Source organism: Tursiops truncatus, chromosome 6 (assembly GCF_011762595.2).
Source record: "Tursiops truncatus isolate mTurTru1 chromosome 6, mTurTru1.mat.Y, whole genome shotgun sequence".
In the NCBI taxonomy this organism is placed as follows: domain Eukaryota; kingdom Metazoa; phylum Chordata; class Mammalia; order Artiodactyla; family Delphinidae; genus Tursiops; species Tursiops truncatus.
This window is the reverse complement of record NC_047039.1, coordinates 109893828-109946389: the sequence shown is the minus strand read 5'-3', so window position 1 is coordinate 109946389 and position 52562 is coordinate 109893828. Positions and strand designations below refer to the sequence as shown.

The window sequence follows — 52562 nt, the reverse complement described above, 5'->3', positions numbered from 1 at the left end:
TGGTGAGTGTTGATTTTAAGGTTATAAATAAATTTTAGTGAGTAGGTGAATTTGCAAATACAGAATCAGAGATGATGATTGACTGCAATGCAGTGACAGGGCCTGACCCGTGGTTGGCACACGGCACTAACTTTTAGGGCCGTGTCCTCATCCTATCAACTGTCTCACTTGGTGGCGATGGCCGTGTCCCCCTGCTTGGCCATGAGCCCCCTGTGGGCAATCGTGATGCTCTCTGTTGAAGTCCTAGGTGAAGGGCAGCACAGAACTTGGCCCAGAACCCCACGTACTTGTGTGGATAAGGGCAATTGACTTAGCTTTGGACTCTGAGCCCTCGTCTGTGAAACGGGAAGAACAGACCTGCCTACCACCCTACCACCCTAGAACCTGCCTACCACCCTACGTGTGGAGAACCCTAGCAAAGGAGGTGCCTGGGAAGGGCCAGAACTTTCTTGGTAGATAGATGCTACTAAAAGGCCCTCAAGACAAAGGCCAGCGAAGATTCCCATTGTTTCAGGGCTGTCTTCACTTGCCCTTCCACCCACCCAAGATGCGGACCCAGGACCGGCACGCCCCGCGGAACTGAGCGTCAACCCACTTTCTGGCCATTAATCTCGAAGAGTCTATCAGGGCCATTTGCATTAGCCCATCTTAAAAACCCCAGCTGGGCCCCAGTGGGCCAGAAGCGGGCTCGGGAAACAGTGCTGCCGTAGCCAGCTAGAGGCTGAGGCCCCGTGGCGTCCAAACTCCCTCTTGGACCAAGCCCTGCAACACGCCATCTGTACCCCAGCCAACCTGACTGTGGGGGCTGCAGGAGGACATCGTGGATGGTCACCACTTGAGAGGGACACTGGGAAGACTGCACCTCCTACCTGAGACCAGGGTTAGTCTCTGGTTTTACACTGACTGGCGGACTCCCCGCCCTCGGCCCAAACTCTTGGGTGGGTTGGGAACAGCCCAGCTGGGTCTTTGGATCCGGAGCTTGGGCGGCTGGCAGAGCTCGAGCATGCAAGTGTGATGGAGTACGGGAGGTGGGGCGAGAGTTCTGCAGACAGACTGGGCACCCGCCCTCCTCCCCTGCCTCCCCCAACACACACACTGTCCCTTCCGTGATGACCATGCAGCTTTCTTAATGGAACACAATCGCTGAACTTGGTACATTTCAAGCACTTCAGCCTTCCAGGACACCAGACTGCTGATGAAAACCATCTTCCGCGGGCGCCATGTTAATGAGAGGCCAAATTTCATATGCTTGCAAACTTTCCCCCAGCCTCCTGCTGGACTGCACCCCGCCTCTCCTCCCCCGTGCCTCAATAAAAGGCTGCATCAGAGAGGGAGAGAGAGAGAGAGAGACAGACAGACAGAGAGAGAGAGAGAGAGAGAGAGAGAGACTTCCATAATTTATAGTGTGGGCATTTCACTGGGGACAAGCGCTAATCTGTACTCACCGATACATTTAAGAAAATGCGTCCTCCTGCAAGCCTGCACCATTTATGACTCTTGGCACAAACCGCAATGCTCAGTCTTCAATTAAGGGACACCTTAGGGTTCATTATCACACAGTCGCTCCCTGTGAACCATGCCAAATGCTGTTTTGGCACAGAGCTTGGAAGATGAATTAGAAGGAAGCCTTCTCTGTAATGCCCTCTCCCTAATTCCCTTTCCCATCATCAGCGTTTATGCCCTCCTCTGGCTCGACCCCTCCTTCCTTCCAAGTGGCTTTTACTATTCAATTTCTCAACGTCAACCTCGATTCTCTAGAGGTGTAGTTAAAGATGCCACATCTCCTCTTTATCTTCCGGCTCTCAACAGGCCTCAGAATGGCTGCAGATGGGCCGCTCTCCATACCCCTTTTTGGCCTAAAGAAGCCACAGATGCTTTTTTTCCCCTCCTCTTAGAGCCTGGGGTAGAGAAAAGAAAAGGGACCAGAACTGGAAACACACACATGAGAATGAGCCATAAGGAGGGTTCTAACAGGATCCTCCCAGCAGCACTGTGTCTGAATGAAGAGAGGCCTCCGTGTACAGCGAGCGGCAGAGGCAGGGCACGTTCACAGTCAAGGGGAGAGCTGTGCTCAAAGCCGGCTGCTTCCATCAACGGGCAAGGAAGCAGGAAAAAAAGGAGTCGAAGGCCGATCTCCTTTGCTCCTCAATAACCCTGCAGTCCAGGGCCCACACTGTCCCCGTGTGCCCTGAAACCACAGGACCCTCCACGGTGGTTTCAACCTATGGGTAAGGACACCCCCTTTTTGTTTCCTTAATGAAAACAGTGAAACAAAATGAGCACAGTCGCCAGCACTTTCCAGCTCTCTCAGCAGCTCAGGGTCCCACAGCCGGTCCAGGGCTGAGAGTAAACAGCACCCACACAGGGAGGGAGCAGGCTGCGGGCCAGACTGACCGCTTGGGTCCCCACTCCTCAGGCGCACGTGTGGGGAGGCGTGTGGAAGGGAGAGGGCGAGCCGCGCTGGCCCCCTTCAACGAATCTTCCAGCTCCACTCGGGACGGCAGCACCTCTGCGCAAGGAACCTCGTGGTTGACTTCTTGGTGTCACACCCACATCAAGAGATGAGCAGATGTGACAGGTAAGGGGGGCTGAGGTAACCAAGGCTCTCGAGTTAAACCGTTAGATTATACAAAGCCGTGAAGATAAAATTAACTTAACGAAGTAGCTACAGACGTAGGCTGTGCACCAGCTGGGTCGGGCCGACATAGCGCAAGACGATCGGCCAAGAGCGGCCAGAGTCCTCGCCTTTATCTCGGGGGGCGGCGGGCAGGGGCAGCGGGAGGGACAAGCAAACGGAGAGCAAACAGACTAAAAGTACTTTGCCCACAAGATGTCTTGTGGAAATTTTATTATGTAGAGTGTAAAATGAATTGTCAGTCCAATAAAAACAACACTTTTTTTAAAAAACAACATGCATAACATTTTCCAATTGCCTTTTTTAATAGTTAGACATTTCAAGCATTATAAGGAAAATAAGGAGAAAAACCCCAGACACTGTAACTTCAGTATATCTCAAACGGAATGTCCCCCAGGTCAATTGAAAAACGCAAGAAAAAATAGCTTCAATTCCGTTTTTCTTTCCTTTAAAAATACATGTTATCTGTACAAGATACGCTACAGTAAACACTGGAAATCATATTATCCCTTTTATTAAATCAAAATTATTTAATTCATATTGTGGTTAATGCTAGATTTATTTATTCATCTAGTTAATTTGACAAATATTAAGAAAATATTTAAAAGAAAAAAGCAAAAAACACCTTGGAATTAAAAAATAGTTACTACATTTTTATGCGGTTTAATGTTCCACAGTGTTTGTTAAAAGTTATATTGAATTTATTTTTAATATTAAAAATAACAGTATTTATATTTCTGAGAGAATAGAGAAAGGTTTTTTGTTTTGTTTTTAAAACAAGCTTGGAGGTCTTAGATACACAATTGCAATCGGTAGGTCATGGAGACATGAAAAAACGTCTGCTAAACACACAAACACATTTTTATATTATTACCCCTTTAGAACTCTAGAAATTATACAAACCCTATAAAATGCCCCCTCCCGAGCCCTGTTGGACAGCAATACAATTATCTGTCTCAATTCAGAATTCACATAATTAATTACAATACATAATAGTTCAGTTTTTTAAAAAATGCAATAAAACCAGACAGCCAAGATACAAGAAATTAGAAGTAAAACATTTAATGAATTTACACATTTAAGAATATTTAAATACTGTTTAAAAATTTTTTTAAAGAATTTGTTACAAGCCACCTAAGACTTCCAAGCCACTTTCTGTTGCAACAGAAAAACTGTAAATAAAAAGACATGCAAACAAAACAAAACAAAAACACACCATGTTGAAATGTCACTGCTCTGCGGCACATCCTGGGGCCCGAATTTGCAGGTATTGCTCCAAAAGAATCCCAGAGCTTACACATTTGAAGTAACAAACAAAAATAACAAAACAAAAATTATCAGCAATTTTTAGTAACTGATTTTCCCGATTTTTAGAAAAATTCTGTTAGTCTAAATATAGTGTTTCACAGAACAAAACAAAGGTTCTTCATCAAAAGGTTTGCACATCTAAAAACCTCTGTTACAAATAGGTTTTGCTCACAATGGTTTCGGGGGCGGCGGGGAAAAGGGGCTGCAGGCCACTGTCCTACTGTTCCTGTGAAAGGAAGGGGGAGAGCAGTTAGTCTGACGGCGAGTTCTCAAGTGCTGGCCTGAGGTCGGGGGCTGTCTGCAGGAAGGTGACAGGAGCTGACACACATGCACGCACACACGCCTGCGGGCACGCGCCATCCTTCCGGGCCTTGTCATGGGATCTGGCCCAGACAAAACCTCTCTCGTACAGGAGGCCCCGGGGCACCTCCTTCCACAGAGGATGCTGGGCGGGGAGAGGGGAGTGAGCGAGTGATGCCTCTTCTCAGTCACCTACCACCCCGCCACCTGTTCCCACCAGGCCCAGAGGGCCATTTGGGCAGTGAGGTGAACGACTGGCCTTGGGTCCAGGGCCTGTGGTAACTGACACACTGTCCATAGGGGCCAGACTGGCATCAGTCAGCACTGATGGCCTGAAAAATGCACCTGAGATGTGACCTGCGGGAGCAGTTGGTCCTCTTCCGTGCATTTATAAGAAAACCATTCTGGGCCTCTGATTAGACAGAGCCCTCCAGGCTTCCAGGCAGGGCCCAGCCTTCAGAGGGTGTGGACTAGCCCTACTCCTGTTGCCCCTCTCTGCTGCCCGGGGACAAGCGTGACGGCCTGGCCACACCACCCTTTTCAAGAACAGGCCTGGGGAGTGGCCCCAGCGCTGGGCTTACTCCCTAGCTGGTGCCACGCTTGCCCAGGGTCAGCTACGTTCGGCGCGCTCCTTTATAGCTGGGGGGCCTGGGGCCCAGAGGAGGGAACTCAGTGCCACTCAGCACCGCGCTCTGGGTCTGGATTTGAGGGAAGATCAGGCTCGTCCCGGTAGGGGCTCTGCCCAAACAGTTCTCCCACTTGGCTCAAACCTGTCCTGTCTGGGGCGAGGAGGGGGCCAGGGAGGCTGCCGCGGGGTGCTGTGCAGACGGCGGCCGTGCTGAGCAGTGCCGGGGCCCACGCGGTTCCCCCTGTGCTCGGGCCCCAGGGTCAGGCACACGCAGAAGGCTTGGGGGGGGGGGGGTCGGGGTTGGTCTGGGAAGTCTTGGCAGTGCTGGATCGGCTACAGACCTGGCTGTGGGCCTGAGCCTGCCCTAATGTCTGCCCGTAGAACGCGACCTGCTGTCTGTAATACTCCGCCCAGGCCATTGTGTAGTCCGGCGGGGAGCTGGCCTGAGGAGCGGCGCTGGCGGCGTGACCTGATGGACAAAGCAAAGCACGGGTTACTGGGAGCAGGGACGCGCCTGTGGGAGGCAAGGACACCGTCAGCCTGGAAGGATCCCTTCCCAAAGCCTCGGGGGCATCCGGGACAAGCGCCCGATGCTCACGCTCTCCCTCCAGACCCCTCAGCGAGCTGCGCCAGGACTGCTCTGCCCGAGCACTGCTGCAGAAAGCGCGGTTATCAGCCTCTCCTCGGCCGGCCCCTGCTCCACTCCTACAAGACCTTCGTGTCTGTCTTGTCTCTCCAGAATCACATTCTCTGCATCTGTCTGCCTGTCCTGCCGGCTCCCAGTCAGTGCCCTGGGCCGGAGGGGGAGGAGGGGGGGCGAGAAAGCGGGTGCCCCGCACGGGGGGGGGTGTGCACCTGCGCGGGGCATCCCGGCCCACGCGTGTCTGGGAATCTGGATGGGGGGCTCTGGGAAGACTTTCACCAGGTGCTCCAGGTGACGGTGACCTCCCTGACCCCCACCCTGGCCCCCAGAAGGGTACTGACCTGGTAATGATCCCAAACACAGGGTGAACATTTCTTTGACGGCCTATGACCTGAGCTCTTCCAACTAGCAAGTAACACCCTTCAGACTCAAGATACGTGAGACACCTCCTTCCAACGATACCCAAACATTCTGGTTCAGCAGTTTTGGGATTCACACCAGAGACCTTAGTACTAATTTTAAATGATTCACTTAGGGTATTTTTTTTTTGTTTTTGGTTGTGATTAGGTTTCCTCCTCTTTTTAAAAAGACTGGCTTAGTTAAGAAAACTGGCACAGTTAGGAAAAGAGCTTACTTTGGAAGAAAAGCAACTCAGCACCCGCTCCGACCCTGGACTCCCTGCTCTGAGTCTCACCGCACCCTTCCTCTTCACCTGTCCTGAAGCGGCCTTAGAGCCGGGCAGCGGCAAGACCGCAAGGCAGTCAGGAAACGGCTCCCGGCTGGTCTGAGTCCTAACCCGGTGGTTCTCAAGTGGACGGCCAAGGCCGGGACTGTCCCTGAGGGTAGGTGCCATGCCCTTCCGGGCCCTTTAGAGCCCAGGAGAGAAGCGCGAGGACTGGAGGACGGCAAAGGACGACCGCGCGTCTCCCCTCACAGGCACACGTGGGGAGAGGGTGGCAAAGGTGGACGCGGAGATCCGACTCACACAGGGAAAGCGGGAAAGAGAAAAAGGGGTCAGGGAGCCACGGCCTCTGAGGTCTACAGTCCTGGGGGCTGTGTGGCCGGGGAGCCGCTTGTTAAGAAGGACCAGCGCACTCACTCTGTTTTCTGTAATAGTCTTCCCAGGCCTTGCTGTAGTCGGGCTGGCTGCTCTGCGGCTGGCTCTGCTGGCCTGGGCGAAGAACACAAAAGCAGTCAGGCCTCCGGGCTCCCGGGGCCTCGGCCCCCAGCCCGCAGGCTCCAGGCCCTGCTCTCTGCACTCACTCCCTTGCCCCTGTGGCCCGGGGTGGGGGGGCTGGGGGAGGAGCCAGGCCGACCCCCAAGAGGGCCTCCACCCAGGCCAGCGAGGCTGGGGCTGGCAGACAGCTGCCCCGCAAGGCGACCAGCAGGCAGGGCCTCAACTCTCTTCAGTCGGGGACTCTGGGCTGCCACGAGCAGAGCCCCCGGGGCCAGAGTGCTGTCTGCGGCTCCCTGGATTGGCCTGCAAACCGACAAAGAATCCGAATGGCGCTGACCACTCCCTTTCCTGGCCCTTCTGTTCAAGGACTGATGGCTTTGCCTTTCCACGACGAGAACTACAGGGGACACACAGAGGAAGTGTCCAGAGACTGCGCTCAAGGTGACGACAGAAGACGGGGTACACACCTGACCCCCAGCCTCGCGCCTGTCCGGGGTGAGGGCGAGGACGTGTTGGGGGTCGTCCCCGCCCTCCTCTCCACATCACTGGGGGCAGAAAGGCTGGGCTGGGGGGAGCAGAGCAGCAGCCTGCCCAGGGGCACGGGGGGGCGGGTAGTGTTTAAAAGACTTGACCACAGCTGGAAGTCGGGACCCTCCTTCTGCCAAGGGCACCCCCCGCCGGCACGTCCTTTTTTTCGGTTAGAATCACAGCCTGCGGCAGGCAGGAAGGACGTGCTCAAAAACACATTTCACGGCACAATGCTTTCCCCAAGAGTTAATTTCCTCAAGGCTGCGGAGGGGCGCAGGCACGAGGACAGTCGGTGTGTGTGGGGACCCCTCCTCCCCGCGCTGCGGCAGGACGGGACTCGGAGCTGGACGCTGGCACCAGGAGAAGGCAAGGCCTGGGCAACGCGGCAGCAGGAACTGCCCCCTCAGACACGGAGGCTGTGGGCAAGTGGGATTTTTCTTCGGACCCAAACCAATTCTCCATTCCCGAGTGAACCAAGCGACACCACAGGTGAAGGCTGGTGCGTGGTGCACGGCGCAGGCGCTAGCTGCGCTTTCTCTCGCTCAGCCCACGTACCTTTGCCAACTCCTCGCCCGCCTAGCCTGAGGAGGCAGCGGGGCGGGCTCTGCGGGAACTGCCCCCTGCACGGAGGTGGACGTGTCCCCTGCAGCTTCAACGCAAAGCCTCCCCACAGTCTAGGGCTTCTCCCAGGTCCTCTGTCCTGGGCGATGGGCACTGGGGAACCCTATCTGGGTCGCCTCCCACCCTGGGGGTGCTCTCTGATGGAACAGGAGGAAGCGAAACACGCCCGGGCTGCGGGCTAAGTGAGCACAGTGAAATGGGGAGGGTGGAATCTGGGTGGTGTGTAGGTGTTCGTGGTGAAGTTCTTTAAGATATTCTGCACGTTTAAGGTATTTCGTAAGAAAGTAAGAAAGGGGGAAGAGAGGGAACAAACACAACCATGCAATTTCAGAGCTCACAAGTACTTTAGAAATCAAATCCAAACCCTTCATTTCACAGATGACAGAACTGGAGCCCTAGAGAAGCGGGGACATGCCTCAGGCTGCCCAGCACTGCTCCAGACGTGTGGGGGGGCTTCTCCAGCTGTGAACCTGACCAGGCGCCCCGGGGCAGGGTCTCACACCCAGCACTCTGCTCAAGGGGAAAGAGGTAGAACCCCGGGCCCAGCCCCTTGTGGGCAAAGCTGCAGCACGTGTCCTGCAGCCTGGCGCTCTGAGGGGAGCCTGCAGATGTGCTGAACAGCGCTTTCCAAACACCACCAGGCTGGCCCTTCAGACGTCAAAAGAACCTAAGGTAAGGTTTTTGTTTTTGTTTGGAAGGCTGTGCAAGATGGGCTCTACCAGCAGTAAAACTCAAGGATGACTCCTGAAGCTGACGTGGGGGCCAGAGAGTGGGAGGGGGTTTAATTCCAACTAGAACCTTCTCTTTTACAATCAGTTTTCTTAGAGAGCAAATTCTCTAATCATGCGCTTTCTGGAAGTTCGGGAGATAGAGAATCCTTTTCTAAGATGGTGCTGGGGAGGAGAGAGGGAGAAGACCACCTTGAGGCCAGAGGAGGGGAGCAGGCGGGGCACCCATTAGGCGGGGCTGCTTGAAGAGGCTGCAGCGGTGGAAGGGGCTCAGGTCAAACCACACTCTCAGGGCCCACAGGCCTTTCGGACCCGTTTCTGGGGGACCAGAGTGACGGAAGGCTGCTGCTGAGAAGGTGGGCCAGGAGAGAGGCGGGCCCCCTGTCCCCGCCCAGCTGGAGATGAGCCCAGCAGGCCTGTCCCCGGGGGCATCCCACCTCCTCCCGAGTCACTTACTTGGAACCTGCTGTGTGGGCTGCTGCCACGCCTGGTAGGTGCTGCCCCAGCCCTGGGTCAGGAAGGCCGGAGGACCACTGCGGAGGACAAGAGGACTCATTCCAGGGCAGGCCGCACCCCACCCCCCAGCCCCTGCGCCCGCCCCCGCGGCAAGCACAGCGCCCTCTGCTGGAGACGCGGCAGGGCGGAGTAAAGGCGGCCCACCCACCTCACAGGCGCGCTGTGAGGGCTTCCGTTCACTTTAGCGGCCATGTTTGGGAAGCACCCTGAGCTCCTCGGAGGAAAGGTGCTAAAAGAAAGTGGAAAACAAATAAAGATGATACAACGGCTTTTGCAAAAACAAACAAACAAACAAAAACCCTCCCGCCACCCAGCCCCAGGGCGGTGAGCTCTCCTACGGGATGCTGGCGGCACCACAAGACCCTCCGCCCTCTGGGAAGGCTCTCGCCCCAGCACTGGTCACTGAGCAACAGACAGGCCAGAGGGACCACCAGTAAGAGAGAAGGAGAGGAGTCCTGCCCACGCCCAGAACTTGCGGCTTTCGGCTGGCACTCCCTGGAAGTAGCTGGAAAAGGAGGACCCCTTGGGGGCAGTGAGTTCTTCCAGTCAAGAAAAGACTCACTTCTGATGCGGCGCGGCAGGTGGCTGGCTGAAGGGGCCCTGTGCGAAGGCTCCGGGCGCTCCGAGACTGGCACCCTGTCAGGACACAGAGGGAACTCTCACCTCCTGTCGGCTGCGCCTGCACCCTCTGCCCAGGCCCACCCCGAGGCAAACCACAGCTTTCGGGGAGAGAGACAAGTGAAGTGAAGATGCCCTGTGGCACGCGCACTAGCCTTCCTTGCCCACAGTGGGCTTTACTTGCAGAAACAGCTTCTGCCCCTTGAGCAACCGATACCACCACACAGCCAATACCGGCACCACCACAACTGCCCTAGCGTGTCGCCCTGGGGGTAGGGACCGACCTGCTGACTGTCCCGTCAATTCAGGCTGGCCCACGGCTTTCTGCCCTTCTACGTCCCCTTTGAGGTGAGCAGTGGCCAATCTGTCCTCCATCAACACTCCCTTTCTTTATCTGCTTTGAGGTGCCTGAAACTAAAGCCAGAGTCAATGAACGCTGCCTGCAGGGCTGGCCGCCGGGGCGATGCCAGTGGGAGTCCGGGGGCAGTGCTGGGGGAAGGCTGCCGGCCCTGGCTGCTCATCTACGCCTGCAGGGCCAACGGCTCGGGGCCTGAGCTGCGGTGGCCTGGGCGAGCTCTGCGCGTCTGGGCCTGGCCCTGGTGTCCCTGCGCCCCGACCTTCCCCCTCAGCAACGTGGGAGGGGGCTGTTGCCCTCACATCACGTGAGGACCAAGAGCCACAGGAAGTACAAGGTTCTGGGGAGAAACAGGCGCCTTGGACATCCAAATGGAAGCCCAGCTCCTATCTCCCAGGTGGGGAAAGGACCTTGTACGTACGCCCACTTTCTCGTCGATGAGGTGTCTGGCCAGCTCGATCTGCTGAGGAAGGCCCCTGATGGTGAACATCCGCAGGCTGGGGTCCGTGCTGGGAGGCGGGTTCCGCTGAAGCTCCACGTGCGCTCCTGAATGCTGGTTTATGCTTTTGATGTTCTCGCCCCCTGCGGGCAGGACACAGAAGAGTAGGTGACTACAGTTCCCTCCTCCGGAGGAGGAATGGGTATTTTCTGCACACCAGTGCTCGTCCTAAGAGTAGACAAGGACTTTCCTTTTATACTTTAAAACAGCTCTTGTAAAAACCAGAGCTGTCTCATTTGTGAAGCCAGACTTGTGAAGCAAAGCTGAGGCGCAATGACACCACGTGGCACCAGCTGGTCTCCATCTCAGTGTCCTATGCAGAGGCCTGGAGTGGCCCAGAAACCAGGTCTGGGCCTTGGCCCACAGATCTGCACACAGTGAGCTCAGCTCCGGAGAAGGCACTCCATCCTTCTCAGCATGAGAATGGTGACCTGATGGCCCCTCCCTGGCACAATGCGGGCCTTCAGCCCCGGTGTGGGCCACCGCACTGCTGTCTCCCGCCCTCCACAGGTCAAACAGACGGCCACAGGCCCCAACAATACCCAGAGCCCACTCAAGCCTTTAATATCCCATCCTGTCTCTTCTCAAGTCTCTTCTTCCTCCGTGGGTGGGGGACAGGTCTAGACAGAGCGGCAGCCTGAGAATGGAGGTCACAGAGGCCTGGGTGGAGTGGGGCTAATGAAAATGTAGTTGGACTCTTTGAAAAACCTGTGAGAGTCCCAGTCTCTTAATGAAATTTGCGTAACAAAAGCTCCACCAGTGTAACAATGGTTTGATTCTTCTCTTCAAATTTCACAGAACTTACAGATCAGCTCTGCTCAATTGGGGTGGCGGAGCCAGAATTCAAGGAAAACTTGGAGCACAGAGTTCTGCAGAACTGGAAAAAGACGATGTGTATAAAATCTGACGCAGGGTACCAGGGAGCCCCAAAGGGTCAAAACGAAGACTAAAGGCCAGTCTCCGTGTCACCCCTCCCCACCCAGAGTCGAAACTAAGCTGCAGTGACATTTCTCGTTTCATTGTAACACGTCCACAATCCTTCAAACTCCCAACCTGCCCTCCACCGGCCCTGCTGGAAAGCCACGTCTGAACAAAAGCATCGAGGGGCAGGTAAGTAAGGGACACCAAGAGCAGGCACGGCTCATCTCATCCAGAAAGCATGATGGGATTCTACGAGGGTCAGGATGCAAAGGTGGGGCCTGGGTCCAGCCATTCTTCCTGAAGGAAGTGTGAGCGGCCCTTACACCGTAGTAAGGAAACCAGGAGACAGTCGGCATTCAAGAAAGCTTGGTTCAAACGTTAGTCTGGGCAGGATGTTAGCTCGGTTTAGGGTAGTTTTAAATTTAAAAGCAAATTAAAAAAAAGAACAGCCCAGCAGACCACAGTGTTGTATGCATGGTTTCCCTAAAGGTCTGCTGAGTTTAGGGGAGGGGTCCCTGTGCTGTCTACACCTTGAGCCTTGAGCAAACACGTGGTCTCAGGGGCAGCACCAGCCGAGGCAGGAGTCACAGACAGTCTTCAGCAGCTTCACTTTGCTTCCAGGTACGCGCAAGCCCCCCCAGCCCCACAACTACCCACCTTCACTCAGGTCATGGATTCTACCTCCTTGGCATCAGGAAAAGCCAGCAGCTTGGCTCCTAGGCAAGAGTGTTCTTAGGGAGCGCCGAGGAGCCAAGAGTAGGCGGACACCTTCCCACTGCACACCCAGCACTTGAAGGGACCCCCACCCCACCCTCTGCCCAGACCACTCGGTCCCCACGGGCCCAGACCGGCTCCCCTCCATCAGGCACTTGGACCAGCAGCCCCAGACTCCTCCCTGAGGCCTCAGGCCCATGCTAATAAGGCGAGAAGGCACCGCAAAACTGCACGGGGCCGGAAGGAGTTAATTTAAGTTCATCTTCCTTTAAGAGGAGGTCGCCAGCTTGGCACATGGTGGCCGTCTACAGGCTCATTCAGCAGCCTGCCCCATTCTTCCACCTGACGGGGGGCAGAAGCGACCCACCAGTGGCCCCCGGCTGGATGTGAAATCGTAAAGCAATTAATCAAACCTGCTAAAAGGCTGGGTTGACAAGAGCAGGGCTGGCCACACTATCTGTCACTATTGCTGTATTTATCATGGAAATCCAGCAGGGGCCCAGGGAGGTGCAGCGTCTGTCCAAGGGCTGCAGGGCCTGCCTGCGTGTGGCTCCCCTCACCCCGCGCCTTTCCCCAGAAACAGGAAGACCTCATACCCAGCCCCTGGGGCGGGGAGTTACAGAAAGGCCCCTGCTCCTGCCTAAACGAAACTTAGCCTGGCTTCCCAAGGCTGCTACTGGAGCACCAGGACACAGCATCAGTTACTGCTACGTTCTGCTGTCTCCTCCCTCTGGGGATCGCTCAGGATGACTTTGTAGAGGACAAACTATGAGCGACTGTCCTGTGAGTACCGAGGTTTCACTGACTAGGAGGAACCATCACAGTGAAGACAGAAAGGCGCTGCCAGGTCTAGAGACGACACTTCCCATGAAAACCTCGTTGACAAAATGGTTCTCAAAAAGCACAGAAAAACCTAGATCTGATTCTTGAACTCCAGGCATCAGCTGGATTTAACCTCATGGCAGCAGGCCAGCTGATGGCCTGGGCAGCACGTCTGACTTATCACAGCATTTGGGCAGCCAACAATGTCCATTAAACACCTCCCAGCATGTACGCCCTGCCAGAAAATTAAAGCAAACCTACGTCGTTCCTACACCCCTGAGAGGTTAACCACCCAGGGACAACACGGATACAAGAGAGAAACATTTTAGAAGAGCATAAAACACACACTGTCCAGGAGTGGGACCCAGTGCAGATTCTGGGAGGTGAATGAGGGGGACAGGAGGAATTCCAGCCCTGTGCCGGCTCGTGAGGACGTGCCACGCCAGCCTCAGCTTTCTGCCGGTGAAGACGTTCCCAAGTCAGGTTCCACGGGATGCTAGCACCCCTCCAACAGCTAAGAGATGTCTGGTGATCACAGAAACTGGGGAAACTCTAGGGAGAAAACTGTATTTATTTCTTCCATATGTTGCCAAACACATACAAAGGGAATAAATAGGCAAATACAAAACCCAATGCTGAACATGAGTTTCCCACCAGGTCAAGGGCTTTGCTTAGAGAGCAGAGAAGCTAAGCCCACTGCTCCGCGAGCCCCAGACCTGCTCTCAGCAGCCTTCCTTGGTCAAGGCCAGCCCAGGTGAGCCAGCAACAATGGCCTAGAAACCTGCCTGCTCTCGCTCGCTCTTCGCTGAAGGACAGGAAGGAGCCACGTTAGCCATTGATGAGGGCTTCTACACAACGTCCTCTAAAATGCCTAGAAACAACTAACAAGTCAATTTTTATTTCCCTCCACAGGGTGCCTGATACTCTTGGTAAATATGTTGAAAAGATAAAAACCACTTTCACATGTTGTGTCAATAGGGAGCAAATACCCAAATCCAGTAAGGAACAAAGTGACGCACTCGTCAGAAAGCAATCTTCGCTTGAGGAAATTATCTTAACGGTTCCCCTAAGCTCCCTGGAGGTGAGTTAATCACCAATCAGTCGATCGACAAACACTCAGCGGCCCCTCACCTGTTCAGGGTGCCTCAACAACCTAAGCTGCTTCCACAGGCAGCGGGTCTTCCCGACCATCTGTTTACACGCTGTAATGAAGTACTGGCTTTGCCCCATTCACGAGGGCCCATGCAGAGGACGGTTCCTGCAGAAGGCAGCCGACGCCTCGGACCTGGTCCCCTCAGTCAAGGGCAGCAAACAGAAGGAACTTTGTGCTTCAAAGGTATTGGACGTGGCCTGTCTGCTCTCAGGTCAAACACCTGGAAGGGGAACGCCGAACTCCAGCAACCGCCTCTTACCTTTGCCTATGACGAGGCCGCACTTATCTGCCGGCACTGTGTAGGTTATCTCCTGGATGCCACCAGGGTTTCCCACGCTCCAGTCACCGCGGCCACGGCCTCTTCCTCTGGCTACCGCCAGGCCTCCGAAGCCATCTCTTTCCTGGGAAGGAAGCAAAGCTCAGGTGACATTTCTGTCACTGCCACCAGCACTATTTTTCATCTCCGGGGAGGAGGTTAAGTGACAGGATGTAATCAACGCCACACATTAGAACCTGAGCACCTTTCCACATTTCAGACTCTGAAGGCTCTTTACAAGTCGAATTAACACAGATCACGGGCGCATTCAAGAAGACGTGCGCGGATGAATCACGTGGTTACATAAACAGCACAAACACACCCAACTAAAACAGGCAGTCAGCTATAAATTCCGAAGTCTAAAGCCCAGTGCCCTTATCCCTGGAGTTTTAATTACTGGGCCTTAATCTACAGGCATCAGGAGCTGGTTTTCTTCTCAATGCTGGGCCTACCAGAAACCAGATATTAGATGCTGAAGAGCTATGAGCTTTTGAAAGTGACACATGAGTAGCAAGGATGACTTCTGACCCTCTCCCGACAAGGTTGCTACAGAGAACCATTCAGACACCGCTCTGAGAGTCAGAACACCCTGCAGTTCAACCAGCAACAAGAATAAAAGGGTTTTAAAGAAAAATGGGCTGTCTTGCTCCCCAAGAGAGGGAGGAACAAGCCAGGCCCATCCGCCCACGGTCCGGGGCTGGAGAAGTCTCCCGACTTATTCTCACAGTTTCCCCACCAGAGAGCGAAACCCACAACCAACACCTAAGCGAGGAAGATTCCTTTCACTCGAGGGCGAAACACCCCATTCCAGCCTTTGTCCTTTGAGTCACTTTGGAGCAGCAACATTTAAAATCTTGGAAAGGCTGAAGGCGAACCTGGTCAAGCTGAGAGCTCCTTCACGGAAGGGAGAAGCTGAGCAGGCGATCGGCACAGCCTGCTCCTGTCGACGAAGGGTAAACTGAATGTTTACCCAGAATCGAAACCCGCAGAAAGCCGAGCTCACTGGAGTGCTTTCTGTTGCACTCTGCTTTCATGAGCGACAAATGACAAGTAAACAAGGTGATTTTAGGGATTTACGCTAGAACACAAACACGTGGCCAACTTTCTGGGTATGCCACAGATTCTCAAAGACAAGCTGTCCCCTCATCATCTCACGGCCTTTGCAGTCCTGGGATCATCAGTTCTTACTACTAAAAAGGATGTCAGAGATGAGTTAGTGACGCTTCTCTGAACTTGTCTCATCCTAAGAACTGCCTGGGGCTGTGGGTGAGATCCAAGCCACCCTCTTGGATACTCTGATTCAGGAGATCTGGGGCGGGGGGTGGGGTCTATAAACCTGTTACCTCAGCAGGTGCCGCCAGATGACTTAGGGGATCATGTGGGGTGCATCACCTGGTACAAACCCCTTGGTTTGCTGCTGAAAAAACTACGCCAAGAGGAGTTCAAAGGTTCGCTGAAGGTCACATGAAAAGTGGCGGAGCTGGGATGGTGGTTTCTAATCTCTGGCTTCTTTCTTCAGCTCCTATTATTCTCAGACTTTTCCTACAAACCTGGGGGACATGATGTGCCAACCTGCCACCAGCTACAGTAGTTCTCCAGAGCAATTTGCAACGGGGGCAGGTGTATCCTAACAGCATCACACAAGCCTGCTCACATTCCAGAGGAAGACGTGCATGGAATCAAGTGCATGAAGACAGTGTCAGGATTTGGGCAGAACGTGCAGTGCCTTCTAGAGCTGAGATGAGACTTTACTTTTACACTAGGTACACTGGACTGTTTGAAACCGGGCAATCTGCACTGTTACATCCCACAAACAGTTTAAATAGTCAGGAACTTTGTGAAAAAACATCTAGATTCTGAGACAATAAAGGCAGACGAATAATAAACTAGCAGGAAAACAAAAACAAAAATGAAGGCGGGAAAGAGGCAGATGTAGAGAAGCCCATGGCTATAATCTTGGAGGGAGGTAACTGACAAGAGTACTGGTTTCCAAAACCGTGACTTGAGAGGGGGTGACTGCTCCAGGGTGTCGCCCCGAGAGCCCCAGGTAGCACCTGCTGCTTCTGCCGGTGAGATATTGAAGCTCCAGAGAGCCAGACCCACCTGGGCTGTAAGAATAAGCTCGTTGATGACATGTGCTGCGTGCTGGCATCGCTCTGGGGGTCCCATGACCTGTGCAGCTCTCTCTGGACTAATACCATCATCTGTGGAACAAGGTGAAAGATGGGATTAGGAAAAGCCCAACTTCAGAAGGAAACAAACGTCAATCTGATTTGCAATCAATGTTCCAACCAGTGCCAAAGAGGGTAGTAAGAACATCACCATATCAGGGAATCTTCTGCATAGGGAAACGTGCGCGGCTACATCTTTTGGCGTGATCCACGTCAATACTCATTTCTTATGCAATTACAGCCATTTAAAAAAGATATCACTATAGAAACTAAATTAAACTTAAAAAAAAAAAAGTGCCAAGGAAAACAGAGTTGAGCTACAGCAGTATTTTCCCAGAAGTAGTCCATCATGATGTTTTCCCATCTTCAGAGAAATGAGTGAAATAAAGACATTGTAGATGATTTTGCTTGTAAAGGTAAATTTATAAAATTTAAAGAACGGTCCTTGATTTTACGATTTTTTTAATGGTTTTAAGTTATCTTTAATTTTATGAAAGCAAAATAACAGTTTTTTTTTTTTTAAGTCTTTACTTGGCAAAATTAAAAACTGGAAATGCTATGTTGATTCCCCCCAATTTTACTAGTCCAAGGAAAAAAAGAAAAAAGCCTGGACACCCCTGGGCTAGAGTGTTCTGGCACAAGAAGGGTGACCCGGCCAGCAAATCCACAGAAAGAAATGAGGGACCAGAGGACAAACCTAAACTGGAAATTCGGTAACAGAATGTTGCAAAAGAGAGAGAGGGTGAGGGAGAGCAAAGAACACAAGTGGGCTAATAACAAAGTCCTTGTTTTGTGAGGTGTTCTTTAATCCTTCATAATGCTGAGGACTTCTGAGAACCATCAAAACCTACCTGGTTTGAACTGAATTCTCACACCGGCATCATTCTGGATCTTTTTGATCATTTCCCCATTTCTTCCTATTACAATCCCAACTGCAAACCTAGGCACAGACACCTAAGCACAGAGAAACAAAACATCAGAGTTTTTCTGCAAACCTGGTGTGTGTGTGTGTGTGTGTGTGTGTGTGTGTGTGTGTGTGTACATACAATGATTTTTATCACAGTGCATTTCTGGAAATGATACAATAAAGCATTTTTTTTTCCTCTTAGGAAAAATACTGTGGTTGATGGCTGCATTCCTGTCCATTAAATGCATCCAACAGGTCTGAGACCTGATCAAAAATAGTTATAAAGATGAAGTAAAGTAAGAATAAACCTCATAGATAAAAGATTAAAAAAAAATTTTAAGATTAAAAATTTATCTTCCAAATTTTATGAAAGAAACATTAATGTACCATACACAGTGATTATACTATGGTCCTATAAAATGTTTTTCTTTTCCTTCACTCTTTTATTGTAGTAAAATATATATAACATAGTATTAATCATTTTAACCATTTGTAAATACACACTTCAGTGGCATTAAACACACTCACAATGTTGTGTAACCACCACAGATGTCTACACCCCAAACCTTTTCATCATCCCCAATAAGAACTCCCGTGAAACCACAGTGCTTCCTTCCCCAGCCCCTGCTAACCTCTACTTTCCTTTCTGTCTCTCTGAACTTGCCTATCCTAGGTGCCTCATGTAAGTGGAATCATGACAACGTTCATCCTTCTGCACCTGGCTTATTTTACCAAGCATAACGCTGGCAGGGCCCACCCTCGCTGTAGCCAACATCAAGGACGTATTTTGATCCCATTCCACCTCGTCAGTAAAACAGGCTTAGGAGTTTGATACTATCACAACATAGGTCACCACGAAAACCTGGACTTGGGTCTTCATCTGGGCAGTGGGGTGCGCTTTGAAGCACAACCCCCAACCAGGGGGAACGGCCCCATTCCCTGAAATGCGTGCAGCTGGCGCTCCTCACTACAGCTGGCTGCCCCACTCCTTTCTCACACCCACCCTGTGAAGCCAGTGTACTAGGAGGGTTTTGCAGCTGAGATAAGAGTTAAATAACTTGCTCAAGGTTAAAGAGCTAACAGAAGCGTGCCCTACAACCTTAAACTTGCCTACTAACCTGTAACTCAAGCATACCTCTATACTGCCTCCTCCCATTCGGGAGCTGAAATCACCGCGTACACCTCGAAAATCAGCTTGGTCTTTTTCTCGGATGATCTCTAATACCATTTCTCTTGCTTGCTGCATAAACACAGATAAAAGGCATTAAGGAAAACAAAATCCTGAAAAAAGACATGACACCAGGTGAAAGATCAAACCCTCTTAAATTGGGCTTAAAGCCTCAGGAGGTGCTCAGTGGGAGAACTCACTATATTATGTTACTATTGTTGCATGGGACACGGGCAGGCTGCTACTGAGCAGTATATCGTGTATATCACAACTTAAATGACGTGTTCCTTACACTGTCCAAAATGTCCACACAGATAAGGGTTCACAGTCTTCTAAGCCACAGCTGGGTCAGCACATTGGTGCCGGGTCAGAACTTGATGACGGTCGCTCCACCGTATTTCTGACGTGCCATTTCTTTCTAGTGGGCAAGGGTGGGGCCTGAGAGCTCTGACATGGGCCGTTTCCACGGGAAGGAAGACATTAACAATGCATCCCATGGCAGAGAAGCTCCAGGGAGGGAAAGGGAAAAGGCCAGCCTGGGAGCCCGAAAATACCTCCTGGCACTGAGAGCTCGAACGTCTTACCAACTGGCAAGAGCCTCCCTCAACACCTGACTCTAAGGCGCATTCAGTGTCCTCACCCCCAAGGACACACCTGAGTCAGTCCATCCCGCCCACGCCAGCACTGGCCCCCCAGGAGCCATGCTAAGGAGCAACCGCGCACAACTCAAGGTCATGTGAGAACTGAAACAGTCCCAGTTCTGGAAAAATCAAACCAAGCGAGAACAAGAAAAGCCAAAACAGCAACGTCTCATGACATCTGGAGAAACTGGAACATGGACTGACTATAATATGATGTTATGGGATTACCGTTATTTTCTTAGGCCTGGTTTTATAGAAGCAAGTTTTATTCTTAGGAGATACATACTGCAGGATTTGGAGGTAAAAACTCACAGTATCTGACACTTACTTACAAATGGTAAAGCAAAAAACTAAAACATAAACACACAAACAAAACAGTAAGTAGGTTGAAGGTATTCAGATGTTCGCTACACTATCTTTTCAACTTTTCTCTATATTTGAAGTTTTACAAAATAAAAAGTTGGGAAGAGGGAAAAAAAAAAGAAACTCAAAGAACAATATACCCTAAATACAGCAGACAGCTTCTTCATAATAAAAAACATGGAATACACAGTTTTAAAATAAAAAAAATACTGAAAACCTTTCTTTATAATAATTTTCCTGCAAATTCATGAAACATCAATGAAATAAGCTCTTTACCCAGGTATTTTTTCCACAAAAGACAAAGCCAAACGTTCCACTGGAGAAGGCAGGAGTGGAGGGCTTCTGGGAGGCAGGCTTTCTGTGTCCAGCCAGCTCTCCCCTCTGTCCAAAGAGCTCTACAACACACAGCAGAGGAGTCCCAGGCTGGACTGCGTGAGCCGAGTGAGGAAGATTAGGTGCAGTCTGTTTTTTTTTTTTATTAAAGCCCACCTGTTTACATCTAAAGAGGTTAGAAACTCTAGGGGACCTGACAGGGCAGTAGATAGTGAAGGGCTGCATTGCTGACGGGAACCTAAGCAAAGCAGCCACTGTAATCACCGGCCCTCAAACCTGTTCTAAAATCATTACATATAGAAACCTTGACCAAAAAAGAACTACCAGTGGTATCATTTGAGTTCAGCTGAACGACAGCATTAAGAAATACAGGAGGGGCTCCTCTGGTGGCGCAGTGGTTGAGGGTCCGCCTGCCGATGCAGGGGACACGGGTTCGTGCCCCGGTCTGGGAAGATCCCACATGCCGCGGAGCGGCTGGGCCCGTGAGCCATGGCCGCTGAGCCTGCGCGTCCGGAGCCTGTGCTCCGCAACGGGAGAGGCCACAACAGTGAGAGGCCCGCGTACCGCAAAAAAAAAAAAAAAAAAAAAAGGAACTACGGGAATTCTTTTGCCAGAGACTGGTAACCTCTGCTGGATCAAAGCCCCAAAGCCCCTGCAGAGGGACAGCTGTCGCTGACGGGCCGGCTCACCAAGGTGTGTCGCTCTGGAGCTACTCTAAATGCAGCGAAGGTCAGGCAGGCTGCAGCAGGCAGAAAAAAGAGCGTTCGTGTCTCACGGGGACAGACACACTCCCACACCCACAGCGTACACACATTCCTGCTAATAGCCCAGGTGCTGGAAGATGGAGCACCTGGGTGATTTAGACCTAAGCCCCTGCTTTCAGCACCTGCGGTTGTCCTCTGAGGCTCACGGGACGCTTGCCACGAGGGCACACACGTGCCTTGGGTGGCACTGGCACCTTCGGTCACCTCCCACCTCAGCCAGTGATCTTGTAAAAATGGGTTGAGAGAACAAACAAATAAAAGCCAGAGGGAGCCTGCATCTGAGCTGACCACAGCTCCACCTCGAAAACTGCATCGGATCAGAGCTGTGCCAGCCAATGAAACCTTCTGCGCTTACGGACAAGTTCTGTGCGTGGGCTGCCCCGATGGCAGCCACCATCCACACGTGCTCTGAGCACTCTGAGCGCTGAAACGTGGCCAGTATGAATAAGGAACTCACTTTTTACTGAATCTGAACAAATTCCAACAGCCACGTGGCCAGCAGCTCTGGTACTGGACAGCACAGCCCCATTCTTTGCATCACCAAACTTGGTTTGGGAAGACAGCTCAAGGAACACCCACCCAGTTTTATAATTTCTTGAACGACATAAAAGCTCTACAAGTACTACCAAGTGATACCGCCACACCCAGGACCTGCCTGACCCATGGTTTCTCTCCTACCTGCACTTTAAATGGGTCTCCGGTGATGCGCAGAGGCTTGTCCGCTCCCGTGGGCAACGGGCCGTCCTGGATCATGACCATCTTCACGCCTGCCCGCTCCTGTGAGGGCACACACACCGGTACAGCGCTCACCGTCAGCAAGAGGCACGCAGGATGGCACAGCTGCACGGGTCGGCTCGTGTCCACAGCGAGACACGCCCCACTAGCAAAGGCACTGCTCTCTGATCCGGCCCGTGAGGCTGGCCTCCGAGAATGCTGAGGTACACGCCGTGCCTGAGGGCGTCCAAGCCTGACCGAGAAAACCGTTTCCCAAAACTCTCCTCCCTTTCCGGTCCTGGAATATCTAAATGTGAACGAGCTACTTTTACAAGATGCTAAGCACCGAGCTAGACAATCTATTTAACGTCACGTGGTCAGAGCTCACGCACAGCAACGGGAGGGAAGGGCCACCACTTCCTGACCTCACAGAGGAGAGCTCTGAGTAAGCTACTGAAGGCTCCAGAGCCGATGAGCGCGGCACCAAAATTTGGATTCTGGGACTCTATAAAGTCTGAACTCTTAGGAGTCCACGGCAGAATGCCTTCCACATCCAAGGACTGGGCTATACGAGAGCACACAGGCAGGCCACAACTCCGACCCGCAACTTTGAAAGCCCAGAGCTCGGAAAGAAGAGTTTGCTCCGAACTAAATCTGGCAGCAAAACTAACCTGAACTCACGTGAGCGTACTTCCAGCCCTCCTCTCATGGAGTGTGACTGTTAGGTTTAGCCATGAAAACCTGCACTTGGTTACGGGATGCAGCCCCAAAACTTGCTGGGGGTATTAAACCTACAACACGTTTGGCCCAAGTGTCTCACGTGAGGGATTCTGGAGCTCAGAGCAGCAAATGTTCACGGAGCATTTACTCAGTGGCAGGCTCTGCACTAAGGGTCTCATGTAAATCACAATAACGGGTATTATTTTAGCTCATTACAACAGCGAGGCCGGCACCTCCCTGCTCTTACAGACGAGGACCCTGAGCCTTAGAAAAGTACACGAGCGTAACTCCGATCTCACCACTAACGAGCAAGAGTGCTCCTGGCTCAGGGCCCTGGCTCTGGACACAGGATTTTTATCTGAGAGTCCTAACAGGGCTTCATCGCCACAGTGGCTGCTGCCAGTTCACGGGGACCCCAGGCCTTGGCGTCACAGCTGGCATCGAGCCTGGCCACAGAAAATGTTCAGATCTGCAGAGGCACTCGGGCAGAGGTTTCGTGGGGAGCTCTGCAGCGTGGCGCACAGCCAGCCCGGCTGGGACACGCCAAAGCCGCACAGAACCTCCCAACCCAGGAAGATGGAGGAGGATGAGGGCTGTCGAGCGCCGCTCGGCCAAGGGCTCACGCACCTGCAACTGCTTTATTGTCTCCCCTCCCTTGCCGATGACCAGCCCCACTTTAGACGCAGGGATGAGAATCTCCTGGATCGTGCTGTTGCCGTCTATGTCATTATGAAAGCCAGGTCCATTCCGACAGCGGTCCACAATCTGTCCCAGGAGCCGTTTGGCTTGTCTTTGGGAAAAGAACCACAAGAGAGCCAGCATTAAATGAATGCTCTAGGCGCCCAGGAAGGGGAAACAGCACCGGGGGAACACGCGAAGGAGTCAAGGCAGCCCTCCATCCAGCTCCAGCTCCTGCCCTCACAACCCAGGAGGTCTCTGCCATCCGCCACGCTACTGGGCTGGAATTTAAATGCAACGCACACCACAACAGCAACGTTCCAACACAGCCCCTCCACGTCTGCCCTCTGCTCGCGCTTGTGTCTCGCGTGCACGCCACAGACACGCCTGTCTCCGATTCGAATGTCAGCTGCTCTGGTGGCAGCTGTCTACCTTTGACCCCCTGCATCTCTTGCTGCTCCCCGATCCAGCATAACCCCTCTCACAGAGCATATGCTCGACAGATATTTGTTAAACAAGAGCAGGAGAGAAAGCAATGAGAAAGACGGGAAGAGAGAAAGCAAGGGTTAGTAATCAGCATTTGAATTCTCAAACTCCAACTTTCTTCTCCATAACCAACCAGACTGCTCGATGACTTCTAAGCTACGGCTACAAATCACCAGTTTGGTTTCAAGGGGTGGGGAAAACAGGAGGCAGATGCAGCTGTACAGTCATATGCACCTGCTTTGTGCTTTCCATGTCAGACTGTCGAGAGCCTGCATTTCCCGCGGGATTTTATGCCGATTCACCTGGAGACGGGGAGGGGATGGCCGTGCTGGAACAGAGCCACCCAGCCTGCCGAGGTCACCTGCTGGGCCAATTGCCTTTTCTGCACCAGAATTTCCCCTGGCTGTTATTTGCAGTATTTATTCTTTAAATCACCACATACAATCTACTTTGTGGTTCTTCGCGCAGGCTCAGTGGCCATGGCTCACGGGCCCAGCCACTCCGCGGCATGTGGGATCTTCCCGGACCGGGGCACGAACCTGTGTCCCCTGCATCGGCAGGCGGACTCTCAACCACTGCACCACCAGGGAAGCCCTCGTGGTTCTTTTAATAGGGAAAAATTCAGCTACTAAACAGGCTGGCTATACTGCACACTGAAGAAAAAACTGTTTCCTCCTAAAGTTACAATCCCATTGCCTCCACTGCTTGGGTAGAAGAGGAAGCAGGAATGTTTAGAAGAGCAGGAAGAAAGAAGCGAATGGCAGGAAATAGATGTTGCCTTCTGCAGTCTTGAGCCTTTGTGTATCTTCTCAGTTACAGCAGCTTTTTAATATTTTGCTTGTGTACTACATTAACCTGCGTTGGAAGAAAAGTGCCTTGACTCCAGCAAAAGCATCCTGCTTGCCCTATAATGCACACCTGCCAGTGATATTTATTCTGGTTCACTGCTTGCAATGTTACAGCAGAACAAGAAAATTTAAACTCATCTAGACTCCCTGAGAAATGGAAACAATAAAACAGCCCTACCTACAGAGCCAGACATAATCTCAGCACTCCTGTCCCCAAATGCAACACTACTCGGTAGACTGAAAGAGGAAGGAGAGCAGACTCTACGTTAGTGCCTCCCCTTTCCCCAGGGGCTTCTTGGATTTACGAGGCCTGCATCTGGTACAAGGCTCCAAGCATGCGTGTACCAGGAGAGCAATGCTAGTCTTAAGGCTGCAGTAAGGGCCCAAAAGTCCAAACAGCCTCTGGCCAGTCCATATGGCCCTCTGAGTGGAGCAATGGCCACAAAGAGTAGATTCATCTGGTTCACCAATATCAGAAGGGCAACGGGATCAGCCCCAGGCAAGAGACCTGATGCCAGGATTCTCAGTGCTTCACAGAGTGAGAGGCTTACTGATCCAGACCTGCTCAGGTGAAGGAGACATTAACACGGAAGAAGCGAGTTAATGAGAGCATTCAGGCAGGGTGAAAGTACACTCTCGAGGACCTGGTTTATGAAGCAGATGTTATGACAGCTGTGAGAAATTCTGTGGGGTTTGAAAAAAAGGTGATACCTTATGTGTTTAAGGTAACAGAACAACTCCCCTGGCGTGGCAACCTCCCAGATCCTTCTCTAAGGAAGCACCTGCTTTCGTGGCCAGATTGCCGCACAGATCGACAGTGTTCAGTAACAATTCTGCCCTTCCATTTCTCCCCATCTGGGGAAGGAGGAAGAAGAGTGAAAGGAAAAAGTAAATAAAATAAACTTACTCAATACTTTCTGGGGTTCCGGTAAGTACACAGGGCCTCTCTGGAATCCCAGAACTCTCTATAAGAAGAATCAAGAAGATGAGGTGTGTTGGTGGGCATCAGGCAACCGTGCACCTTCGCCTCTGTGTACGGACTGTCTCTCCGGGCTGGTTCCTAAACCAGCCCCACAGAAGGCCCGGCTCCCAGAGAAAGACAGCTTGCTTCCACTTGTGGAGAGAATATCAAGCTGGTAGCTCCACCCTAGATTCTCCAAATGAAAACAAGTCCTGCAGGGGAAGCTGGGAGGACGCAGCAGAGGTCTCTGAGTTGGTCCTGATTACCAGCCTCAGCTTCACATCTGACCCGCTTGCGTGCTAGTAAGCGCCAGTCGCTCAACCCGCTGCTCCTCAGTCTGTCCACTTGCAGCGTAGTTGAATGGTTATCTGTCTGCAGTTCTGAGGCACACTCGTAAGGAGTTTAATGGCATGCACATCAGAGTTATGACCAGTAGTTGCACGAACACTTCAAGAGAACAGTGACACCCACGTGGAACTGGTTCCAGGCCATTTGACAAGAGAGGAAAAACATCTTACTTTCCAACACCACACACGACGCTTTATTTTGTTCCTAAAAACAACTGCCTCTGAAAACTCATATTCAAAAAAAATTAAAGAGAAATAGCTAACAGCAGTAACTGCTTTCAAGACACTGTACTAAGTATCTTTCAAAATGACAAACACTTCTGTGGTCGAATGTCCTCCAAATCCCATCCTCTGCTGTGGAAAGAGGTCAAACTCAGATGATGAAACTTAGAAACGAAAGTAAAAACTCTTCTTCCTCAGTCTGTCTCTCTCCATATCACATGGTCAAAATGCACCAGGCTGGGAAAGGTCCTGAGCCGCGTTTAACATGTGCTCATTTAGCCAGAACCTTCAGATGGCCTCTTTCCACAAGGGGCAGGGACGGCCTAATCCAGGGGAGCCGGCGAGCAGTCCCCAGGCATGAGCCCAGAGCCCCAGGTCTCGTCCAGGCCCCACTATGTCTGGCATAACATTCTGGTGCAGAAAACAGAGGTCCTAGACCAGCAGGTGTTTGGGAGGGGCCGCACCGGGCCCAGAGCTGCAGAGGGTCTCCCCAGAGGCCAGACGGGCGGCATCATCTCTGGGCCCACTTTGGCTCTGGTTTTTCTGGTTCTCAACTGGGAGGTCAGCTCCAAAAGTGCAAGGAAAACAGCAATCACATATACTTACCCAAGCCCCTAAACTTCTAAGCAACAAGCAAAGGTACTAAATATGAAAAACTCTGTAAAAAAAAGACTGACTTCTACCAAACTGAGATCTATGAAAAAAAAAGTAGTCCTTACCCGAGGCAATCTGAATTTTGCAACCAGATTCTGCTTGAATCCGTGAAATCTGCTCGCCTCCCCGGCCGATAACTGAAACAAATTAAACAGGGTGAGAACATGCCCCCTTTATTCCATATTTAACTACACATGTGTGACAATTAATTCAGCAAACATTCACACTTGGCTCACAGCACAACAAATCAGGTTGGCCTCAGCGAGCCCACAGGAATTGCATGTGAAACACAGCCAACGACATGGGGTTCTCTAGCTGAAGTGGGGGAGGGGGGGACCCAGGGCCCAACCTTCCGGTCTCCCTGCAGTGCTCCGGGGCTCTAGAGAACATGATGTGCGGAGCATTCTACCATGGGTGACACTCCCACTGAGAGATTAAAATGAAAATAAGGAACAGAAATGAGGGAAAAAGTAGATAATGTGGATACTTACTAAATCCAACCATTTTATCAGGCACTTTGAATTCTTCTGTTATTACTGCCCTAAAAACAAAGAACATTTTGGAAAAATACACAGAATAAAGAATTCTGCAGTCATTTTAGGTTCCCCAAATTTCCCATATTGGCAATGTTAGAAGATAAAGGCTTAAAAGAAATCATGCCAATCTGGCTCACAAGCCCACAACCATCCACAAAGACTGTCATCTAATGAACCCCTTGGTCCATCACTCCTTGAAGAGATCCAAGCCTCCCCTTTCCTTGTGTCAGAGGAGGAAACCTCTATTTTTTTCATTAAACCATCAACTAACTGCACTAACCACTGCCTTTTCTTCCTACAGCTACCCTCAGTATTGCTGAACACCTGAAGATCCTCTGGGGAGTGGGGAGTGTTTTAGACTTCTATTCAAGTCTCCCTAGATGAAGAGGGACAACTACTCTTCAATATTCCTTGTTTCCCAATCTTTTATTGCTTTCTGGCCTCCCTCTAATTTATCTGCCTTTTAGGGTGAGACGTCCCAAATGGAACCGGTATCTAACCGAGGCCTAATCAGTGCTGACCAGTACAGAATAATTACCTTGCTTACTTGGCAACGTGCTTCTGTTAAATGCTACCCCATCCATTACATGTTTTTTTTTTTTTTTTAAAAAAACCTACTATTGCACTGGCTCTTTCAAACAACTCTTCAAATTTGCTGTATGGTGTATTGTGGACAATATCCAATTTGCCCAACACCCCAGAAAGCAATTAAATCTAAACATTTACCTTAGGAGGAAGCTAAATGCAAGTAGTTTTTTTTTAAAAAAAAAGGTAAGCATTTTTAAACATCTCTCACACTGCTGGATTTTTACCCATCATGGAAAGCAATAAGTGCATGTTTTCAGGGAAAGTGCAGCACTTAGAAGAAATGCAGTATCATAAATAGCACTGCCACTGTATCATTCTGATGTGAGCAAACAGTCTTCTTGTGTTTACACCCTCAGATTACATATGCACAGGGATTATCTCTACCTCTTTATCCAAATTCACACCGAAATCAGGCAATTCCCAGCTTCCTAATCAGTAGGAGTGTGGCTGTTAATGCCAAGGCTCGGCTGGCCTAACAGTACGTCGTACAATAGACGGGGGGGTCCCTGTTGGGATGTTTCCTGATGGTAGTGAAGGGTAACAGTGCTTCTGTATGTGTAGCCGCCAGGCTGCTGCTCACACGCAGCACAAGCTGTCTACTCTCAGGAAACAGTACTGTGGAATTTACTAGAAGGGGTTCAACACCAGCACAACTCAAAACTCAGGCAGCTCCTCAGCCCGCAGGAACAATTTTAGCAGACTCTCTTTGAGGAAAAAACGTATTAGGATAAACTGCTTTGGGCTTCCTGGAAGACAAAGCTCTATTCTAAATGCAAGGCTGAAACTGGTCTAACGCACAAAGTACAAACATTTTGGAAAGTAGAATCCTGATTAACTACGGCTTTATAGGAAAGTTACATTTGATACTGACACAACCTCATTTCAATGACTATATTTCAATTCATTAAAAAACAAAGCAAACAAAGAAACAATAACTAAAAAACCCCAGAATAGATCTTTTGGTTATCCGATGCCTGGTGATTTCTAGAAACTCCTAAACATTTGCATAGAACACAAGAGGATACAACTGTATCATTGCTGGTGAACGTTAAGGATAACATGTTACAGTAACAAATACACAGCATAAAATTTCACCCTTTAGGGAAGAGAAGCCTTCCTGGCGGTTTCCTGTATATTTTATCCTTTTTTGAATGACAACATTGTGACCACAAATATTCCATCTTACAGACTGGTCTTTTTAAAGCCCAGAGGTCTTTGTCTCTCTCTAAATCCTCAGTGTTTAAGGGAACTCTGTGAGGGGAAACTAAGGAAGGGAGTCAACCGGGCAGCCATCCAAGGTTCTGCTGCCAGGCCTCTCACTACAGTGGGGGGACCTGGGCTCCCACCTCCCAGACCGTGATGACTGGAGCAACACAAGCTCCATCTTGTGAAAGCCCAGCAAGTCACACTTCTTCAGCACAGCTTTGCTCAAGCGAAGAGGTCAGGGTCCATAAAACAAATGCTGGGAAAACCATCCAGCCAGGAGGACAATTCTCACATTCTCTACTTTTAAGTTCAACGTATGTGGGCAGAAAGAGCAGCGCCAACATCCCAGAAGTCTTCTAAGTTTACACAGGATAACGGCTGCGTTTTAATACCTTGTATTAGTTTATCCTTTCAGCTTACACTGTCTTGGAAAGGACTACAAAAAAAGTTGAGTCTTAAGGAAATCTAGCCCATGTTTTTTCACACTCTCAACCTCTGACTTTCTAACACTCTAGTACAGATGGTGGATCAATAAACAATTAGAAATGATCAATAAATAATAAAACATAACCCACTGCTTACCTTTGATGTACCAAGGCCCCTAACTGGTTACCTACTGTGGCAAAGAGAAAGAGAAAAGAAAAATCAAAGCATTAGCACGGATAAACTAACTTCATCCTTACACGAGTTCTTACCGTTTCGGGGGGGGGGGGGGCGGGGAAGAAAAAGAAAGGCAGAAAGAAAGCAAACAGTAATTTAGGCTCAGTGGCTGAAATGAATGTGTTATATGATATGAAACAGGAGGGGACATTGTGATCAACACAGTCTCTAACCCAGTGTCCAGCTGAACGCAGGATAAGAAATTGATCTGTGTGTCCACATGCTGAGAGGCCTGGGAGAAAATCCTGCTCGCCTAAATCCCTCTCTCTTCCTACCTCCCTCCTGCTTGGGATCCAAACTCAATGTAAAGATGGCGAGGGTCCCTTCTTTCTCTTTTGAAAACAAATGAGAAGATTTAACCTCCTAGCTCAGAAGCATTGTTAAAGACTGCTCCGTGGCAGCTGCAGTCACTGAGAAAGTGCACATATGTTCCCGCCGGCCATGCCATGGGGCACCCCCTCCACTCTCCCTACCCTCTCAAGAGCATGAGCTTCTCAAGGAGAGGATCTGGCCTCCTCCCTCCCCGGGCCTTTTCGCTGAGCCACCACTGCTATCTGTATACAGCGGACACTAAGAGTCAGCAACCGCCTTTCAAGCCCATTTCACAGAGACAACGGTGCCCAACAGGTTCTAATGATGAAAACCAACTCTGCAATCATATCCCCACAACACCATTTTATCTACGCTTTTTGTTCGTTTCTCCTCTTTCAGCTATTGATGAGTGTCTCCACCAGCCATCAGCAAAAAATGATTCTGTGGTGTTTCCCTTTTGGAAAATGCAGCCCAGGAAACACGGTCAGCAGACAACAAAAAAGTATAAATCCTAACTGTCTTATAAGGAATTGAATGAATCTTACAATATGCTAACAAGAGCTTTCAAAAATATGTCTCTGGGGAAAGTTATAAGAAGGACAGATATGCGATAAGTGGGGAAGGATCAATTACATCAACCTCAGAACAAAGACTGAAATGGTTTGACATCCGAAATCTAGGTCTCCAATATAGTCTTCTTTCTGCTTGAACTTAACCCTGTCATCCTCTGACCGGGGAGGAGCTGGTCATAAAACGACAAAGGAAAAGAAACCAGATCATGATGTTTTAAAAGAAGAATAAAAAGCACGGAGAAGCATGCTAGCAAAAAGTACACGAAGCTATTGAGTCAATACCACATTTCTCCCGGATCAACAGCAACACAATGGTCTACAGCCAAAATATTGACATTACGTACTATTAACCTGCTTATCTCAGGGATAACAGAATTGTTTTTTACTGAATCTTAAAATTTTCTTTTTGCATTTCCAGTTTGAATATGACAAACGCCCTCACCTGGGATAGGCAGTGTTCATGGTTCCCATTCCACGTGAAAGGTGGACATTGTGAGAGGGGACGCCCACACTTAGGGCAGTGGGTATGAAAACAACACACTGAAGGAGAAGGTCCACGACAGAGGGCTGCTGAGTGTCGCTGGCCCCGTGTTTCTATTTAAGGGTCAAGCTCAGCTTCCCTGCTTACTGTCAGAATTCTTCTCTTACGGGTAAAGAATCCAGGGAAGACAGAGGAACTAAAATGTCCTGAAATGATGCAAACACAGAAGGGAGGTGCCCAGTCCCCAAACGCGGCAACGTGGCGGGACCTTGGCTCCTGGTCTCCTGTGCTGTTCGGTAAGAGGTGTCAAAGGGCTGATGATTTTCTGATATTTCAGCCAGAAAAGCCGCAGAAACACAGTCAAGGGCTAAACTACCATAAAGAACTTCATGAGATTCACAAGAACATTCAGAGGGCTCGTGGTCAAAAGCCATTTGAAATTTTGTGCTCATCAAAAAAAGGAAATTCCTTTCTGTTGGCAAAGTACGTGTGACGGGTGTCACGCACACCGTATCATTTCTGACAGCCAACTGCTTTGCTGCCAAGTGGAGGTGCCTACAGAGATCGAAAATAAAAGTGCACACACCACTATCCCACAAATAGACGGACTGCTGAGAGCAACACACAGCACCGAAGAATGAAATCAAATTCAAATCCAGATCCAACTCTTTGAGCTGGTGGACTCTTAAGCGGGCAAATCGTCTCCCTCCTCCATGCAAGTGCTGTAGCCTGAGGCTGCAAGGCCATTTAAAGTTTCATTCCCTTCGGAAACATTCCCATTTGATGCCTAAAAATGAAAACCAGCAGTTAGATGAGGGGCACTGGGCACTCATACAGCAAACCGCTAACGTCCGACTCCACGAAGAGGGGCTTCTCTGCGTCTTCAGGATGAAAAGGGTCAGGCGAGGGAGGCAATGGCAACGCCTATCAAGCTCAATTTATGGTAACTACCGTCATTTACTGTAAAAAAGGAAAAGTGCTGAATAAAATCAGTCCTATTTCCTGTTAATGGCACCTGCTGGTCGACCACGGTTCAGCCTGCCTCCAAAGTTCCCCTCGGCGCAACACGCGCAGGTGTGGTTCTCATGTATCCTGCGCGCTGTGTAATGGAAGGCCGCCCGGGCGATGGCAAGATGAGCTTCCTAGAGAAAATATTCACGCTACAATATGAGAAATCCTTTCTGAAGAGTAACCCTCTGCCAGTTTCAAGCATGATCTTTGAAAAAAATAAGGCACTGGACACATTTTTTCCCCATTAGTGAGGAGGAAAAAAGTCTCCATTTTCTTCCCCCCAAAGAAATGCTATCAAAATATCACTGGGGAACACACCCAGCTTTATGATACACAACAATCTTAACGGTTACCCCCTCCCACTCCCCTTCAAAAAGGCTCAAAGGACCAAAGCGTCCGTCATCCCAGTGCAGACAAGACCTGGGATGCACAGAGCAGCAGACCTGCGGCAGGTGAGCAGGCAGGTCCGGAGAGGAAGTGCCGGCAGTTCTTATGTGACCCATGACCAGCAGAACAAAGCAATAAACCAAACCTTCCTCTTCAGCCTCTGAACACAACCCTCCTGCGCCCGTGCTTGGATTCCAGTCTCCGCGACTCTTGACCGATGCCTTTCCAAGCCCCGGTTAAGGTCAGTGAGACTTGCAGTCAGCTGCAGGGACATCTGCAGTTTCCAAGGCATTTTTTAAAAGCTTTTCTGCCAAGGACAATACGAAGGCTTCCTGTGTTCTAAGGCAGCAGCCCCCATCCCAGAGCCACAACAAACTGACACACTTAGCTCAGCTCTAAGTCCCTAGACGCATAATCTCTAACTCATTTGGCAAATTATTATTTTTTAAAGGCGAGAGTAAATCCAAGTTTATCTCAATAATGTCACTTCCACTTGCAGTTGACATGCTCTGCGAGTGGAAGACCACCACTAGCTTCAAAGGGCGCTCCTCTAGGTGCCTCACCTGCAAGAACCCACTTAGTCCTACAAGAGCCCTGCGAGGCAGATGCTGTCACTACCCGTCCCATTTGACCGATGGAGGCGCGATCACACCCAAGCCCTCAGAAAAGGGCACAGGTGAGCGAGTGCCCGTGCCCACGTGACCTCTGAACCGTCATGCCTTTCAGGCGCTGGGCACTGTGCCGGGTCCGGGGCGTGAAATGGTGAACGAGGTCATCTTTGCCTTCAAGGTGAGAGTCTCATGGGGAAAGCAGCAACCTACCCTGGTCTCCAGGAGTGCAGAGGTGTTAGGAACCCCACCTGCACCCCTCCCCAGTTCCAGTGCCCACCCAAGGGTCTCGGGAGAAAAATTAAGAGGAAAAATAAAGGGTATGATACTTGTTTACAGTACTGTGCCTTATTTTCATTTCATCCAGCGGCTATGAAATCAATTTAGGGGGTCACGACCAGCTTTATTAAAAATGAAATAGAAAACTGAAGGGACCATGGATACTAAGGATACGTATTTCATAAAGTTTTAATTTCAATTACACACGTGATTTTAGTATGTGTGTAGTCACTAGTTCTGATGGAGGGAGATATGAGTATTTCTTACATTGTAAGTAGTACTTTAAAAGTGTGAAAATCACTTCTTACGATCCTGATGATAATTTCATGAGGTAAATATGATCTCCATTTTACAGGTGAGGAAACAGACTTAGAGAAGTAAAGCAAGCTGCCCAAAGCCACACAGCTAATACCACGAAGAGCTGGGATTCAAACCCCAAACTCAGACTCTGGAGTCTCCATTCTCAAGCATTCCCTATTACAGCACATGAGACAGGGACCCAGTTTCAAGTCTTCCTTCTGCCACTTATCAGGTACCCGCCCTTGGTCAAACCACTTCTCCAGACACCTCTACAATAAGGAGTTCAGGCTCCAGGGCTCCTTCCGGCCTCTTCTTATTCTGTACGGGCCCTCCCACCACTCCATCTCTAAACCCTGGCGATCACTAATCTATTTTCCGTTCCAAAAATGTCATGTAAGTGGGATCATACAGTATGTAACCTTTTGCGGTTGGCTTTTTTCACTCGGCATAATTTCCTAGGGATCCATCCAGGTGGCTGCAGGTATCAACAGTCTGTTCCTTTATACTGCTGAGTGGTATTCCATGCAGACCATGGAGGTACCAGGTTGTTAACCAGTCACCTGCTGAAGGACATCTGGGCTTCAGTTTGGGGCTATTATGAATAAAGCTGCTATGAAGATGTGTGGGCAAGTTTTTGTGTCAACACAAGTTTTCTTTTCTTGGGGATAAATGCCCAGGAGTGTAACCGTGGCCTGAATGGTAAGTGCATATTTAGTTTTGCAAAAAGCTCATCAGGGGGCTTCCCTGGTGGCGCAGTGGTTAAGAATCCGCCTGCCAATGCAGTGGACACAGGTTCGAGCCCTGGTCCAAGAAGATCCCACATGCCGCGGAGCAACTAAACCCGTGCGCCACAGCTACTGAGCCTGTGCTCCAAATCCCGCGTGCCACAACTACTGAAGCCCACGCACCTAGAGCCCGTGCTCCACAACAAGAGAAGCCACCGCAATGAGAAGCCCGCGCACCGCAACGAAGAGTAGCCCCCGCTCGCCGCAACCAGAGAAAGCCCACACACAGCCATGAAGACCCAACGCAGCCAAAAATAAAAATAAAAAGTAAATAAAATTAAAAAAAAAAAAGCTAATCAGGTGGTTTTCACATACAGCCAGGGTCAAGAACCACTCTCGGTCATATATTCCCTAAAAGAATTTTGAAAAACTATGAAACCCTTTTGATTTGACAATTAAGTTATTTTCCTAGGTTAATGGGTGCAAATAATATATCAGGTATTGCACATGGCTTCAGTTATATCTCTGCTGCAACACTGATACTGCAGATTTAGCTCACTTGTTTTCATGGAAGATGTCTACGATTTCATCTACTGGGCTAAGCCAACTGTCAAACCAACCAGTCAGATCATACTCTGCCAGGAAAAAAAACTCACTTCCCTTTTCCAACTCACACATGTGTTAATATGCACTCACGTGACGACAACTCACTTCTGAATTACAATCCTAAAACGGACGGGTCAGGTGGAGGGGAGGAGGGGACAGCGTGAGCCTCTGCCATGAGCTGTTACCTGGATAAATAAAAATCTTCTTACCAAGACTCTCATGCTTTTATCGTCTTGGGATTCCCCACTCAGGATCCCGGACTCACCCCTCTTGAGGCAGTTGAGGATTTCACCGCTCTTGGTGACAAACCGCCATAAACTAAAGGAGGGTGATGTGAAAAGGGGCGTGGAAAGGAGTAGGCCCACGTGGCATCCCCAGCAGAGACACAATTCTCAGATCCATTTTAGGGGAGAGGGTGCACAGAAGCGTAAGAGCTGGAGAAGGATCCCGTGAACCTGTCCACACCCACCTAACCCTGGGAGGACATCGTGCACCCCGGCTTGAAGTCTACTGCTTGACAACACCCCTGATTTACTTTCCCTACTTTGTAAAAGGCAGATCTTCCCCCACCCCCTCCAACCCTCAGGGACCGGGTTTTAGTCTTGGCTCTTCACCCCTGCAGCATCATTATTGCCCTCCATACAGGGAGAGTATGAGCATCTCTGAGATGCACTTTTCTCTCTTCCCAAAGCAGAGGCTCTGGCCCTTGCAGGATCCTGCCTGAGGTGGTGCAGGCCCCGTGCCTGCGGCTGCACGGACGCCCCTGCCACGCAGCTGCAGGCACACTGGCCCTCGCCACTCCCGAGCACGGGCACCTCTCATCCCCCTTCTCTCTCTGGAAGTCTGGAATTTAAAACATTCTTTCCTCCTCACTCTTTTTTCCTCCTTCTCCTTGCCCTATGCCACAAGTGCTGAAATAAAACTTGCAAAGGACCATAGAGATATTCTATTCCAATCTTCCTGTAAATCATTCATTTGGTAGTACCCCTAAAAATTCTCCTTCCTTCATTCCACAAGAAGACCAGGAAGTGTGGTAAAGCTAAGATGGTATTACGTAAGTATCAAAGTCTCTGGTAGCAAAGACAGGCATATGTTCAAAGTCACTAGCATAACACTCCCCGCCCCCCAACCCCAACCCTTTGCAATGGCAGGAATGGCGCTTTATTCACCCCAAGTTCTGATTTTGGTGCCACTCTTTACAGATTAGACAGGAAGAGAGTGTGGTCTGTTTGAACTAAAAGAGCTCAAGGGGACGTGATTACCTAAAACTCTCCCAGAGTAAAAAAAAAAAAAAAACTGGAGAAGATGCTTTCATTGCCCCTCGAAATATGGCGGGGACAATGGGAAGAGTGCCTTTTCCATCTGTCAACCAGCTCTACGTAAAGAGTAGAAACCACTTGTTTTCTCCAGCAGTCAAGACAGAGAGTGGAACCTGAGACAAGGAGATTTGTTTAAGGAAATTAGGGGAGTGGGGACCCTCTGTACACCTTCCTAACTGACGATTAAGCAAGTATTAGAGTTAATCATTTGACAAGGCTGATTTGAGATCAGAGGTTGGCAAACTACGCCTGAGGGCCAGCTTTCCACTTCTGTAAACAACCAGTTATTGGGACACAGCCATGCTCATTTGTATACGTACTGTCTAAGGCTGCTTTCGAGTGCCAATGGCAGAGTTGAGTGGGTGGGACGGAGACCATACGGCCTGAAAGCCTAAAATATTTACTACGTGGCCCTTTAAGAAAAAGCCTGCCAACTTCTGATTTAGATGAAAGTTAAACTTGCATTTCTACATCAGTGAGCTAATACTACTCTCTTAAATCTGGAGCTTCCTTTTCACACAATTTCCTAAATGCTATCATAGGATACACGGAGGGAGAACTCAGGTATCAAGCCATTTATTCACTCACTGCATGAGGTAGGTAGGGAAATAAACTGTCTTTATGATCATGGCACGTGGAATCTGGTAGGAGAGGGACGTGACGTCCCGTCACCTGCAGAATAAAGAAGATGAAATGCGCCCCAAGGAGGGGACAAGTGAACTGCTGTCGAAGTTCAGAGCAGAGTGCCATTTATTATTTCCCGATGAGGTGGGCGTGTGAGAACGGGAGGAAGAGGGGGAACAGGGAGGGAGGGAGGAGTAAAGGGGACGAAGGAAACGAAAGAAGGGAGGGGGCACCCTGAGAGGGCAGGCGAGCGGGGCACTGAAGAAAGTCAAAAGGTGAGGATGAGAACAGGTTGCCAGGAGGGAGTCACATCACATCCGAGACTGAGCGTGAGCAGGAGTCAGTCAGCTAAAGGGCTGGGATGGGGGAAGTGTCTCTGGAAGAGCAGAGAAGGAAGCTGACTAGGCCGCTGCAGAGCGCAGAACGGGGGAGCGAGACTGGAAGGGCAGGAGGCGGTGGCCAGGTTAGGAAGGGCTGGGCCCCCCGGTTACCGGAAGCTGCCACAAGTCATAGAGCAGAGGGGTGGAACTGGTTCGATGGGCTCCAGCAGAAGCATGAAGAAAGTACTGGATGGAACCACTGTCACACCAAGACCAGCAGGGAGCTTCTCGAATCCGCAGGGTGCACCTCAAAAACCGTGAGAAAGCGTGGGTGCCAAGACGGAAGACGCTGACAGCGAAAATGACCTGACCCAGGGGGGGAGGGCAGCAGGATGACTGCTCTTCCCAGATCAGGGACCGAGGCAGGCTCTGGACGCTGGGTGCAAAGCTCCTGCTGGGTTCCAGGTGAGCTCATGAACTGGCAGCTTGACGGACAACTCACCACTGCCTTGGAACACAACTAACCCAAATCGCTTTCTACATCAGAACACAACGAACTCAAATCGCTCTCCTCCTGTTTTACTGCCTAGCACTTTAAAAAATCCTCCCATTCATACACGTGTTTGCACATCTCCATGTCCTGAGTAAGCCCTATGTTAAGGTTCTTTATGGTTGACTTAAGAGTTGAAGTACCTTTAAACAGACCCAAATAACACCTCCAAAAACTTCTAGGGGACTGAACTTTAACCTCCCAGACGTCAAAGAACCTGGCTTCACGGGAAAGTCTGCAAGTTCATATTGCTAAAGAGGTGATCTGATGAATGTCCCTCAAAAAATCCCAAGCCAAAACAAACAAAAAACTGCAAAGCCCTCGGAAATCTTTATTGCTAAGAAAAAAGTGCCGGCATTCCTGCTTGTTGTTCGTCTCTGCTTTTCTAAACTTTCATCTCACAAACAGCAAGCCTGTGACCCTTAGAAAGCTGTTGGGTAAACACGAACATCACTTTCCTTGACAGGGTCTGTTTATCCACATATTTATTCAAGAGAACAGAACTGGCCCAGTGACCTCACCCCTGTCAGGAGACAACTGACAAGAGGCTGGGGCAGGCCCCAGATGCCCAGCTCTCCTTAAGGTCCACAGCAAATCTCAAACTCTACACAAAGAGACCAACTTGGAGAAAAACAAACAATTTGTGTAATTCTGTTATTTAAACAGAAGAGAGGATTAACTTTATCAAACCGTTATGTAGAACATAAAAGGCCTGAGAGAAATTTCTCATGCTTCAAATACAGTCTGTCGTCATGGTAAAACACAGGCCTGGGGATGACAGGAGACGCGGTTCAAGGCGGAAAGGGTCTCCCTCGGTTCTTTCCTACTAAAGGAGACTTAATATTTGGGGGGAGGAAAGAGAAAAAGTGTATTTATTCTCTAATCACAAGAACTTAGTCCCCCAAAATGCAAAAAATTATGGTTCTCAAAAAAAAAAAAGGTGACGATACACATATAATAATGAACTGGAGTTTCAAGTGAGATTCTGGACTTACTGGTGACTTAACGAGCAACATTCTTTCAAATGGGTGTGCAAAGGATTAATGGGAGAAAAAAAGCCTGCAAGATGCCAGAGGTTTCATTTGCAAATTTTCAGGCATTCATTATGCAAAGGACATAGTGATACTCTTCTCTGTGGGCACAAGTTTTACACTTCAACTCCACGCGGTGGGTGAAAACAAGGCTGAGAGTTGTGGAATGTATTGATCTCAATTTCTGGAAATGGTGGGCCAGAGAGACACACTGTCCATTAATGAGACATATGCTCAGAGCCAGACAACTTACTGTTATTTTTATATTGATGTCCCATAAGAGGAACTGAAACATGATTGCCCCGAAAAGGTAAAAAAGGTTGCTTTGCATGACAGCTTTTTGCTAAGGCAAAAATGCAGATAATACAATCACTCATGTTCGGTCTAAGAAATCACTCATGCCAATTAAATATAAGATGATCACAAGATACTGTTTCAGAGTAGCAGTGTAAATGTTCCCCTTAGTTCCAGTGGCCCTGTGGTAGATTTTCTGTGAGTGACCATAAACATTAATAATTTTTTTAAATAGACAAGAACTTTTATACCCAAATTGCGGGTTGTTCCATTAAAATCTGCACCGTGTGAGTCTATATAATTATTCCAAAAAGGTTCCCACTTACAAAAATGATGGCAATCTCTCTTTTAGAATCTCCAAAGAGACCAGAGCAATTAGTCATGCCAAACTACATTTTTTCTATGAACATAAAACATGCACTTTTTTTTGGGAAAGGAGATTACAAAATATATACTGTTGTATACCTTGACTGTTTTTCACTTAATAAGGTATCACAGAAATATGAACACACATACGTGGCTGGGTACATATGCAGATTGAGGACAGGAAGAGAAGACACTGGCCCACCCACTACGTGCATATTCACGTGCCATCTAGTGTATTTCAGAATCCCTTTTACAGAGCTACTTTGTGGGAGATGAAATATGATAAAGGAAGTCCAAGTTCTCTGCAGAAACACATCTGATACTCCTTGCCAAAGTGCTGGTAACGACGCACTTCTAAGTGGTCTCAAATTCTTTTGGGGATGAGTAGCGTATATCAACAAACCAATGAAATAAACGAAGAATGAGTGAAAGAAAAATGGATGCTGCTAGAAAGAGCCTGTTATAAATGGGAATGGTGGAAAAAACCCAGCAGATAAACTGAAAAAAGGTCATCACTCCCCTTTCCTTTCTTTAAGGTCAGTACGTAGCCACAGCCTCCACAGAGCCATGCACCAAATCCCAGCTTTTCTTTGGAGAAAAGTGGGGACTTCAATTCCCACGTGTGCACTGAGGAATAGCTGAGGGCTAAATCAAGCAAAACTCTCGAATCAGTCCAATTATTTCCAAGCTGATGCTCGAAGACTGTCTTTTACCTTACAGCCCAGCCAAAAAGACTTCCCGTATTATCAAGGCAAGTAAGAACTCAAATACCGTAGAACTGCTGAGGAAAATCATCTTAAATACCTCCCCACAAGCATTCTTCTTCAGAGAGTGACGCTGGAGAAAGCTGTTAAGGAAATGGCTGACACAGACTCCAACTTAACTGGCAGGTTCACTACCACCTGAAAGGCAAAGATATTTACAGCAACTTACCTCCATCATCCAAGGGCCGTTTTTGTACTCCATAGCCATACACTGAGGGGTCCACTAGAGGTGTGGAATTATTCAAGTGAGGAATTGAATCAATTTTAGCAGCAATCTACAGAGAGAATCAGATTTAAATACTCAGTAACAAATCATGGCTCCATCGAGGGAGAAAGACAAGAGTCTTCTTTAAAGGGCTGTTACCCCATTTCTCCCCCCGACGGAGATTAACGTAAAGCAATGTTGTGACAGGACATGGACTCTGCACTATTAACTGAGTTCCCTTTTGGTCTTAGTAATAATGTGTCTTTAGAAATGATACTTCCAAAAATGTGTCTTCTACAAGCAAATTTTCAAGTCATCACTTAAAATATAGGTATACCACATTTTAAGGAAAAAAGCAGGCCAAGAATATGAAGAACTTTGTTCAAAAGGTTTCAGCACAGGATTCCCTTAAGGAACAAATTCCGCAGCAATATTTAAAAGGCCATGTTTGCTCAAATGTTGACAGCTCTTTAGGTATATATTCGTCCTATTGACTTTAACCCCTATAAAGTGATGATGTGATCTACAGAAACGTAAAACAACAGGCTGCTCTTCACTGGAAGTTCAAACAGCAGGGGGATGACCATCTGTCCAGACTAGTTTGGAAGGATTCCTGTGCTGGAGAAACCGAGATAACCTCTGAGAGCTATTCTAACTTCTAACATTCATCATCAAAGAACAGAACATAGCTATTCAATTTTTCCCCTAGAAACAAATGCTATGTAGAGCTTCCTACGCTTATCTGCTTTGTTTCCATTAGGAATTAAACTTGATTTTCACAATAAATTAACTCTCTGATTTAATCGAAGGAATATTCACAACTGGTCTTGATGTTAGTCCCTCAGTTAAGCCTAACAAGCAAGGGTGGATTAAGGGCAGCCAGCAGAGATGTCCCAGACCTGTGTCTTCAGTGGTAGTTTTCCTGAGGTTGTCCAAATGTGCCCAGAATTCTGAGACTTTCTGGGACCAACATAAATTAAACAAATAAACAACCAAAGACAATCATGATACTGAAAGCCTAAGGCAGAATTTAAATGTCAGGTATCCTGGGTCAGGTCTCGTCCTTTTCATTTCCTAGTTCTGCGGTGTTGGGCAAGTCCCCTTCCTCTCTGCCTAAGATCCTCTGGGTATAATACCATCTGCTTCATAGTTTTTGAAGAGATAACAACATTCTCTGAACACAAAGGAGCTCTGTACACGGGAAAGATACCAGCCCTTCACAAATACCAGGGCTGTAAAAGAAGGCCACTCACCCAACAAGTGCTGAGTGTCTACGTCCTGGGCTCTGCAGTGAACAAGAATAAGCAGGTCCTTACTCTCCCAGAGTCGGCAGTCAGTGGGGAGTCACAGGTACACAAGCTAATCAGTAAACTGATCATTTCAGCTGGTGATAAGCATGATACTAATAAGAGAAGACAAGGACATACAGAGTCCTCAGGAGAGCTACTTTAAACAGGGTGATCAGGGAAGGCTGCTGTGAGGTGAGATGTGATCTGACACCTAAATGATGAGGAAGAGCATTCTAGGCAGAGGGAACAGCTTGTACAAAGGCCCTGAGGCAGGAGAAAGCTTGATAAGTAAGTTGACGTCACTAGAACAGAAGGAACTAGATGTGTTCCAAGGGGTGGGCAAGGGCAGTTCACATAGGGCTTCAGAGGTCATGGGAAGGGGCTTGGATTTATTCACTTATTTATTTATTTATGTTTACGTATGTATTTAGCTGCACCTCGCAGTTTGCAGGATCTTAGTTCCCTGACCAGGGACGGAGCCTGTGCCCCCCTGCAGTGGAAGCATGGAGTCCTAACCACTGGACCACCAGGGAATTCTGGGGCTTGGATTTTATATGAAGGGTGATGGAAAGCAACTACAAGGCTTAGTAAGGGGAGTAACCTGCTGAGTTATGATTTAAAAAAATGCCCCTGGACAAGGAAAATATCAATAGATTCTAAGGGGACAAGAGTAGCAGGACCATTTAGGAGGTATTCTAGGCCAGGAGTCAGCAAACCCCAGCTGGTGAACTACCTGCTTTGGTAAATAAAGTTTTATTAGAACACAGCCACACCCATTCACAGAGATCATATGGTGTGCAGAGTGTGTGTGTGTGTGTGTGTGTGTGTGTGTGTGTGTATATAAAATTTACTACCTGAACTTTTTTTTTTTTTGGCCGCACCACGCGGCTTGTGGGATCTCAGTTCCCCAAAAAGGGACTGAACCTGGGCGCTTGGCAGTGAAAGCGCGGAGTCCTAACCACTGGACCACCAGGGAATTCCCACTATGGACTTTTGAAGAAAATGTTTGCCCTGTCTAGGCTACAGATGGTGGTAGCCTGGACAGGTGCTTGTTGAAAAACACTATTTTAAGTTAAATAATTAAAATACTAAGACTGCTGATAGAAACCCCATCTCTTATATTCAAATTTCAAGGCAAGTGGGCATTTGCTCTAAAACAGAATACTGTATAAATCTCGCCTAACAGCATTCTACCACCAACTTTCAACCTTGCTCTCTGTATGTGATTTGGATAAACTTGTGGAGGTTGGTTACTTACTTAAGATGCAAAACTTATCTTTAAGGACTCAGCTCGGGAAGCAGGCAGATTAAAAGGTGAGAACACTGCAGTGGCTTATGCCCCACCGAGACCCTTTCGTCTGCCCAATAAACTGAGCAGTAAATGGCCAATGTGAGGGTTTTCACAAGATTACTGGCCCAGTTGTCTGTTTGAAGACAGACCAAAACATTGGCAAGAGACAGTAACGACGACCCCAAAACACAAGAGAAAAGGTTATGGCTATCAGTGGAGTCCCCCAGTAGTGTGCATGTCAGATCACCCTCAAAGACAGGACCCTAAATGTAAGCTCCACATATCTGGCACTCTCTCTACCCTCTTCTGATGAGACCTCTTAGCTTCCAGACCCCTTCCCTCCCTTCCAAATTAGCTCAGATGTCATGCCTGAGTCCTTGGCGTTCCTTATAGTTTATATGGTATGTTTCATATACTGCTGGAACGTAATTTTTTCCCCAAAGCTGATATGCCAGAAGTGTCACAATAGTTTTCTATTCCTAATTTTGATTAAATCAACATGCGACCTTCTAAAATGTGACTGAGGATTTCAGATTTGTTTTTAAATCATGTTTGCCTCAGGTTATCTATAATTTGGGAAATTTTCACTAAGAGAAGAGCATTACAGGATAATGGTTAAGAGGTGTAGCTCTGAAGTCAATAACTGCATTTGAACTGCGGCTAAACAAATGTTAGATGTGAGTTTAACGTTATAATATACAATTATACCATAACTTACATTGATATCACATTATATATTACAATATGCTATAAAGAAACAATATTCCTTTATTCATACAAATGCAGCCTTGTTCTAAGACATGATTTTAAACGCCTACTAAAATGATGAGTTAAAATTCAATGAGTGCTTACTATGTGTAGGCACTCTGCTAAGAACATTTTAAAGATGCTATCTCATTTATTCCTCATGATGATTCTTTAGGAGGTTAGTATTATTATTTTCACTTTAGGACAAGGAAAAGTGAAGCTCAGAGAGGCTGAGTGACCTGCCCAAAGTCACACATCTTATAAATGGCAGAAACAGCATTGAAGCCCAGGCCTGCCTGACTCCAGAGTCCATGCTACTGACCACAGCACTAGGCTAACTCTCTTTCCTCCACCTAATACTTTCTTAAACATAGTCACTTCCCGAGGACTTAAAACCTAATGATTTCCAGTACACAGAAGTAATTCCTCACGTCCATAACTGACCATTCTGAACAGCAGCTGCTTGAGGGAAGTGAGGTACATTTTCAGTTAATAATGGTGTGGGCCAGAAAATAGTCACAGAAGCCACGATATTCCAGGAAAACCAAGGCCACTCCACTGCTTATCTGAAAGCAAGACCTTGAGGGGACGCTGCTACCGATTTTCTGCTACTTGATTCACTTTCCCCCTTTCTGGGGGGAGGCGGCAAGAATGGGTTACCTCACTACCTGTGCTACTTTCAGCACAGCTAATAGATGAAATATAAATCAACGTCATAGACATTTAACCTCCACTGCCAGTAGTCAGTGGAAATGTGGAGGAGCGGAACACTGGACCAGAAATCAGTCAGGAGTCCTGGTTGTCCAGCTGGCTCTTCCGGTGTACGACCTTGGGCAAGACCTTCAGTGGTCTCGCTCCCTGTAAAATGCAGGGATGAACTAAACCAGTGTTTTCTAAAGAGTACAAAGCAATTCGGGGAGGTGCATGGATGAATGTTCAAAAATATTTTAAATAAATCTAAATTTAAAATGATTTTAAAATACAAAGTAAATAGAATACTGAGGGTTCACTGATATGACAAAAGTCATAATAAAGGTGGTACACGATTCACTAACGTCAGGAAACGTGGCAATTACTTATTCCCAGTGCACATCTTTAAGTTTTGTAATCAGAGTAGCTCACCCTATAAACCCGAACAGAAAGCTGTGAATATTTCCACAACTTCACATTTAATAAAACTTTACACTAAATGGAAACAGGCAAAGCTATCTGAATGGCGGCAAGTCATCCACACGCTGATTGGGTCCATGTCATTCAACATAGTCACTGTCGATTCTAAAGCAGAGGTGAGAGCTCACACCACCACTTAGGGAGGAGGAACCCAACCTGCCTCCCTGGAACCTCTGCTCTAAAGTCACCCAGGGTGGCCCCGCCCTGGCGAATCGACAGACTGGACTGAAAGTCTCTACTCCCCACAGCAGGAAGACACAGTATGTGGCCAGAGCGGTCGAGCCCAGTGGCTGAGGGTGAGCAACTCTCAGAGGGCAGGTCTGGAGCCACGGTGCACAGAGGCAAGTCCTCACTCTGCACCCACTACCTAGGTTACTATGAAGACGGCAGTGTATCAAATTCATTGTGCACTTACTAAGTGCCTGATGGTGCCCTCATTTCATCTTCGCGGTGACCTCAGACAGGAGCTCAATTCTGTGGGATCTGGAGCCAGTCTGCCTGGAAGTGTACCCATGGGGATACCAAGATAACAATGTAAAGCACCGAGAACAACGCTGGGCACATGGCAAGGAACGAGAAATGTTTGCTAAGTTTAACCTTCTATTGAAAAATAATAAAAAATAATAAAATAATAATACAAAAAAAGTACATGGGTGAGTTGATAGTCTGAATTTTCAGGTACTAAAATGCCTGTGCAACTAGCATCCGGATCAAGAAACAGAACATAACCAGCAGCCCCGAAGCTGCCTCACGACCCCTTCAGTCACTACCCACCTCCACCTCCCAAGGGTAACCTCCTAACTTCTAATGTTAGCTATTCCAAAAAAAAAAAAAAAGTATCTATCTATATAGATATAGATAGATAGATATAGCCACCATTAATGATCTCCCTTTTACGGATGAGGAAACTGAGGTTTAAAGATGGTAAATAACTTATCCAAAGTCACTAAGCTAGTGATTGGCAGAACTTGAACTCATATAGACTGAATCCAAAGCCTTAATAACCACTGCACTATACTACCTCTTGGGTATTCTGCAACCATCAAATGAGAGAACTTATACGAAAGTCCTTGCCTGGCACCCAGCACAACACAAGCTCAATGAATGGTAGCTATTGTTGTCATTAGAGATGGGGCCCTGGCTGATTCTGCCCTGTTAACTGGCATTAACCAAAACAAGGAATTCTATATGTCAATCGAATAAGGTATCAGCTCTTCTTAGTAGCTTTTGCTGACAACTTCATGCCACCCACATTTGGGGAGAATTAAATACTCCCTTATCTGTTTGCAAAGCACTTTACAAACTACCTTTAAGTAGCGTGACCTCACTGAGAAAGTTGCTGGTTATACTGTCTCCCCATTACAGGGAGCTCTTTGAGGTGCGGACCTGTCTCAATCATCTTGGTACAGCCAGGACAAAGGTTCCTTGACTGGGAGCTCCAGGGATTAGCTTTAGAGAATTCATGAAGCTCCTGAAATTACATAAAACTATTTAAATATTTCTGAGGAGCGGTTCAAAGTTTTCAAGAGTCTTAAAAAGGTCTATGCTCCCAAACAAGTTCAAGAACTTCCCTAATGCACAGCAATGTGTTTGGCACATAGAAGGCACTCATTAAACGTTTGCTAAAATTAAAGTGAATATGGAGAAGCCTGTCGGGAAAATGCTAAGATGACCAGCTGAGGCTCCAAGCTGAAATACTGTTCCAGCTAGGATCCCCCCTCCAAAGACCCTCAAGATGACATGACCATTAGTTTTCTCCCCTATGTCCCATCTAATTCCACCAGCATCCCTTTGATGCTTTGAAGATTCTGCTGCAGAATTCTCATTGAGATGGAAAACTACCCAACTACCTCTGCAAAGGAACCGAGTCCCTCTTAGAATGCAGAAGACATGGGTCCAAGAACTACTGCATATATTAACTGTTTGTGTGCCTCCGAGAATACTGCTTTATCTCCCTTTGGCTTATTATTTCCAAATATAAAATGAAAATTATAACCCTTGTCCTGACTATTTCACTCAGTTGTTGTGAGGATCTAATTCCACGGTAAGATAAAACCAGCAACAAACTTGTCTTATTTATCTTTACACTGGCCCGGCATCCAGCAAGAGGCCTTGGACTCAGCAGATCCTCAAACAATAGCAGGCAATCCCCATCACAATTTCCATGAACACTACTCAGTCTTGCAAGTGATCTGCTATCACCTGATACTAGGATAAAAATGTAGTTCATGCCTCCAAAAGTACTGGCTATTCTTTCCCAAGTGTCTTTAAACAAAACTCTAAATGCAAAACATTTTCAAGAGGGACGATTAACAGAGTTAAAGAATTGCACAGCAAAGCTAGGGAGAGGGGAGCTTGAACAGACACGCAACACGACACATTAGAAAGTAAAAACCAAAATAATATGACCAAAACTTTTTTCAGATCTAGCTGGATGGAAGCTCTGAATGTTGGTGAGCTTGAAGGGACCACTGAGATTATCTAGCTTAATATTTCCTGAAGTTTGATCCACAGACAGTGATTTGGTTTTATGAAAAGAGGGTATGAAGTGACAGAACTTGGGTATATTTACAATGCATATCTCAAACCCTAGTAGGACTTAATGCACAGAAGCATACTAAGGGCTCTGAGAAGTCCTGCAGTAAAGAAGCCAATTCACCTTTATTTAACCCTGTATCCCCCAAACTTCTCTGTCCATGAGCCCTTTTCCATGGAAGATCTATGAACAGCTTGTAGATCAAATGCTGGGAAAGGCCAACCTAGCCCAAGGTCATGCAGCTACTTGCAGGAGACTCAGATCCCTTAACTCTCCACCAGAGCTCTTTCCATTAGAAATTTAAATTATTGTATGGGCTCACAATCTGGAAAAGGATGAGGGAAAAAAGCTGCTGACTAGGCATCCCGATGGGCAGTGCAGAACAAAAGCAAAGTGGTGAGAACAAAGGCAACTCGAAGAGTCAATGCCCCGTGCAAAGGGGCAGCTGCTACCCAGCTACTGCCAAATAAAGTCACTGCAGAACGTGGGAGCAGTATGGCCAAGTATTAGATAAAAATCTCACTTTTTACGTGAAATTGTTCTAGTTTCTAAGTGTTGGCAGCGTGTGGTCAAACAAAGCATGCCTGCAGGCCTGCTCTGAGCCTTCTCCAGCCACCAGTCTGAAAACTCTGGTCTACGCAAATTTTTATCTGGGACTTAAGAAACCTTACTTTGATGATACACATGGGTTATCAGATTTTAAAAGAAAGATAAAGAAGTCCCAGCTGAATATCAGAAAAGCGTTAGAGGCATACAGTGGAATGTACTGTTCATTTACCACCTACTTTTCAATACCAAATATGAAGTTCAGTGCTTCCATTAAAGTGCGGTGACCCAGGGCTTCCCTGGTGGCGCAGTGGTTGAGAGTCTGCCTGCCGATGCGGGGGACACGGGTTCGTGCCCCGGTCTGGGAAGATCCCACATGCCGCGGAGCGGCTGGGCCGGTGAGCCATGGCTGCTGAGCCTGCGCGTCCAGAGCCTGTGCTCCGCGGCGGGAGAGGCCACAGCAGTGAGAGGCCCGCGTACCGCAGGAAAGAAAAAAAAAAAAGTGCGGTGACCCAAATGGGCTCAGTCACATCATGAAAACCCTTAAACAAGAACTCGCTCTCTGTAGGGTACTCTACTGGGTCCCATCAAAGCAAAGACACAGAGCAACCCACAGATGTCCTGCAGACACCGGTTTTCTTCAAGTGCCTGAGAAAGTTCAAAGGAAGGTACACCCAGGAGTTAGTCCCTTGTGAAATGATGATCTGAGCTACTCAACCACTGGGCACGTCTAAGACAGTCTCAGTGGAGTAAACTGAAAGCCACTGAGCATTCAGCACACGCATCACATATGAGGTGAGCAAAGGCAGCATCTCTCGAGGAGTGCCCAACAGTCAATGAACACAGGCCTTTTCTTTAAATGGTGGAGACACATTCTTTTAAAGGAAATGTAGTGTTTCTATACAGCACACGTGCCAAATCATCTACTGCTCAGGCTCGAAGTGTGAAACAGCAGCACTGGGAAGCATTTTCTGCAGGACTGTGGAACTTCCGAGGCCCCACACCAACCAAACAGTTCCAAAAAACAGTGCTAGTAAAGAGTAGGCTCTGGGCCTTAAAATCTGTCAAAGGTTACTTTCCACTGACTCTTCAGTGGCTTGGTCACAATCATTTGAGAGCAGAATCACCATGATGCCCAACTCCATGAGGTACCAATTAACACTGTATTTATGTGAATAGAACACTCTAGAATCATGCAGTGCAGAAGCAATGACTGGGTCTAGGTCAAAATAGGAGCTTAAAGTCCTAAGAAGCCCTAGCAGTTTGATAAGAGAACGTCTATCTGGGTGATGACTGGCAGGCGGCTGGTCCAGCTCGTGGAAGGAAGGCTGCTGGGAATGTGAAGTACACTGTGGTGTGACGTCGTCCTGTTAACACGCGAATGGGTGCACCTGGTGACGGATGCTACTGAACTATCAGCAGTGGGCTTTCCAGGAACTCTTACATTTTTAGAAAAGCTGAACAAAACAGATTTGCATCTACTCATCCATAATCTCCATGAGGCCCCTTGAAAGCCTGACAGACAGTAGTCAGCTTAGAGGTGCAGTGTGGCCGCAGAACAGGGTAATCTGGCTTTAAGTCCAATCCCATTCTTATTAGGATCCTGCGCTCTCTAAACGACGAGTTGAAGAATTGAAGAAACACTTTATTTTTGCTAACCAGCCAATGACTTCACAGAACTGGACATGATTTTTTTTTTTTTTTAAACACCCAGCAGTTTTAGATCTTCACCAGTGGGACTGAATCAGATCACATTTCTACCTTTGTGTACTTCCCTACTAAGTGGCTATGTTATCCCTTTGGCCAAACACTATTAGCTCACTGGACTTCACACTGCTGCAGAAATTTTAAATTTTACATGACATCTTCAGAGACTCCCTTCAGATCTAGGAATACCATGCTTAGAGTGATCTAACAGCAACAATTGGTTCCCTTTGTTGGAAAGAGTCCAAAGGATACAAAAGGAGGCTTCAACATGCCAGGAGGGAAGCTTAGTGGATTAGGTACTGGACTCAACATATCAGACTTAATAGAAACTGCAGGTTCAAATGCCATCAGGGTCAACTCAGACTCTGCTGTGATATTCTGGGTAAACTGGGCACCAGACAGCTTACTGCTCCCTGACAAACTTATGAGGGCCTTACAGACTGCCCCTGGTGTTTATGAGGACACCTAAGAGGAGAGAAAGCTTTCCAATCATTTAAATAAAGAAATGCACTGTCTTTTATCTCCAGTTACTGGGGGGAAAATCACATTTCTGCAACATGCTGTGTACACAATGGCAAGGCAGAACCACCATCATCAGATGCCCAAATGATATGAGACCCTCTGAGGTAAGCTTTACTATTGATATAAGTACACAATATTTTAGATTTCTAACATTCAATTCTTGCCCAATGCAAATCTATAAATAAACCTAAAATTACCCACAAACCTGTGTTTTCTTTAGTTTTTAAAGGCCATCAAATCCTTGGAGATAGTATCGCCCTCCAGCTGTTAATATTCGGAAGTAATACACTTACAGCACTGTCTCCATTGGGCTTACAACTGCTCCAGTCAATGGTGCATTTCAGAGCTGGGAACATTTCCAGTGAAGTTTCCTCTGCTAGTAGTAAACACCACTGCTTCAACAATCCACATTAGGTCAGCATTTAACAGAGGGTCTCCCTCCCTCTTGAGCAGGTTGTCCAAGAATATGAGTTCAACCACTGGCTCAAGAGAAGCAGAAAGTCTTCTCAATGGTTCAAAATTCATTTTATGTTCAACTACAGGCCTTCTGCAAACTGAGGATCTGAGCTCTTTAGGGTAGTGACTATAATTCTTCCTGGATACAGAGGCCGACAAGGTGATTGTCACACATCAGCACAGAGTGAAAGCCATTACATATTAGTAGCCAGTGAGAAACAAGGTTCAGGACCCTGTACTGTAGAGGAGAGCAGTGTAACACGCCGGCAAGCAGAGTGCTGGAAGGGGAGCTGGATGGCACTGTTCATCCATTACAGCCACTGGTTGGCTCTGAAGTCTAAGTAAGATGGATACTCGCTATATATTGGTTGGTGCCTAGGCAGTAAGTAACAAGTCATCGGATAAAATTTTAGGCAGAACCACAGGTTTGGAAACTTCTGGGATCCAATGTAATGTCTATAGGAGCATCAGTATTACAGTGAAAAGTCAGTATCTGGGAAACAGGTAGGGTTCCCTCCCCTGGAATACTGGAAAGAGGTGTAAAGACCATATCTTCAAGCGACCGAGTGGAGGCTTTCTTCTAATACAATGAGTCCTGTAGCTTTCTGTTAGGAATCAAGCAGTAATTAGTTATAGCCCAACTTTTAAAGTATCCGTTAGTATGCCTACAATTAAATAGGAAGAGACGATGAGTATAAGACACTCAGCAGAAGAAATTTCAGTGTTAGAGCTAACACTTAAGTTCAGTAAGCTTCACACACAATACAAGGACATGTTCTGTTCTAAACATCATACCAGAAACCAAAGAGTATTTCTGGCAGGTCCCACATGCATTCTCCAGGGAAGCTTGCAACCTCTTAAAAATCAGTTTATTTAACTCTGACAAAATGCACGACATTGTCAGATGGTCAAGTTTCACTGCTGGAATGACTTCATATCACATGCTCCCTGAAAGAGGAAAAACTATTGCCCATAAGGAATTTCTACGTCTTATGGACCACCCACACCTATCTAACATCTTTCTTTCTCTCCTCTCCCAGAGCACCCTCGAAAGTAAAATACCCTCGAATTCCTTCCACTCCACCCTCGAAATATAATAAGTCTGAAGAGGATGTTTTCCAAGTTTTAAAAAGCTACTGGGCCTGAGCCAGCCCCCTTCTGTCTAGACCGGGTCCTCGCCGTGAGTTCCCCTAGCCCCCAACCCCCGTAAACCTCAGAACCCCACGCTGGCTGCCCTGCGGGTCCAGCCCCGGCGTGGGGACGCGATAGGGCCAGGCGTCCTGGACAAATCCTTTCCCAGCGGCTGCAGGCACCTGGGAGACCGGCCCGACAGGCTGGGCCTGGGCCTCCCAGTGGCGCCTCATCCCTCGGCTCCTCTCGGCTGCAGGAGCCACAAGGAAAGGCCGAGCCCAGCTGGGGCGTCAGCCCAGGTTACCTCCCGCCCCCAGGCCGGACCCCCTTCTCCCCATCAGGCCCGACCCGGCCCCGCCTCAGGCTCCCGTGCTCCTACCAGCCTGCCGCGCCCGTACCTGCCGGACCCGGTGCAGAGCGTCCACGAAGCCCTCGGCCTTCATCCCCACCGGAGCGCTCTGCCCCTGCACCAGCTCCGCCATTACCGCCCCCGCCGCCGCCGCCACCGCTCGGCTCCCCCGTCGGGCCTCCCGCTCCGCTTGGGGACCCGTAGCCGGAAAGGGAAAGTCGCCCCACTTCCGGCGGAAGGGGAGCCGGGACGCTCGCCGACGCGAGAGGAGCCGCGTCTGCGGGGCGGGGTCAGGGCACGTGACCGCGGTCCGGCCGGAAGTGGGAGGCGGGCCCTGCTAGCGAGGCTGCCATCTGGTTTCGAGGGATAGGTTGCGATCCCGCCATTCCTAGATGCGGTTGGAAACCCAGAGAGGAGTGACCTGGCTTTCCCTGGACGGCACCCTGGCTGCCCCTCTCAGAAATGACCATCGATTAGGAATACTGGGACTGAGCGCTTTGAAATGGCACCGTGAGGACCCAGAGGGAGGCTGGAGGGCAAGGAACAGCACCATAAAATAGTCCCCCACGTTTACAGAGTCCTGGGCCCGAGTTCTTGCGTCGTAATCACTTTCCT

At 48.7% G+C, this 52562-nt stretch overlaps 1 protein-coding gene across 7 annotated transcripts; it reads right to left on the bottom strand.

Annotated features, from left to right (window-relative positions):
• Positions 1–2815: 2815 nt before the first annotated feature.
• Positions 2816–52158, bottom strand: FUBP3 (far upstream element binding protein 3). 7 transcript variants are annotated; one of them, XM_033858856.2, is made up of 19 exons: positions 51997–52158; positions 40168–40273; positions 29372–29402; positions 26951–27000; positions 26525–26596; positions 25183–25240; positions 22891–23053; positions 21508–21606; positions 18696–18800; positions 17505–17607; positions 16586–16686; positions 14426–14567; positions 10479–10639; positions 9647–9720; positions 9233–9313; positions 9025–9101; positions 6614–6685; positions 5213–5340; positions 2816–4169 (listed from the first exon to the last, which is right to left on the bottom strand). In XM_033858856.2, exons 1-19 carry the CDS (start codon positions 52078–52080, stop codon positions 4161–4163), a joined length of 1716 nt encoding a protein of 571 aa, XP_033714747.1. In that variant the 5' UTR covers positions 52081–52158; the 3' UTR covers positions 2816–4160. The 7 variants fall into 7 exon arrangements, with proteins under 7 accessions (XP_033714747.1, XP_033714746.1, XP_033714751.1 ...); XM_033858855.2 differs by having other exon boundaries at positions 29372–29405; positions 51997–52157; XM_033858860.2 differs by having other exon boundaries at positions 29372–29405; positions 51978–52105.
• Positions 52159–52562: the final 404 nt, after the last annotated feature.

Coding starts and splice junctions, on each gene's coding strand:
- FUBP3 (XM_033858855.2), bottom strand. CDS start 52,080: ATGGCGGAGCTGGTGCAGGGGCAGAGCGCTCCGGTGGGGATGAAGGCC. Junction 6,686..9,024: donor GCCCACACAGCAGGTTCCAA/GTAAGTGACTCG, acceptor TTCTTCGCCCAG/GCCAGCAGAGCCAGCCGCAG. Junction 5,341..6,613: donor AGACTATTACAGAAAACAGA/GTGAGTGCGCTG, acceptor TTTGTCCATCAG/GTCACGCCGCCAGCGCCGCT.